This window comes from Alligator mississippiensis, chromosome 1 (genome assembly GCF_030867095.1).
Source record: "Alligator mississippiensis isolate rAllMis1 chromosome 1, rAllMis1, whole genome shotgun sequence".
In the NCBI taxonomy this organism is placed as follows: domain Eukaryota; kingdom Metazoa; phylum Chordata; order Crocodylia; family Alligatoridae; genus Alligator; species Alligator mississippiensis.
In genome coordinates, this window is record NC_081824.1 from 82,619,327 (window position 1) to 82,691,415 (window position 72,089).

At 43.2% G+C, this 72,089-nt stretch overlaps 1 protein-coding gene across 5 annotated transcripts; it reads left to right on the plus strand.

Annotated features, from left to right (window-relative positions):
- Nucleotides 1-1,158: 1,158 nt before the first annotated feature.
- On the plus strand, nt 1,159-45,398 carry FHL5 (four and a half LIM domains 5). 5 transcript variants are annotated; one of them, XM_006265943.4, is made up of 8 exons: nt 1,159-1,354; nt 17,599-17,834; nt 20,009-20,066; nt 20,193-20,363; nt 22,440-22,614; nt 27,651-27,820; nt 37,985-38,171; nt 39,763-45,398. In XM_006265943.4, exons 4-8 carry the CDS (start codon nt 20,205-20,207, stop codon nt 39,912-39,914), a joined length of 843 nt encoding a protein of 280 aa, XP_006266005.1. In that variant the 5' UTR covers nt 1,159-1,354; nt 17,599-17,834; nt 20,009-20,066; nt 20,193-20,204; the 3' UTR covers nt 39,915-45,398. The 5 variants fall into 5 exon arrangements, with proteins under 5 accessions (XP_006266005.1, XP_059588131.1, XP_059588141.1 ...); XM_059732148.1 differs by having other exon boundaries at nt 17,599-20,066; XM_059732158.1 differs by having other exon boundaries at nt 20,009-20,363.
- The last annotated feature ends 26,691 nt before the right edge of the window (nt 45,399-72,089 follow it).

Sequence of the window (72,089 nt, forward strand, 5' to 3'; positions counted from 1 at the left end):
TGGTAGCAATGTCACCATATGGCAACACATAGACATGCCCTTTGTGTGTTACTTTGATTGGTATTGGGTTTCTGACAAAGTGATTTGGATGATAATTTGCTGCATTTTTACTTGGCAATTTTTGGAGTATAATCTTAAGTATCTGGTAACATTTCTTTAGAAGTGACAACTAATCATCATCTAAGATGTACTAAATGCTTTTGTTTAAAGAAAGGTGAGATGCATGTATTTGTTGTGGCTGTCTCATAAAACAGGGCTCCTGCTCCGTGAAACATTAGCTACCAAACCTGATGTAGCCCTTCAATATATTGTTGTATTAGTGGTGCACAGAGGGCCTGATGATGTAAAGTTGAGTTGTTCAAGCCATAACTGAACCACTGTTTAATTTCACTCTGGTTTTAATGGATACAATATTCCTGGTGAATCCATACTGGTGGTTCCTGATCCTCTTGTTCTCCTCTAGGTTCCTCACAATAGATGAATTTTTCCTCCAGTGAAGTTCAACCAAGTCCCCACACAAAATGGGGACTTTTGCTGCCCAGTGTCTGCAGGAGACTTTCCATTCAGGTTGTTCACTTTATCAAATGCTGGGAAAATTGCCCTTTACACATTTTAAGTATGAGAGCATTGAGAGGACAGAAAGGAGCCATTAGTTCTTGTGACTGGAATGGTTGTTGTTGCCTCTGTCCAGTAACTTTTGAATACAAGATCCACATCAAACTGGAATAGTAATGCCAGTGGTTCTGTACTGAAAGACTGGAGTTTTTGTCTCATCCTGCTCTGCCCCTTCCTGACAAATCCAATTCAGAACACCCCAAAGATCGAGGAGGGGGTGTGGGGAGTTTTGAGTTTCACTTCCCAATCAAGTCCCATGGAAATACTGCTGAAAGTCAATATACAATGGTTAAAGAATGAATAGGTTCAGTTTCTTTTGCAATGGTCGTTTTTTTCGGTTTTGTTTTGTGGGGGGAAAAGAGATATGTGGGAGTGGGGGAAGCAGAGGTTTTGTCCAAGTGCTTTTTCTTTGAAAAAGTTCTCAAAACTCATTCTGAGACTTGCTCCTTTAAGAACATTGTACATGATATATATTTTTCTACAGTGTGTGAGCATACTATGTCAAAGAATTGTTTTGATTTCAGAGCTGAGGGAGCCAGCTATCTGCATGTCACAAGGTCTAAGGGAAACGAGCTGACCCTCAGCCTACTTCCACCGAGCCAAATTCTGATGGGATTCTTAAATAGCTTTGGCAAACAATTCTGTTTCTTTTGGACTTGATGAATGTTTCTGAAAACATCTTATTTTTCTTCCTTTATTTTGCTACACGGTCACCAACAGAAGCAGCTTGAAATCAAATGTAAGTATTGTATCTCCTTTCTCTTACCCCTGTTTTATTTGAGAACATTTTGAAATGCCAGGGTACCAGGTGACCAATGAACAGTTTATGAACAGCTAAGCAAGAATTTCTCTTTACACATGACTTCTAATTTCATCTTTGATTCTGAATAGACTGTTTTAATTAATTACAGTGACTTAACGAAGATAAAGGCATATGCTATATATATCAAAAAGTAGATTTTTCCTGAATTTTTCCTTTAAAATGCACCTTCTTCAAATTTCCTGCAGTTGTGTGAAAATTTTAACAGTTTTCTTAAGATATACCAAGAAGAGGCTCCAACATTTGTTTGAAAGTTTAATCATATCCATGCTATTAATTAGATTATTAATTACTATCGTTTTTTGTTTTTTTTAAAAGAGCAACTAGACCTTACCATCATCTCTTCAGGAAATTAACAAAATGTATGTTTGTTTTCTCATAGAATTGGGACAATGTGTGTTGGATATTTATCTACCATTGGGGGAGAGCTCTCAAATGTCCCTTTAAATTTCATACAGATTTAGAATTTAAAGGATTACAATTAGGTTGAAGAGATGTATCGGTGCATAAAAAAAAGTTTTGCATTTATGGATAAAAAGATGGAAATTATCCATAATTGAAGGACAATACAATATAAAATCGGTGCTACCTGATTTCATATAGGTAGTAGAGAGCACTATGTTTGGTGCTATGTTCATATAGGTAACAGAGAGTCATTTTTCCTTTTGAATACAAGACCAAAATCGTACTTAATAGTTTTATTAAACACAATTTATATTGTAATCACAAATATATTCTGAAGTATACTATTTTATAGCTTTCTCTATTTTCAACATATTTGTTATACACTCTGAAGCTCCAACTTCTACTAGTTGAAAGCGAGAAAATTGCAGGGCTTTTGAAGGAGCGACGGATCAGTTTTGACCCATGGTATCTCAAGGTTATTTGTAGGCAAAGTTTGAGGAATACTTTTGATAGATATCATAAATCCCTTAAGATGTCCTCTTGCCCACATGCCGGTAAAGCCAGCTTTCTTTACAATTTATTTTCTGCTGTTACGGTTTAATTTTAAAAGCTGAAGTCTGTGTAAATAGCAAAAGATGGGGTCAAATTTACTTTTTGTGAGTATTTCCCTGTCAGTTTTCTGAGAGGTGCCACATAGAGAAATTCTAAGAATTCAATCTCTTCCAGTCTAGTTATATATGCTTCATAGTTCTTGTGGAGCCCCCAACACTTTGGCTGTGATGGACATGGAAAACTAACTAACATGATGCCTCTTGTGGGCATGATGCCTCTTGACTCAGCACAGGGGTGCACAGAGTATAAAGTAAAGCACCGTTTACTTTGGGGGGGGGTTACGTCTGCAAGCAGGCTTTGTAAATAGGAATAATGAAATGCCACTTATGTTCCATTTTTTTATTTGCATTTATTAGGAAGTGGTCATCCAGATCTGTGGATGTGGCTTTGAAAATCTCAGTCCATTTATCTTATAGACTTTTTTCCATTAGGGAGGGTTTGATATAATAGGAATTAAATTAATAGGATTCTTCGGAAATTGAACAGCACTGCACAAAAGCTGCTTCAAAAATACAGGAAATCTAATGGAAAATGATAAAAAATCTCTCTCATAGCTCTTTCATGTATACAATTTTATAAAACTATAAGATGACTGACAAAGTAGTGGCTCGTCCCACCTCATTGTTTCCAGTGCTAAGGCTTTTCTTTGATTCCTGATAATCTGACTTCAGAAATTTCCCTCCATGTATTTCTTGGTCTGGCTTGGCTTTTGCAACTCTTTGCCCTGAAGCTGTTTTAATGTTTCCTGTGTCAGGTTCTTTTTTATTTCAGTTTCTTTTTGTTCCCCCATTATTCTAGTCATGGTACTTCCAGTAGTTCTCATGAAATATATATCAATGTCCTTCACAATCTTATCTCTTCTAGCCACCTACTCATCCTGTTAATTAATTTGTACACAAAACACTTTGGATAATTTATCATCAGTTAAAACGTAGTTGTACATGCATGCTAAATTGCAATGGAATTTGCTCCAGTTATGCCATCGGAAGAACTTGTCAGGCTAAGTAGACACTCTTCAGCTTTAAAGGTATTAATCTAAGCCATCCATAGCATCTGTCATGATAGATGATGCTTACAAAGCATTGGACACTTCTCAGCTTTTCTTAACGTAGACAATCCATTATCTTGCTGAATTATCTGCTATTTTGGGTGCATGTAAGTGTGCACCCAAGCAAGTTTCATATTATGCATAATGTTAGCCATATTTTAACATTAGCATATGGTTTAACACGGCTAATGTTAGCTTTGTTAAACCATAACTACTGGCTTATCAAGTTAATAAGTGGAACATTTTAGTGCACCAGCTCTTTACCAGATCATACTACCCAATGCAATAATAATTCAGTGATATCAGTAGTCATCCATACATTTTTAAACACCCAAGGGCTTTAAAATGATTGTAATGTTAAGTCTTAATTTGTAGTTACTACATTAAGTCTGGTGTATTTTCCTCCTTTTATCACAGACTTTCAAGCAGGATCTTGCCCTAGTCATTTCACTGTTTGCATGACCTATCTGTAAGATAAAGATTTTGCAGCATCCTCCTCTGTAAAATGAAAGTAATATTTGTCTCACAAGGAGATGATGAAGAGTAGTTTATTAATAATTTATAAAGTGCATTGGAATCAAAGGCTTGGAGCTGAAGCATGGAAGTACTAAGCATAGTAAGTCCTGTAAACAAGCCAGCTGTGATCCTTTAATTGGCCTGAAGATTATATTCAGCTCATTTTGGGTACTTTTTTTTTTGTTTAACTATTATTGATGCCAAATGGTTTTATTTTTTCATGGGAAAACTAGGCAAAATCACTTCAGTGGAAAGAGAAAACAAAAATAAAAAGGACCATACTACAATAGCTGGTTTGGGGTTTTTTTACTGTTTTGATTTGTGAGTGTTAGTTCCCGACTCTCTGCACCACCCTTTTTTTTTTTTCTTTTAACTGGGTAACTAAATTGGTTTTCAGATCAGGCTTCAAAACATCTACATTGCTTCTAACCTTCTCCTTCATGCTGCTTTCACAGCTGCTTTAAAGTGGGCTGTTTGCTTTTAAAAAATGAAGCTAGGAAAAATGCACATTATAGTTCGTTACTCTTGCATTAAACAGGGATTTTTATCATGCTTGCTATATCTGTTCTCAGAAGATAGAGTACTCTTCATCCTTCTTTTATTTCTTGGACTAAAATTAAGTTTTTTGTCTCTGTAGCTATGAAAGGCACAATATAAACCTGTTTTTGGTAAGGTTTTAAAGGTAGCATTCAGCTTCACTGGCATCATCTGAAGTTTTATTGCTTATCATTACTGAAAAAAGCTGATTCATTTCATTGCTTGTAAACTCTTCACTCATCTCTTTATTTGAGGCAATTTCCACTATTTTTCCCCAAGAAGACTTCCATTTCTGAAAGCAACCCTCCTTTTTTTGGTGGGGGGATGGGAATGGGTTCTTGCAGAACACTAATACTATTTTATTAAATGCTAGATTTCCTTGGTAGTTTCTCACTGTGTTGAGCTTGCATTTTCATCTTTCCTTATACTATTCAGACAGTGGAGTTCATAGGAGAGAATCAGATCATTGATACCACTTTTTAGGAGTGGGGCTTCTTGGCTGTACAAGTGCTTTTCTATCAAAGACCTCTCATTTGCTCTGATTTCTTTCACTGATTGAAATAACTGTCAAAACTCCCAGGCCAGATCAAAACTCAGTCTCCATTTGCAACTTTTGCATTCTGTTTAGTTTTATTAAAATACTTTTAATTAATTTCTATATATTTAGAGGTCAGGGAAGGAGGAGGGCTCTTCTGCTCAACTCCAAGGATAACATCAACCAATTATTCTTATTACTGACAATTACTAATGTTAGAGAAGCTTTCAGGATTGGGACCCAATTTATTAATATTTCCAACCCCTTCTCTGTATGTCCCAGAATCAATTTGATAATGATATAAAAGTATTTCTTTTTCAAAGCCAAAATGACATATCACTTGCTAAGCCATGAGAAATCTATACTCTAGCCTAAACATCCATTTGGTACTAGATCTAGGACAGGCAGTCTCTACTGAGGGGAATATCCAATTGCAAGGTAAGGCTGATCAAAACATTTCTTTTCTGAAAAACAACATTGACTCTTCCTCAAAAAAAAGATGGTAGGTGAAACCCAAAATGTTTCCATTTCTCATATTTTAAATCACTGTCATATCAGTTTTGTAACTCTTTCCTCCTAGATTGTTTGATATCAAACTTGACTGAGCCTAGGATAAACTAATTTTGGGGTTTTTTTCTCTCTCCCCTTCCTCAAGAAATCACCTTTGTTGCTCATAGTTTCTTATCCTGCAATACTGAGATTGAACAGAGCAGTGAGTGGATTTCTTGCTGGAGCAAAGCAAAGCCACTGAAACATTGTTGGAGGGTGCTGAGTGCACCCAAAACATTAGATTTCTTTTTGTAGTCCTGAAGCCCTTGTCTATGGTAATTAGTATTAGCCTAGAATTCAATTGAGATTAACAAAGAGAAAAAACAGTTTTGCAACTTTCTCAATAATACATTATGTTTTCTAAAAAGCCTTAGTTTTTCCCGGCAAAAGAATCTATGCATCCAGAAATTATTTTTTTGTGTCCAATAAGGCCTTTTTTGTGCTATGGCTATGTTTAATGTATGGTTAGCAAAATACTTGAAAATCGTATCCTATGTTATATGGCAATGCAAAGATTATGTGAATGGAACTGGAGCACTTTCATAATTGTTGACATCGTGAAGACTAGAGCATATTGGCTTTTTTTTTTCCCTGCCCCAGAAAAGTTTTGACATTTTAGATGTTTTTACATGTGTTCTGGGGGTGGAGGGGGAGGCACTTGAATTACAGTGGCTCCAAGAGCAACTTTAATTAAGGCGCCCAGAGTGTCTCATGTATCGGCATCAAACCATACATGAGAGCCCTCACTGCCCTCACCATAATTTTGAAGTGCAGGGATGCTGATGCACAAGATGTGGAGGCTGGCTGGATCGTGCTAATTAGTACGCTCCAACAGACTCGAATAAATGAGTCTGCTCCAACACGCTGTAATTATAGTGCATTGGAGCAGCCCCCCAGCACTTATACAGGCACCCTTTGTTTTTGTTCTAAAACTGGCTGTAAACACAAAACGGAGATTTTTCCCTGCGGACAAGTTATTACACAGCTGCCTTTCGCAAGATCTCTTAGACGTTCCTTCAGCTGTTTTTGGACAGTTTTTTGAAGACCACATGGTGGACCAGCTGGGTGCCTGAAATCAATGGTAGCTTTCTTAAAGTATCTAAATATTTTTGAAAATCTCGCCCTACAGCCCTGGCCTATCAGAGAACTTTAAGTACAGGCTTTACTTCAAGCACATGAATTGTTTCATTGAAATCAATAGGATTTCTTATTTTCTTAAAGTTAAGCACATGATCTGAGCTGAAAGGGCGAATTTGGTTGGACCAAGACTTACAAAGTTTGCAAGAGTTTAATTTATAGGGAATCTGTATTTTTGTTATAAAACTACCCCCCACATACCACCCCACAAAGCACAGAGGAAAGAACCCATAAGGGTTTTATAATTTAGAAGTGGCCAAACAGTTTTAAAATATTTTACCGACTAATGGAAAATAATTATTCACACAGGCTTTTCATGTTAGATTTTATCCTGGAACCACATTTTATGGTTTTAAAAATAGGCAAAAATGTTGAAAGACCCTTTTCTAAAGAGGTGCAATGAGTAACTGAAGTATGTTTTGCATTTCAGTGTTTTCATTAGCAGCATGCATACAGATTAATTATTAAACATTTGCCAGTTATTTACACGAGTACAAATCATATTGGACAAGCTGGATGTTGCTAGTTGAAATCTCTGAAGTAGTGTGAGAATACCAGCTATCTGCATAGTGTTTGAGAGTCAACTTAGCTTCTCACTGCAGGTAGTTCGCCGAATGTATAACTGCAACCCCTTACCACACACACTGATTGGTGTAAAGAGTACAACACTAGGAGTTATATCCAGTGTAAAAATACCAGTGGCTTAGAACAGAGTAGAGACCAGACCTGAGGCAATAAGAAGAAAAGTGATGGAGTTACTGAGATGTTAAATCAGGAGTGGGCAAAATGGTGGATCCGGAAGACAGCTGGACTGCATTTCCCAGCAGCCCCTGCCCACATGGCTGGGGCCGGTTTCCATGGAGGCCCCAGCTGCAGCTGTGCTGTGATAGCAAGGCTGGAGTTGTCATGGAATCTGGCCCCAGCCGCACTGGCAGGGCGTGTGGCAGGGTAGGTCAGGGCAGGGGGCTGCTCCAGAGCCTCTGCGATCTTGCAGTGGAGGCAACTTGGTCGGGGCCAGGACAGAGGCACAAAATGCAGCCTGCACGCTCTGGGCAGGGGTGCGCAGGCTGCAGATCGCTGCTCTGCCCCAGCTCAGGACCATGCTGTCACCTCTGCAAGGAGCTAGGGCAGAGCCACGATCTGCTGCCTGTGCACCCCTGCCTGGAGCATGCAGACTCTGTCCTGACCCCGACCAGGCTGCACCTGTGGCAAGATCCCAGCAGCTCTGGAGCAGCCCTGCCCTGCCGGGCGCCCTACTAGTGTGGCTACAGCCTGTCTCCATGGCAACCCCAACCTTGCACTATCACAGCATAGCTGAGGCTGGGGTCTCCATGGAGACTGGCCCCAGCTATGCAGGCAAGGGCTGCTGGGAAATGGAGTCCACTGCCAGCTGGATCCAACCCACAGGCTGGACTTTGCCTGCCTGTGTCAAATCCTCATTTGTGACCAAGACTTCCCCTTTTCACATGTGCTCTGCGTAACCTGTGATAAGTGCTGCTTTTATTTTCAAGTATTTCTCATGCTGCTTTTAGAACAGGAAAGATCCTGAATGCTTGTATGCTCAAGCATAACTCAAGAGAAGAACTGGCCAGATTTTTTTTTTAGTTTGTTGGGCCTTTGTTTATTTTTGACCAATTCTGACATTTGTGAAAATTATGAAAAAGGTAAAAATTTCAAATAGCCCTTCATTTTTTTGACCAGCCTTACTTGAGAATTAACACATTTCCAGAGGGTGGAACACCTTCTGGGAATATAAAGATGGCCAAAAATGTAAGTTCTTGTCTTCTAATTTCAGAAGCGAAATAAAATTTCCTTACAGAAGGATTTTAGAAAGTTTCATCTAAATAGTCCTATTTCCTTTCCTATATTGGATGAAGATGCAGTGGTCTAGATCTCCCCAACGTAGCAGTGCCTTTGGAAAAAAATCACTTGAAATGACGAAGTATATGAAAATTAGGTAAAACAAAAGATAAGTTATATATGTAAAGGAAGCACATGCTGGGTGCAAAGCATGAGTGAAAATAAAATTGCACTCAGCTGGAAATAATCTAGATAAACTATGTTGTTTAGGATGTCTTGCTCAGGTGCAAATGCATCTCTGTTAGTAGTTTTTTCCCCCTTCTCCTGAGCATTGTAACAGTGATAAAAATCATCATCATTGCTTCTGTTCATGTTTCTTTAGAGCTGAGTGTATAACTTCACTTCATTTATTGCATTTGATTAAGAAAGAAGGGGATGTGATTCAAGGACAGACTGCCTTAGGCAGTTCAGGAGATTTTTATTTATTTAAAGTCCTCTAATGGACTATGCAGGCCCACAGGCTGAATCTGTCCTGTAGAGCCAGGGGAGTTTTGTGGCATTTTGATTGCTTCCGCAGCAAGGAGCTTTGCCTACATAGCAGCTGGGTAATAGAGAAAGGTGATGGCAGCAGCAGAACAGCTAGGAGGTGGTGAGGGTAGTGGCTGCAGCTGTGGTGGTGCCATGGATCAAGTTGGAAGCAGCATATACTTAGACATCAGTTCTGTTAAAGTGCCTTCCCCAAACACCAAAATGTTGCCCATCCCTGGGCTATGTCATTTGTTCGAGTTCTGTATAAATAGGAACGGATAAAACCTAAAGTCGGGGGGAGGGGGAATTATGCACAACAGGGGAAAGGAGCACTGATTGAACTAGGACATTAAGACAACAAAGGGTTGCCAGCTAACCAATCAGGAGATGGGCCAGCCTACAATGGAAAGATGAAAGGAAGGTCTAGGCAATTGAAAGATAACTCTGGGGACTGAGAAGGAACCCAAAGGTAGAGAAGAGCTCTGAGCCAGAGGAACTGGAATGTGACAAAGGCAGCCACTGCAAGAGGGGAGCTCAGAGGTAATAAATGGACTAGAGGGGTATAAGTGGAAAGTAGTCCAGGGAAGAGAAGGATGAAGTCAGCTGGAATACTTAACCTCAGGGGCCTGAGCCGGGACTTAGGCCATCTCACTCATCTAAGACCCATTACATTTACTAATCGTTGAAGAGGCTTTATAATGCCCATCTTAGCTGAGTTAAATGGACTACTGGACACAGGCTGCACAAGGGAAGCATTTTCAAATGTCTATAGTTCATAAACTGTTTTATATCCAAACATTGTATAAAGCAGTGGGGGCCAACCTTTTTGTCAGGATGCCACAAATTAGCCTCATACCATTGCTGAGTACCACTGCCATCTCCTGCCCCTGCCCCATCTGCTGTTCTGCTTTCTGTTCCCTGACCCATCTACTCCTGTGTTGCCTGTCCCCTTCGTGGCACACGCACACACGGACTCCCTGTGTCACTTGTCACAGATGCTGCAGGTTGGCCACTTCATAAAGCTTGGATGGTATAAAGCAGGGCTGGGCAATTATTTTGGGTGGAAGGCCACTTACTGAGTTTTGGCAAGCCATCGAGGGCCGCATGACAGACAGCCCAGGGCAGATAAATATTAATTTTCTAAATTTCTTAGGCACCCTGTGGGCCAGATAAAATGGCCTAGTGGGTCGCATCCGGCCCACAGACCACATTTTGCCCACCCCTGGTATAAAGCAAGGGTCTCAACAGGAAAATATTGATGAGTGCAATACTGACCTTGATCAACCCCAAAAGAGGATAACCAGATGATACTGAGGAACTCTTGACAAAACCAAAGAACATTGTCTTATATAAAGAGAAACTATATATTTTTACATGAAGTATCAGAATAATATTCGATATAGCAAAGTGTCCCTCGTACTTGTCCCTGTACTGCTTAAATAGCAGCACAAGGAATAAAATCTTCTTTCTTGTTGATTACCAGATTTGTGTGGGCTTCATTATATCTGTTCAAGACCCTTCTATTAGTGGATCTCTCTCTGTAATTCTTCGAATTCTCCACATCTACTTTATACAGGAAAGGTCTGACAGAATTTGCACCATTTGTATTCCACCTTCATCTGTTAAAAACTGTAGGCAGAACAGCCAGCTCTTTTCATCCTACTTTCAGCTTTCTTGCAATGAGTACCCTTAGACTACATTCCAGATCCTGACCCTAAAGACATCCTCATGAGTTACCTTGGCAACCTCTCTCTGCCATCTTTCAAAATATCATAAAACAACAGTTCTTAATTCTGTCAGCTATATGTGACAGTTTTATGCACTTAAAAATCAACTGCATTTTACCTTTGCGCCTATAGTAATTAGAGGCCTGCATAACCTGTGTCAGAAAATGCAATGTTTTATGATGGCTAGGACACAAGTAACCAAAGGAATGCTGGAGTTAACACGCCAGTCCATGAAAGCTCATAGCATCAGCTCTCTGGAGATTTGTGAGCTGACCTCCCAGAAGAGAGGCTTGCTTCCAGCAAACTTAAAGTAAACTTATATCTTTAGAGATTAGGATCAAAGCACAAGAAAAATACTTTACTTCAACTACATAATGCTTTTATAACCTTATTTATTAATTGGCTCATGGATGAGTGATAGTGGAGGAAACATGCTCCCATTATTTATTTATGACAACTTCGATTAAAAGTACTTCCCAACTATTACCCAGATTTCTGTTGTTAAGATTTTTTTCAAAGTCCGTCATTCTTCTTCATACAGTATTCTTCTTCATTCTTCTTCTGCTTTATGCCCAACAAAGTGCCAAGTTCTGTACTTCTTACAGAGACAAAGTCTTATTGACATAATGAGTTTTATTTGAGGAAAGGATACAAGAAAACATACAATGTGCCATCCCCCCCCCAATTGTTTAATGATTTTCATGTGTTCCCATGCAAAGTATCTCTAATATTTATTGACAAAGGATGAACCATTGAGCGCTAGCTTTGAACTTGGGAGACCTGGCTTCAAGACCTTGGTCTTCATAGACCAGGGGTGGGCAATTATTTGGGCCCATGGGCCACATAGCCAGTCTTGGCAAGCACAGCAGTGCTCTGCTCTACACTTGGCTGGCTGGGATGGAGTTGCTGGTGAGGAGCAGGAGCTGGGTAGGTGGGTGGGGCTGAGACAGCATGGGCCCAGGCCTCAAGGCAGAGCCACAATCCGCTCCCCACATACCCCTGCCCTTGGAACCCACACCTGTCACAGGGACATGCAGGCAACAGATCACTACTGTGCCCTGGCCCCAGCCTCAGCCCCACATTGTCACTGTCCCATGATCCTAGCCTTGCCAGCCCATCCCACTCCTGAACTTCATTCCCCACCTGTCTATGGCCCTATCCCATCTGCCCAGTGGTGCTCCCTGCCCACATGAATCCTGCCCCTGGCAATGGGTGCAGGGTGGATGAGCCGGGGTGCCCAGGCAGTGGGGCCAGGTTCAGCAGCGGCCGCTGCTGGGAAATTAGTCCAACAGCTGCACTGCCCCAGCCCTGCTATGCACCCAGGGGCAGCAGAACTGGCCACATGCACCACAGCCCAGGCTGCCACCTGTGGGCTGTATTTTGCCCACCCTTTCATAGACTTTTCTCTATGACCTTGATCAGTCTCTGTCTGCCTCATCTGTAACACTGGAATAATAGCATTTTTTTCACCTCACAAGGGTGTTCTAAAGATGCACACATTATGAGATGCTTAAATACTACCATGTATGGAGTGACATACAAGTTGATAAGATTGATACAGAGCCTAGATTATTCATAAAAGAAAATCCAATGACAACCATGGGTAGATCTAGGATTTTGAGAAGGGGGATACAAGTAGTGTGGTGCATCACCATGTAATACAATACATGTTTTTCCAGTTGAAAAGAAACTAGAAGCTTTACTACTGTGTTAGGAGCCTAGAGCAATAGCAGTTGCATTAAGATCCAAGCAAAAATAAATATAACTGAGTTTGGAGGGGGCTGCCTGCCAGTTCCATGGTGGGGCACACACCTACTGCCAGAGGTGTACAGCTGTTACCCCCCAGCATCTCAGCATGCGAATCTCCCAGACATTCCCTGTGACCCCAAAGTGCCCCTCACTGTCTTTTATGCACTGCCTCTGCCACCCCAAATGCCTCCTGGCTCTACTCCATCCCCTGTTATGCCTCATATCCCTCATGCTTAGCCCAACTGAGTCCTACCCTGCCCCCATGAAACCACTGTACCCTGCAAATATTCATCCCCCTCATAACCCAGCCCCCCTGGCCCCTATCTCCCTCATGCCCAAATGAGCCCTCCCCTCCATCGGAGCACCCAAACCTCACTGCAGTGTTTCATACCCCTTGGCTCCCCCCTCACTCACAACCCTTCTTGCCCCCAAATCCTATCACACCCCATTCACCCCCATGGCCCCCTTCAGCCACAAACCCCATTGTATCCTCACCTACCCCGCTCCCATATATGCACATGCACCTCCTCACCCCACATTGCTATATCCCACTGGCCCCTGTCACCCCAAAAGCCCCTTGGTTCCTCAGACCCCCCCAAGTCCAGCCCCTGGGAGCTCCTTCCCCTCAGAACCTCTTCTAAGCAGTTGGGCCAACACTCATGGCTTCCAACCACAGGGCAGGTGGGTGCAGAGCTGTAATTTCCCCTCCTTCCTGCACAGCTTATCTACCAGTGGTTTTCATCCTCAACATAGAAAAATAGTTGGAGTCAGAAGGACTTGCTTCAGCCACTTATAGCACTCCTGTCTGGTGAGACCAACCCTTCTGGATCTGCCTATGCCCGGCTTTATGCTGCCCTCATTGCACCACTGGCCAGCCTCCCATGGCCTCTGTCATCTGATGCGATGAATAACCCAGAAGAAGTTACTGCTATAACTTGCCTCCTTATCTCACCTTTGCAACACCCTCTTGCCTCTGACTGCTGCACCACCACATAGCTATACTTGTCTTCATAGCTATACCTGCCCATTCCCAACATGTCTCAGATTTGCTATGGGTTAAGATTCCCTAGGAACAAAGCCACCCAGTGCAGGTCCCTAGGTAGCAGCACACCCTTATTAGACATGCTGGGGGTGAGCAGAGAAACATTACTAGAAGTAAATAAGACAGGATAATTGTAGAGGAAAGGGAAGCTTGATTTGTGAAAGGGAAAGGAGTGTTAACACCTATGGAATGAAGAGATTAACAGGAATCAGGTAGACAATATGAACCCTGAAGTCACTTGCCCCCCTGCCCCCAACTATAGAAATGTAAGTGTCTGTGTCAGTCGGTTTGTTCTAAATTTTGAGTAGAACTTAAAAGTGGGAGTTCAATGGCATTATCATGCCTGCCTGCCCCTCCTTGGATATACCTTCGGTGACAACTACTGAAAGAAAACAATGGGGGTGGGGAGCTGGAATTTTTTTTTCTGACAACAAAACAGCTTATTGCCATTTTTTGAATGCATGGACATGAATTCTTGCATTTGTGTGCTTGACTAAAACTAAAATTTTTTGCCTGCAAGCTTTGTACTTCAAGAAGTACTTCAGGCAAGCATTAGTAGCCCATCCGTGGATGCCCTAACTTTTTTCTTCTTTTTTTTTTTGATAACCTGACAAATTGATGCTTATAGATACAGCACCACATCTGTATCGCTCCCAGAGCACATTTATCTTATTATATTGTCCCTTCCATAAATTTGTCAAGTTCTGTCTTGAAACAATTCAGATTTCTGTCCCCAACTTTTCCTTTTGGAAGAGCGTTCCAGAGCTTCATTCTTTTGATGGTTAGAAGCTGTCTTCTAATTTCTTATCTAAATTTGTCTGTGACCATTTTGTAGCTATTTGATTTAATTCTGATACTATTTAACTTAAATAGTTCTTCCTTCTGATATTCACTCTGCAAATATATTCATCAAGAGTAATCTGTTCCCTTGTCAACCTTTATTTGCTAAACTAAGCCAGTCTAATTTATTAATCTCCTCCCATAATATAGCTTTTCAAATGCCCTAACCATCCTAGTTGCCTTTGTACCTGTTTCAGTATAAATTCGTTTTTTTAACATGAAAGTAAATGGTTGACCAGAATTGAAAGTAGACCAGAACTGTATGCACTATCAATATTCCAGTAAGGGGAAATCTTACTAATGACACTTGGAGACAGTTCCAATAAATCTATGCTAATTTATATCTAAATGATAATGATAAAATATTTTTGCTGATATAATAGATATAATAATCATCTATTATTCCATATATTTATATCAAATTAGTGGTAAAGGACACAATATATTTGTGGCTTGGTGGAAGAGATTATTTTTGCGTTATTTGATTCAAATGCATTGCTTATCTTATGGTAAGCCCAGGGAGGGTGGTTTATAATACTAATCCACTCTCTTCAGAATTATTACCATTCCTTAATTTATGTTGGATATGGCATTGCTAGTGTACATGCAAAACAAGATGATTATCCTAACCACTAAAAGAAGGCAGGCTGCATACCTGGGAAGAATGCAGGTACAAAGTCATTGTCTGGATCCCAAAAAAATTGAAGTCAGTAATCAAATTCCTATTATAACACTAACTGCTATAAAATAGGACATAAAATAACTTACAATATTTTTTTAACTGATCACAATTCTTATTGATTTCAGTTACAGACTATTTGACTTTTTGCTAGACAATCTCCTGATGGTGCAAAGATTCAGAACAGTTAGAAAAATAATAAATCACTTCAACTCAAGGGTTTTTTTTATGTGCAGGGTCTTCAAAGTTTTCCACAGCTTGTGCCAAATGAAGAAGTCTTTATTTTTTATCTAAGACAAGCTTTTTGTATTCCTCCCTTGCCCTTACTTTACAATCATGCCACAGTCCCCTAGGGAACAGAATAAAAACATTGTGTCCTTAGCTTGAATTTACTGTTAATTGGCTTCATCAGCTACACTTTCTTATAGCTTAAATTTTCCTTTGGATATCTGACAGTCCTCAACATAGGAAGAAAAAAGGAATCTTTTAAAGATGTGGTATGGGTATGAGCTGGACAATGGACACATGAGAAAATAGTTGAATAGCCTAAACAGAACAGATGCTGTTTTAAAATTAACTCCTTCCTACTTCTTATTAGGCTTTGGGTAAAGTTACATGTTACACTTGGACCATCCTAAGGGCACTTAAAATGTAAACATCCACACATTAAAGCTCATTAAAACTCAGGTTTAGTGCCCTCTGAGCATCTCACTCAAAGTTACACCACTTCAGGCAAGGAATACCTGGGCTGTGCTACCTAATTTATGTTAGCTAACTTCAGTCTGCTCCACGGAGATAAAATGAGCAATCTGCAGTCCTCCAGCAACGCAGGATGCACCACTGCCAGTTCTCCTCCTACTCTCCCAAGAACAGAGACAGAGCCCAGGTGTCCTGGGTCCTAGCCATGCCCCTGCTTGCCAGCCCCCTAGATGCAAGTCAGAATTGTGCAGGCAAGAAATGGCCTTAACAGCACATTCGGTCTTCAGCATCGCTTAACATTCCACAGCTTTAGTATGATCTAAGTCAGCTCTCAACCTTTTTTAGCCTCAAGCCACCCCTCAGAAAATGTCAGCTCTTAGATTCCACTCTGTTTTATTAGTGAAAAATACTAGAGCAGTGGTACTCAACCTTTTTATTCTCAAAGCTCCTCTTAATAAACCAAAAGCACCCCTCACTAGAATCAAAGCACCCCTCAGAAAATGTCAGATCTTAGTTTTCACTTTACTTTTGACTACAGAAAAATAAGGCTAAGAACAGTCAACTGGTTTAATATGACACTGATTGGTCTGGGATATGACACACATGGATTGTTTGCACGCAAGGCTTTAAATGTCAATTAACCCCAAATAGCTACAATTTTTGCAAAACAAAGTGTTAATTTGTAGAATTCACGGGTATTTAATGTTCTTCATCTGTAAAGTCTGGGGTTTGCCACAGGATAAAACACTGTAATTTGAACCAAGCTGGTTGTCTGTTTTTAGCATAACAGAGCAATTCTTCTGCAGCAAAGAACTCAGAAAGACAACAGCAGGTCAGAATGGTTTGAATGCGTTTTTGACATTTGTGAAGGGTGCCTTGGCCCTAGTGAGGGGTGCCTTCAATTTATCAAGGGGAGCTTTGAGTCTAACACTTTGCATGGTACCCCATGGCACCCTGGTTGAGAATCACCCATTTAAATATAATATGTAATTTCACACTTTCTTATTTTTCACCCTTTACATATGGTTTATATCAGCTGTAATTTACTACATAGTTTAGCAGTATATGGAAAACTTCAAGTGACTTTGGTCAGCTGATACAAAAATATTTTAAGAATCTTTATTAGTTCTTTTTATATCCTCTAACTTTTCATGACTGTTGGCACTAACTGCAGATTGACACTCACTGATGAGTTAATAAACTATGGATTTTAATGGGTGCAGCAGATGTTTCTAATTTTGTTTCACTGGGAATATTTTGGATTCTGTTTTCCTCATTCCCAGGAACAAAATCCCAATTTTAGCCAAGTGCTGTTGATTCAACTCTCAATAACAAGATTTAAATAAGTCTCCATCCCCACAAGGCTCATAAGGTTCACAGTTCCAAGGATTTACAGGCGCCCAATGTTTGGATGCTTATCCAGACCTCTTTGACCTGAAAAAATGAAGGAAGAAAAACTCATGAGACTGGGCTAGTAGTAGATTTATGGCATTTCCTGCAACTGGCTGGCATGGAACTACCAATTTTCTCACAGTATTCTGGTACTGCCAAGTCATGTCCTAGATGAAATATGGCAATACAGAAGGATGGGAGAAAAGCAAAGGACTAATTTTTTTCCAACAACAGCAAAAGATAAATTTGATTTTGAGTCAGCTAACTTAGATTTAGCAAAGTTATATTTAGCTAACTTAGATTTAAATGGTCTTAGCAAATCAGGCCAGCTAACTTAGATTTCCTTGTCCATTTTATATCTGTTTAAGATGGACTTCTGGTTTTCCAGGATGAGGATCTGAAAGCGAGAGGGAGAAAGAGAGAGACTGCAAAAGACCATCTGGGAAACTGTTAAGCAGGAAAAGTTTAAATCACCCTACACCAGTGGTCTCCAACCTTTTCAAGTAGCAGATCATCTTTGGCATTTTAAAAGCAACCTGAGATCCACCGTGCATTGCCACCACCCCTGCCCTTCCCCTCCCCTCCCCATCCCCCAGCCTAGCAGGTAAGTTTGTGGGGAGGGAAGGAAGGGGGCAGATTGAGGCAGAGAGAGAGAAAATTATTTGGGCACACACCACCCTAGCAGGTAAGTCCCACCCAGCCAGGGCCCCACACAACTTATTCCTGCTCCTGCCTCTGCAGCACTGTCCCTTACCGCAGCGGCCTCGATCAAGCCCCCGCCCTTTCCCTCCCCCACAGACTGATCTGCCGGACTGGGGGGTGCATGTGCAGGCATGCAAACACTCAGACCCCCACCCCAACCTTGGATCTACTTCAAGAGGTTCTGAGATCTACTGGTGGATCAAGATCCACTGGTTGGTGACCTCTGCCCTACACCAAGACTTTGCAACCTTGGTTTATCAGCTGTTCAATCAGTCACTTTCATTCTGAGAAATATCTTTCATCCACAGTGCCTCATGTTCTGAATATCCATTCCCTAGAATCCAGTACAAAACATTGTACCTGGTATATTTCAGGGAAGAGTAGGGGGATTCATTTTATTTATTTATTTATTCATTTGATTAATATGCCATGCTTCCCAACAAGGTACAGTACAAAAACCAAATAACTTAAAAACAGGAGAGCGACAAGAGAACCAAAACAACTTAACAAGGTACTAGAAAGTCTCCTAAACATGCCATCTTAGTTTTGTTTGGTGCATGCTTGCCCATATGCAAAGGTCTTATAGTGCTTCTGACAGATTTTCGGGCTTTGGCTGTGGCAAGCTTTAAGAGGGAGGGAGTTCCAGAGCTGAGGAGTGACTGCAGAGAATGACTTCAGCATGTTTTCACCAACCAGACCTGGTTTCGTAATGGTACTTATAGGGCATTGCTCTTGCCTGACCTTATAGATCATGATGGCATGTAAGGATGTCACAAATAGGTTTAGTTTCTCTATGGCACATTGTTTCACCTATATTCTCCTCCATCCTCACTTATTTCTGACATCCCAAATTATGGTCAAAATGCAGAGTTTACAGGATTATGTTCCACAGTTCTGTCTCCTGGTTATCTTTTAGAACTCTAACAACACAGAGGAAACCCTAAAGTTTATTAATTTTCTGCAACAATAATTCTGTATGGGGGAATGAAGTAGAATGAAGTAAGGAATTTAAATGGTTTTAGAGGGGATAAAAGTACCTCTAATTCTCATGCATCTTATAATTATGTCTGCAGAGCAAATACCAGGGAGCGAGAAGGGCTTTTTAAGCTAAACAGTATCAACCCAAGATCAAACATTGAAAACCTAGCTATGAACAAATTTAAACTAGAATTTAGAAGCAAGTTTCTAACAAGCAGAGGAGTGCAGTTTTGGAATGATCTTCCAAACAAAATAGTGGCAAATCGGAGTCGCTTGGGGGTTTATGCAAAGGTAATATGATGGAATGGGTGATCTTGGGTCAATAATCCATATATAGTCCATACATTGTGTGGATTCAAGTATAGTATATCCTATCGTGTTTGGAAGAAACATACCTATCTGGAGGTGTCTGGTAATCCCAGGCTTCTACTGTTACCTGCATGTTCCAAGAAGAAATTTGTTCAGTCCTGGATGCTTTATTGGCTTTGGCACAGGGGAAGGTGTTTTCCTTTCTCTAAACATGTGGACATTGGCTACAGCTAGAGTGGGAGTTTTGACTTGGGTGCTTCTGCCAGTATTTGAAAGCATATCAGGTATCTGGCTGGACAATCCTGCTGTTCCATTCAGGGTCAAACCAAAAGCCAGATCTGGGGTCAGGAAGGAATTTTTCCCCAGGTCAAATTAGCAAGGACTGCAGGGTTTTTTGTCCCCCTCTGTAATGCAGGGTACATATTCATGTAATAGCTTCTCTTCCACTATAGAGGCAGGCTAGTAGGTGCACCCTTATCCTCCTTGCTTTTTTTCCCCCCTGTGGCACTCTGTAGGGTGTCTGGGTGCTTGTTTTCATAACCTGCTTTGTTACTGTGGTGGGTGTAAGGGGCTGGAGTGGGCAGTTTTTAGATCACTGGATAAATGGTTGCACAAATGATGGTCTACTCAACATCCCAAAAGCCCCATTTCATTCCCATAGATTTTCTTTCTACTCTTCTTATCCAAGATGTTTATATATCAACAGCAAAGAATGTAAATGTCAGGAGTATTGGTACAAATATATAAACAGACTAAACTGAGATAATATTCTTGTTCTGTTTTACGTAGCCAGCAAAGACTGGCGTTTTGTCACTGAATGATTCCAGAGTTGAAAACCCAGGGTGCTGTAAGTAACCAACAGAATTCCTCTTCTAACTTGCACGAATAATGCCTGACTCTCCTCTGAATGACTTTACATGGACCATAACGTTTCATACATTAAATCAATAAATGTTCCATTCTCCCTGAACAGTAGAAGCCAAAAATGACAAGTAAAGACACAGGCTGTCAATACTGCATGGAATCCCTTCGAGGAAGGAAGTTTGCACTGAAAGAAGAGAATGCTTACTGTGTTACATGTTACGACAGCCTTTTCGCCAACTCCTGCGAAGAGTGCAAGATGCCTATTAAATGTGATTCCAAGGTAAACATTTTGTTTGGTCCTATCCTTCTTTAGTGTTGAGTCACAGAATGAATTCCCTATCTTAGATGGGGAGCTTCCACACAAATTCCTCCCTATTACACAAGTATGCTGTATCCCTCCATGGGTATGGAGATCACAGCAAGAGAAGTTATGCATAGTAGAGACAGTCTCTATATCCCCGAATGTGGGAGAGAAAACCTCTGTACTTAATAGCAATAGATTGATCCAGAAACATGTGCAGGGTTCAGAGGATTTACACTCAGGTGGATCAGTAAGGGAGAAGCACCGTGTGGAAACTGTAGAGTAGGAGTAGTCCACGACTAGGTAGGAGGGTTCCATTTCTCGCCATCATTTAGTTTCCTATATAAAGACTATGAAGAAGTCTGTAAAAAAAACTTGTGGATGGCACCCATCCAGAAAACACACTGACCACTCTTCCCTTTGGGGGATATTAAAAGCTCTATTTAGTGTGGGAATATGTTTTGGTTTGTTATATGTACAGTTCTGGTTATAATAGAAAGCTTTGGTTATTGTAGAAAGTTACCTTACCTTGTTTCAACTTGACCCTTCATCTAGTACACTCAGTAGTTCCATACTCTTCTTACTCTATCTTGCCAGCAATTTAATTGGTAAGACCTCAGGAAACTTTACAGTAAATGCTTCTGAGAGATGTCCAGTGAAGAATGACTTCACACCATATATAAATCACTCCAACTGCAAATTCTGAGTTAACACGCAGGCATTCAGCTGGAAGGAAACAGTATTTATCATTTTTGTTACAGTCTTTCTTTGTAAACAAAATGCCTTGAGAGGGCATATTTTGATTAAAATATTTTAGTTGAAATATGGAAGCTTAATTCTCATCTCACAGTGCCTGGCTTGTTTCATAAATGAAATCTCAGTGACAGCCACAGCCAAACCAAGCATAGTTCAACTTTCTGGACTTTGCCTTCCATCCATCTACCCCTTTGGGAAATTTCATTAGAATTAGGAGATGCTTAGTGGGTTTGGTCAGTTTTTCTACTTTGGTTTCAACTCACAAACCCTACATTTCATTTCAAATTTTAGAGTCAAATGAACTCTCAAAACACTTACCTTTTATTTGTTTTTAACACACAGCCAGAAATGTGTGTGGGTTTACCTGTACCATAGCCCCTTTGCTGGGAAGTGAGTGATTTTTTTCACCTGTCTCCTATGGCCCCTTTGTACTGGCTCTACTGGAGTAAAAAAGGCATAAATCCTCCAGGTGTTTCCCTCCGTTTCACATACCTCCTGTAGGCAAAAGAGGATACTATCTGCATACTCCAGGGAGATATGAAAAGTACTGGGAGAGGGGAGGGGAGTGAAGTGCATATGTATTACAGACTGTCCCAAAATTGTATGGCCAGCATTTTCAAAGCAAACTTTTATATGTGGCCAAACCATCAACACAGAGAGCCTGTGTCATGAGGCCTGCCCCTCTTACCTCAAAATTATTAAATTTTTAAACAAAGCATGTAGCAGTATCTTCCTACTAGTTAATGCTCCCCCTAGTAAGTGTGGGTCAGGATGAGAACCAAACTATTGTTGCTTCCCAGGACAAAGAGCTAACAGATACCGGGCAGGAAAATATAGCAGGCCTTTCTCATGTCCTTGTGACAAGGCATTTAGTAGAATTTGCAGATTCATTGGAATCTGACAGGCTGCGCCTTGAGCACTTCTGCTACAGCCTCAAACTTGAGACCTCTGAGCTGTCAACTGTGTGCCTTGGCACCTGTGCCACCCTTGCCCCCATAGTAGGGCTGAAATAAAGGGGCTGCCCCCCCCCCGGCCCCAGCCTCCCAGTGTGTGGGGCAGGGGGCCCCCAAGCAGTCCCTTGAAGGCTAGAACTCTGCCTGGCTGCAAGGGAAAAGCCACAGTTCCCCACGTTTTTCTTATTTAAAGGAGAATCCATTTTTAAAGTTTGTTGATCCATTTTTAAAGTTTACTCTCGACCCTTTCATATATTGTTGTGACCCGCCTTGGGTCACAACCCCCGGGTTGAGAAATGCCATTTTAAACAATGCATTTCATTAACAAGCACTTACTCTCTTTAAGGACCTCGCCTATAAAGGCCGCCACTGGCATGAAGCGTGTTTCAAGTGTGCCAAATGCAATCACTCTTTGGTGGAAAAGCCTTTCGCTGTCAAGGACGAGCTCTTGCTGTGTACTGAGTGTTATTCTAATATGTATTCATCTAAGTGTTTCCACTGTAAGAAGACCATTATGCCTGGTAAGATAACAAGGACACTTCACTAAATAAATGAAACAGTCGTATTGCATTTTTAATTAAATGCAAGCACTTCAGTAGTCAAGGTATAAATGAAGTATAATTTCTTGCTTTCTAGTACAGCATTCAGGTATACTATATAATCTTCCCCTGAGTGTACCCACCTTCCTGTCATCCTCTCTCACCTGCTGTTTAACATTGCGTCTTCATGGCATTACACACACACAATATCACAAAGAATAAAACAAAATGCAGACATATGCAGATGCATTGCTCGCATAAGCAAGGCCAGTTCTCAAGAAATCTACCATTATACAAGCTCCTGTGGAAGCATTAGTATGAGCAGTAACATGTTCAAATCATCTTTAAACCTGTCCCTTACAGACAGCCCCTCGACCTCAAATGCCAACTCTCAAGCAACAGACTACCAAACTCTTATTCTCACTGAGGGCACCAGGCCTTGCAACAGGACCTTGATACAAGCTGTGTCCCCTCATCAGTACAGCCCACATCATCACTGCATCAAACAACATGGATTATAACTTCTGAAGGTCATTCACCAACTCCTATACCAATGTCATAGACTCCATCACCTGCTTCCAGTGCCCTTCTGCTGTCTACATTGGACAGATTGAGCAATCCCTATTTGAAAGAATGAGGGGCATACTGATATGTATCAAATCCAAAAACACACAGAAGCCTCTGGCAGAACATTTTAACACTTCTGGGACAGCCCATCACTAACCTCAGAGTAGCTGTTCTTAAACAACAGGATTTTAAAAGTCAACTTGAACATGAAACTAGAACAAATCGCTCACAGGCCAGATTATGTTAAGTCTAGTCAAGCAGGGACTATGGATTCTTATCCCATTACTTGGATTAGCATTTTAGACCCCTATGTCCCTATGGATTTATTACTTGTTTGCTCCCATTTTCCCCACCTCCCTCCCTTCCCTGTCTTTTGTATTCAAATCACTCTATTTGATAGCCTGCTCTCTGCATGTCCCTTTGAAGCATCAGATGAAGTTTTAAAACAGATATAAGAAAGATAATCTAATGGCTATCTAATCTAATTAGCATTCTAGCTAATGAGATATTGATTCCAAAATACATAGGTCTGGTCTACATATGAGTTTTTTTCTGATATAAACTATTTTGGTTAGGAGTATTATTTTAATGTTGGACTATTTAAACACATACACTGCCTAGTGTGAATGGAGCTATATGGTTATACAGTTTATTTCCCTTTGCAGGCAGAGGGATAATCTATATATCATTTCAAAGCACATTTTATACCAGTATAATTGTATTCGCCCTGTTATACTATTTTAACTACATCAGGGTGTTTCAACTGGTGTTCCAACTGGTAGGTCACAGGCACATAGTGCACCAGTAGTGGAAAGGATCTCAGGCACTCAGTACAGCAGTGGAGGGAGGGTCGCAGGTGTAGCAGTGAGGGGGACTAATGGGCATGCAGTGCAGGATGTTGCTGGCACCTGGTGTAGCAGATAGGAAAGGCATCTATAGGGTGTACAGCCCACGGGGTGTGGGGGCCCTACTGGTATGACTCCTGGGATGTGTGGCCCCCAGCTGCTTAGAAGTTGGAAAGCCCTGAACTGTACTGTTATAGGAAAAGTAGTAGTGTGTTGATAATCCCTTACTATAAGTGCAAATGGTGACATCAGGGTTTAGCATTATTATACTGCCTCCTTTAGAGTTCCTACACATTCATACATTACAAGTTGCCTTAAAATTGGTAAAAAGAAATGACAGAATTTCTAGAATTCTCTACTCGGTGTGGAAATAGCAGAGTAAATAAATTAGTAACATACATTGGCAGCCCCACAGAGTGAAGCTTCTTTATTTCTACTTCGTACTTGCATCTTCTAAGCTTCTAATCACTAACTTCAGGTTGATAAGCCCCAACAGGCAAAGATAGCAGCAAAAGGTTAGTTCTCTTAAGGTATCTTTATTGGATGTACCATGAAGGGATACCAGGCCTAGTTCTGCAACTTCCTAGAACTGGAAACAGCAGAGCCACTGAGTGCTTGCAGAAAACTCTAACCATCTCTACAACTGTTCTCCCATCTGGGATGTAGGCACTCCCTGAATGGAGGAGAGGAATCACCAGCTGTTAAGAGTTCTCCTCCTCTTCTTCCCCTTCAAAGTGTTCTGTGAGAAAAAGTTAGAACTGCCTGCCTCCCCATTCTCCAATAAGATGCAAGCAGAAGAGGAAGAAGCTTTAGTGTAAAGTCACTGAATGAATCCTTATAGTGGTTTGTGACTATACATTTCTCTCTCCTTATACTCTACTTTCTGCATGTCTCTTCACAGCATCCGATGAAGTATGCTACAGCTCACAAATTTTTGAGCTATGTATATATCTCTATCTACATTAGTTAGTCTATAAGGTACAAATCTAACCTGCCTTTTCCTTGACTTTAGACTAACGCAGCTAATACTACTAGACTTGTAACTATAAAAGTCATAATCATAGGAGTAGTACGTATGCAACACTAACCACTGGAGTTAATGCAAGGACTTTGCGGTGGGGGGGAGTCTGCCCCAACAAATAAAGTACAAAACAAACTTTTTGGTAAACATTTAGTTAGGCATCTTTCTTTCAGGATTGCCTCTACACTTATCATACATCAAAACATAACTAAGAACTGTGGTTATCTGAAAGGGGTTGGAAATGATCAACTACAGTAAGTGTTTTGCACTCTGATAAAGAAATGAAAAATTAATAGAAACAAATATTGGCCATGAATTAAATGACTTTTATAAGGACCCACATTCATTAACAAAGGTGTTTGACCCAAGGAGGATTATTCTGCACTGGTCCGGTCCTGTAGGGAGCAGACCAGAAAAGCCAAGGCTGCAACTGAACTCCAGCTAGCTTTGAGCATCAAGGACAATAAAAAGTCCTTTTTCAGATATGTGGGGAGCCGGAGGAAAAGCAGGGGCAACGTTGGACCCCTGCTGAACCAGATGGGGCAACTGACGCCCAGGAAAAAGCCAACCTATTAAATAGGTACTTTGCGTCGGTCTTTCATCAGCCCCATGGGACGCCTGTGCCTGCTACAGGGCCGGGAAGTCCGGGTGAGGGTGATCCCCTGCCCTCCATTAATGCTGACTTTGTGAAGGAACATCTTGAGAAGCTGGATACCTTCAAGTCAGCCGGCCCTGACAATCTTCACCCCAGGGTACTCAAGGAGCTGGCGAGCATCATAGCCCAGCCTCTAGCGCGGATCTTTGAAAACTCTTGGCGCTCTGGTGTAGTGCCCAAAGACTGGAAGAAGGCCAACGTGGTGCCTATCTTCAAGAAAGGGAGGAAAGTGGATCTGGCTAACTATAGGCCCATCAGCCTGACTTCTATCCCGGGGAAGATCTTAGAAAAGTTTATTAAGGAGGCCATCCTTAATGGACTGGCCAACGCCAACATCTTAAGGGATAGCCAGCACGGGTTTGTTGCGGGTAGGTCTTGCTTGACCAATCTCATTTCCTTCTACGACCAGGTGACCTATCACCTGGACAAGGGAGATGAGATTGATGTCATATATCTTGACTTCAAAAAAGCCTTCGATCTGGTGTCCCATGATCGTCTCTTGGAGAAACTGGCCAATTGTCGCCTTGGGTCCCCCACGATCCACTGGCTGGAAAATTGGCTCCGGGGTCGGACCCAGAGGGTAGTAATTGATGGAAGTCACTCATCGTGGTGTCCTGTGACCAGTGGGGTCCCCCAGGGCTCTGTCCTTGGACCCATACTGTTCAACATCTTCATTAACGATGTGGACACTGGAGTCAGAAGCGGACTGGCCAAGTTCGCCGATGACACCAAACTTTGGGGCAAAGCATCCACGCCAGAAGACAGGCGGGTGATCCAGGCTGACCTGGACAGGCTCAGCAAGTGGGCGGATGAGAATCTGATGGTGTTCAACGCCGATAAATGCAAGGTTCTCCACCTTGGGAAAAAAAACCCGCAGCATCCTTATAGGCTCGGCAGTGCTATGTTGGTTAGCACTATGGAAGAAAGAGACTTGGGGGTCATCATTGACCACAAGATGAACATGAGCCTGCAATGCGATGCTGCGGCTAGTAAAGCGACCAAAACGCTGGCTTGCATCCATAGATGCTTCTCAAGCAAATCCCGGGACGTCATTCTCCCCCTGTACTCGGCCTTAGTGAGGCCGCAGCTGGAGTACTGCGTCCAGTTTTGGGCTCCACAATTCAAAAAGGATGTGGAGAAGCTTGAGAGAGTCCAGAGAAGAGCCACGCGCATGATCAGGGGTCAGGGAAGCAGACCCTACGATGACAGGCTGAGAGCCCTGGGGCTCTTTAGCCTGGAAAAGCGCAGGCTCAGGGGTGATCTGATGGCCACCTACAAGTTTATCAGGGGTGACCACCAGTATCTGGGGGAACGTTTGTTCACCAGAGCGCCCCAAGGGATGACGAGGACGAATGGTCACAAACTACTACAAGATCGTTTCAGGCTGGACATAAGGAAGAATTTCTTTACTGTCCGAGCCCCCAAGGTCTGGAACAGCCTGCCGCCGGAGGTTGTTCAAGCGCCTTCATTGAACACCTTCAAGATGAAACTGGATGCTTATCTTGCTGGGATCCTATGACCCCAGCTGACGTCCTGCCCTTTGGGCGGGGGGCTGGACTTGATGATCTTCCGAGGTCCCTTCCAGCCCTAATGTCTATGAAATCTATGAAATCTATGAATTCAGGAAAGATGAAGGAAATATGTAAGAAAATGGATTCTCGTTAAAGTGCCCCCACCACCATTTTTAAGTGTGAGATGCTAAATACACGTGATGCTGCAGGCACTTTAATTAGAGCCACTCTAATTAATGTGCTTCCACCCTGAAGCATGTGTATAGACACCCATAATGGGTTAGGTATTCGATCAGGGCCCAAACACTTTCTTGGTGGAGTTTCAAACACTGAATGATGAGTAAGAAAAGAAATAAGACTTCCTAACTTATATGTACTACACTCTGGGGGGTTTTTTGCTTACTTGGTTTTCTTTTCAGGTTCTCGTAAAATGGAATTTAAAGGAAGTTCCTGGCATGAAACCTGCTTTGTTTGCCAATACTGCCGGCAACCATTAGGAACAAAGCCTTTGATTACACAGGACAATGAGAATTATTGTGTGCCATGTTTTGAGAAGCAGTTTGCTCACCATTGCTACTCCTGCAAGAAGGTAATTAATAAATTAAAATAAAATGGATGAAATTGGATACTAAAAACTATCACACTTTTCAGTGCGGTTCTAGACCAAAAAAATACTTTAATTAAGGCATCATAGGTTGGAGAAAATGCAAGCCTAAACTAACCTCTGTAAATGTTTCCATTCCCACCTAGGGGGTGCCTGTAGACATGGCAGGAAGCTGCTCTGACAATCTGTAATTACGGCAATTAATTGAGTTGCTGGAGTGTGTTAATTAGTGTACCCCAACCAGTCTCCGTGTCTCATGTATCAGCTCATTCAAGCTTTAGTTAAATCACCCCCACCGCCATTTTGAAGTGTGGGGACACTGATACACAAGACTCTGCAGCACCTTAATTAGAGCAGTTCTTGGAGCTACTCTAAAAATGCTGTAGCCTGGGTGCATGCATTAATGCTCATTAAATTTAGTACCTCCAATGTGAGATATTAAATAAATGTGTATTACCAAAAGTACACCTTTTTTAGTGATGCTTAATGTGAAGTAGCCTATTTAACTGTGCATTAGTGTAATTGCACATTTTGTTACTTCACACTTTAATGTGCAGCAAAATAGGCTGCTGCACATTAAAGTGCACATGTAGATGCACCCCGTGTCTGCTTATTATTTAGGTCACAAACAATAAATATTTTTAAAATACTGTCAAAAAATTCCTATTAGCTGCTCAGGAGTATGAAAAGTTTTGGATGAGCAGAATTCTCATGTCACTCAAACATATAATATCTAATTACTGTTCATTTTGGTTAGCTATAGTATAGTAGCTCCTACAGGTTATGAGAAAAATAGGATTTATCACTGTTTTTTATCACCGTTGTCTCCTTTTGGCCTTTGGGTTTTTTTTTCTTTCCTCCTGCTCTCTTCCCCCTCCCCTCCCCTGCTTTATCTTTGTCCTGCTTATCACTACCTATTTACATTTTCACTGACCTCCTACCACACTTTTAGCTTCTCTTGTTCCTTGGAGTCTCAGACCAGCAGACTCCCTCTGCTTAACAAAGGGTGACTACACCTGAAAGCTTGCTAAGAACTTTTTTTCAACTACTCAGTTGGTCTAATAAAATATATCACATCTAACCAAAGAACCTGCAAAGAGAAATAGGATAATCTTTGTGTTAAACACTATGCCCATAAAATCAAAGACAGTTAAAAGAAAAGGGATGATTTATCAGAGAGAGAGAGATATTTATCCCTGTCAATAAAATGGAGACTGTAGGTGACTTGCCTATGGTTATAAAGAAAGTCTGTAGCAGCGGGAATAAAACCCAGGTTTACTGAGACCTAGTCCAGTTATTTAACTATAATACAATGTTTCATTTCAATTCAAGGAAGCTCGCTTTCATAGCTTCTGTTGCCGCTTTTCTAGGCATATAGGAAAATCAAACTAACCTGTTAGACAAAGACTTACCAATACAGTATGTGAAATGTTTTTTAATGTGAATCTAAACTTAGCTCTGTTTTAAATATGCTTACTGATCAAAATAACTGTCCAGTCAAGGAATGATTTTTTTCACAAAAAGGAGGTATATATCTGAGCCTCTGATAACACACTTATGCTAGCATAAGGAAGGAGGAGACATGACACAGTCTCTAAACCAGGATAATCTTACTTAGACTGAAAAACTGGGGGTAAAACACCAGAGGCATAAATTATTCTAGAATAGGTTTGACTGCTTACATTCATCCCCAGGTAGCCATCTGATAAAGACAAAAAGGCTTCTATTACCTGCTCTCTCACCATCTACTAGAAAAATATAATAATATTTAGGGCTTTGCAAAATGGCTGTTTCATTTCGGTTATGGATTTGGCTATTTCAGAGGACAGTGATTTGTTTCAGTGTTTCAGATCACTGTTCCATTTCAATTCGGCGAAATCTGTTTCGGAGTTTTGGCATTGTTTTGGTGATTTGGCCACAGGCTATAAAGGGGAATCACTAAAATGTCTATAACGTCATCATTTCTTGCCTGATTTGCATGAAAATTCCAGGAGTAGTAGCCCCTTCTGAGGGTATGAAGCCTGCACCAAGTTTCAAGGAGATAGGTGCAGGGATTTTGTGAAACTGAACCTCAAACTCTTCAAAGCAAAACTTGTGTCGTGTGTGTGTTACGAAAAAGCAGGATGAAAACAGCAGGGATGGTAGCCCCTTCTGAGGTCATGAAGCCTGCCAGGTTTCAAGGAGATAGGTGGCAAGGGTTTCTGTGAAACTGCACCTCAAGCTGTTGAAAAGCAAAACTCGTGACGTGTGGCTGTGTGTGTGTGTTAAGGCTCAGTGAGATGAAAACAGCAGGGATGGTAGCCTGTAACAGGGGACCTTCCCAGTGCCAGTTAGATCTCCAGCCACCCACCTGTTTCTGGGCCAACCGCCTGCCCCTCTTTTGTCTGCCACGCCTTGATGGCAAACCAAATAAGATGTTTCCCTGGCAGGAGGCTGCCCATTTAGGCATCTTGAGATGACATCCATTCTGCAGCTCTGTACTTCCCCTACACTGCAGCCTATGCTTCGCATATTGCATCCTTCACCCCCTCCAGCTGTGGGTCCCCTCTCTGGGACCTTTGGCTCCCCCTTAGGCCCTGGCCCTGTCTTCAGGCCAGTTGGAATCTTCAGCCTCTTGCTCTGGGCATTCCTCATGGCAGGCCCCTGGCCCTTTGACCCCCCTTTGGGTCCTGGCCCCAGCATGGACCAGTTGAGGGTACCTCTGATATCTTTTATTAGACCAACTGAATAGTTGGAGAAATGTATCTTATCAAGCTTTCAGATTTAAAAACCCTTCATCAGGCTGAGAAAACATCTGCAGTTGGTGTGTGTGCGCTCTTCCTGGATGGAATGAATAGTGAAGAAGCCAGAGGCTGATATGCAATGCAGGCAGGAAAGCCAGTCAGTGAAAATGTAAATTGAGGTGTCAGGAAATGAGGGACAGGCTGGGGGGGAGGGGGATGTAGCAGGTAAAAGTGGAGAGGTACCTGGGGAGTCAGATATCAGGCAGGTTATAGGGTGTCATAAATCCAATGTCTATATTGAGCCCACGAGTTTTTGTATCCAGGAGGTTGATGAAGTAAAGTTCATAGGCTAATCTGTGAAAAGTGGTTTGTAAATTCAAACAAGCACTGAATCTCACTAACCTCATCACCAGAAGCAAACTTCCTACAGCCCCAAACGCACTGAATGGATCCAGACCATGCCATGACAAGAAATACAAAACCTGCCAACATATCTCCAGTACCCTCACAATTAGTATACCCCACAACAGAACTATCACCACTTCTGGATCTTACAGCTGCACCTCCAGAAATGTTATATATCTTATCCAGTGCACCAAATGCCCTGATGGAAAATACGTAGGAGATACCAAGCAACAACTGTGCAGTAGAATGAATGCACATTGGAAATCTATTACAGACAAGAATACCCAACTACCTGTGGGGGCACATTTCTCACAAGAAAGCCATTCTCTTCAATCTCTCAGGCCTGATCCTCAAAGGGAATTTACAAACCACTTTTCACAGATGAGCCTATGAACTTCACTTCATCAACTGATTCAAATGTTACCCAGGCAGGAGGCTGCCCATTTATGCCCCTGATGTCTAGGGGTGACATCCATTACATAGTTCTGTACCTCCCCTAACACTGCAGCCCATGCCTCACAGGTGGTATCCCAGGCAGCTAAGCTCACCTGGAGCCTCACAGCTCCACTGCAACCAGCAAGCCTCAGGCCTGTCAAAGATCTTACAGGTCTGAACTTTCTCTAGCCAGGACTATGCATGCATGTGGTTACTGGAGGTTATAAGGTGCCTTCTACCTGCCTTTCAGCAGGGAGGTTTGCAGTCTTGGCATTTTTGGGGGAGCTGCCACACCACCGGCAGTCCCACCAGGCCTCTCAACCCTGGCAGGATGCAATTTTAGGTCATGCCCAGGACCTGGGGCCTCCTTCCCCATAGCCCCAGCTCATACCTCCAAGTTCATCCTGGCACGGGAGCTCAGCAGGAAGATGTTCTTCCCCTGCTGGCTGGTACTACAGTCAGCTCCAGCTCCAGAGCAGGGCATTAAATGATTTTAAAAAAATGTTAAAAGGAAATAGGTGTGGATGGAGTAAGGAGAGTGGCACTCAGTCTGCATATGGAGCTTGGGGAACCCCAGCAGCAGGAGATTCACCTTGAGAAACACCAGGTGCTCCACCAAACCAGGATCCAAGGAGGTGCGGTGGGGTATCAACATCCCCAGCAATGCTGAACACCCTCTTGCTTGGAACACTGGTCAGTGGACAAAACAGGTGTTCTTGGGCAACTGTTGCCAGATCCTGCCTCATCTGGCTGTGGCTTGTCCAGTAGGCCAAGGGGTTGCAGAGCAGCGGCTCCACAGCCTTGGTGCTACCTACCCAATGCTGGGGTCTGGTGCCTCTGGACCCCCAATATGGAAGCCATTCCATTGGCCCACACTGGTAGTACCTGTTGTGGAAGAGACTGGCTGGTGGATGGAGTGCTGGAATGGGACAGTGTTTCCCCCTCTTCCACGTCCCCCCACCTCTGCCCTTCTGCTTCTATGACTCTGTTCATCAGCACCTTCATCCAGTGATCCAGGGTTTTGCAAGTGCACATGCTCCCCTTCACCCTCAGGTCGCACATGGCCACCAGCACGTGAACCGTACTGGATCACAACAGATCCAGCTGTTTCTTGATGCCCTCCTTTAGCCACTTCACCAGTTCCTGCACCTCTAGTGACAGTGGCTTGCCCCAGCCAGGAACATTGATCACCTGGAATGTCTCCATTTGGTTCTGAAGCTCCCTCACTATGGGGATCACCTGGCTAAGGAAGGCATCACTAGCGCTGAGGCTCTCTGTGGCCTCAAGGAACAGCTTAAGGACCACCAAGATCTGGGAGATGGTATCCCACCATTTTGTTAAGGGAGCCACTGATCCCAATCTCCCTGACCAAAGCCATCTCATTGATGGCCTTCTGTTGCTCAACCAGCTTTTCAGGCATCAGGTATGTGGAGTTCCACTGAGTCTCCAGATCATGCATGATTTTGCACTGCAAGATGCTCAGCTCTACCTGTTTGTCCCACAGCATCTTGTCCCCTTGATGCTCTGATGGAACTAGCCCAACACCTTTCTGCATTTTGAAATGAGCTAGCTGGTTGTGATGGCACCCTCACCGGCAGCCCTGTCCCCCTCCAAGGTGTCCCTGACTATAAGTTGGAATGTATGTGCCACACAAAGGATGCCAACAAAGCTGGAATCATGGACCGCTTTGACCATACTGGCCCCGTTGTTGGTGACCATGAACCCACGGGTGAGCTTGCCCTGCCCAATGAGCCACCCACCCCTGCACCATGAGGTTCATGGCCCCTATGATGTCCATTCCTATGTGAGACTCACTCATCCATCACCTCGGCTTGAAGGAGAGCCTACTGATGGCCTCACTGATCACACCAGTGCCCTGTGAGGGAGAGGTAGGCATGATCTCCACCCCGGCTGCTCCAGATGTCCGAGGTGAAGTGTAAGGCCACCTGTGGACCTGCCTTGCGCAGCTCCTCCTTCAAATACTCCCTGCATGCCTCATACAGGGAGGGCACCACTGTCCTGCTGAAGGTGGTGTGGGGGGGGCACACAGTATGATTGGGCCATGAGCTCCATGAGCCACCTAAACCCTGGTCACTCTACTAAGGAGAAGGGCTGGCTATCCAGAGCAAGCATCTCCCCAGTTCTCTGGGTGACCTCACTCGCCTTGGGAATGTGCCCCCTTTTCCCTCCACCTTTCCCCCACTGGTCCAGGGTGGCCTGCTTCTGCTTCTGGGGGATGGGGGCTTTGGAATGAGAGGGGGACTTCCCTTTGGGCATGCTCCCGCTGGTGCCAAGCTGAGGAGGAGCAAGGCCCCTCTTACTCCCCTGCCAGAAGACCTGGCACCTGCCTTTCCAACATGCTTCATAATGTTTGCTGTGCTGGAAAATGTGTGTGTAATATATCTTGTGTGCATTTAGTGTGTGTGTGTGTGTGTGTGTGTGTGTGTGTAAAATATATCTTCTCTGTGCAATATATCTTCTATCTGCTTACTATATCTTCTATCTGTAAGATATTGGAAAGGTGTATCCAATCTTTTCCAAAAAGAGAGACTAGCAAGAGACTGACTTAGGAAGCCAGTCACTGCAGCCAGCCAGTACCTTTCACACGCTGTTGCTTCCAGACAGACAGCTCACAAAAGGCAGAGAGAAAGGCTTCACACAGAGCCTTATATGCTGTTTCTCCATCCCTCCCCCAGAGCACTGGTATTGGAAGGGACCTCAGGGACAGATCACAGACACTGGCCAGCTACAGATGTCAATATCAGAGCAGTCCTTCCCCCTTTCTTTTCCCCCTCCCTCTTCTGAGTTTCTGTTTCCCTGCAGCCCTGTCTCCAAAACATTCTGAAACATCCAAAATGTTTCAGGTGGTTTCGTTTAGTTTCTGAGATGTTTCAGAGCCCTCCATTTCATTTCAGATTCAGGTGCCAAAATGGGCCAGAACACCTCTGAAATGAAACGGCTGCCAAAATTTTGCACAGCCCTAATAGCCATCTCGTGTGTTTAACTCTCAGGATAGTTTATCAGCCGCTGATCCCAGTGTAATTTATACTGGTATACAAAACCAGTAAATTACACCAGGGCATCTGTCCATACTCATCTGTCCATAGTGTGGAAATGGACTGAGAGGATACTGAGCACAATTCATTGTTCCCATGAAGTTCTCCCTCTTTCTACAATTGTTAGGCACATTCATTTATATAAGCACAGTCAAAACATTTACAATGAGGGAAGTATTCAGGATCTTATTGGAAAATCTCTCTTAACCCAATGTCAGGTAGCAACTGGATTAAACAGCACTATTTAAAAGGTAAAGAAAATTCTGAATAATTCACCTCTTTAACATATATGCCTCTTTCTCTTTACCAGAAAGTGCCATTTGAAAACTATTTTTCCCTTTCTCTTATACAAAAAAATAAATTTCTCGGCCTTCCATCAATTTCTTAAGACAAAAACAATCTGTGAGTGATGATGAAACATGATCTGTTCACAAACCTTCACAGTATTCCACAATAGGGATAGCTGGGTTTTTTTATTGGTTTCTTGAAATGCTTCTGCTTCTCAGCAGTTCTTTAAGTATTAGTCGGCAATTCTTGAAGTACATTTTGCCTAGAAGAGCCTTGCACCGCATCAGTTAACTTTTAAACATACTTAATCATCAGCAGTATGTTTGTGCCCTTACTGAATCCCTGTAATTTAAGCAATATACTCAATAATTAATCTTTGGAATGTTCCTTTAAGTATATTTGGCATTGATACAGTCAATCATGATGAATTTGCATACACTATCACAAAAATAAAGCTGCTAGCACTTTATCTTACTTCAGGCAAGCCACAAGCTGTGCGAACAAGCATGATTTGCCTTTGAAAGAAAGGTTCTGGTGATAGAAAAAGAAAACTGCACACACAGGATTGACAGAACAATTTTGCTTCATAAAAGAGATCCACCCCTACTTCAAAGATGGAAGTCTCACAAATTCAGTAGCCAGTGCTGTAGCAAGCAGAGGATAAGTGGGACGACTGCTCCAGGTGCTGAAGTGAAGGGGTGCCAACAGGCGCTGCTCAGCTGGGCCAGGGTGCAGGACAGAGCCAGAAGCAACTCGTTTGCGGGGGGGAGTGGGGGGGGACGTGGAGATGCAGGAAGGGCAGCTCCCGCCACTGTGTGCACTCCCAGGCAAGCAGTGGTGGGGCATGAGAGTCCAGAGGAGAGCCACACACATGATCAGAGGGCAAGAGAATAGGCCTTATGAAGAGAGACTGAGAGCCATGGGACTCTTCAGCCTGGAAAAGTGCAGGCTCAGGCGTGACCTGGTGGCAGCCTATAAGTACATAAGGGGTGTGCATCAGGATCTGGGGGAACACCTGTTCACCGAAGCACCACAGGGATGACAAGGTCCAATGGGCACAAACTCCTCCAAAACCGTTTTAGGCTGGATATCAGGAAAAACTTCTTTACTGTCTGAGCCCCCAAGGCCTGGAACAGACTGCCTCCAGAGGTGGTGCAAGCACCTATTCTGGACTCTTTTAAGAAATGTTTGGACGTTTGTCTTGCTGAGATCCTTTGACCCTAGCTGACTTCCTGCTCCTGGGGCAGGGGGCTGTACTCAATGATCTTCTGAGGTCTCATCCAGCCCTAATGTCTATGAAATCTATGTGCCCCCCCAGATCTGTGCACTGGGCAAGGGTGGGCTTTGCCAAACTTCCTTGCTACCGCACTGTCAGTGGCTACAGAATTGTTCCCAAAGGGCTACATATATAAATTGGAATCTAGAACTTAGCAGTAGTAAAAAACAAATAAATTATAATATAAAAAGACATGGTACAGTTAAATGTAGCCCAAGCATGAATGATGCATGCCCCCTGGGGCTAAGGGGGGAGGGGGGTCACAGTGACCACCCGTGGACAGCAGCAGTGTCAGTGGGGAGCGAGGACCACCTGCAGGCAGCCACGGTGATATTGGCGGCAAGGGCAAGCCAAGCAGGGACTACCTGTAAGTGGCTGTGGCGGTGGCGGTGGCAAGGGTGGGTGTGGAGGTAGCAAGCGGGGACCACCCGCCTGCAGCTGCCATTGACTGCGTCAACAGCGGGGCGGTGGGGTGGTGACCACCCACAGAAGCCGGCAGTGGTTTCAGCGGTGGCCAATCTCAGGAGAGGCACATGCCCCCCTGTGCCCCCCCACCACATGTCGCCTATGAGCCCAAGAGTGAAATAACAAGGAACTGAGGTGCAGTCTGAGAATACCATAAGGCAAAGGTTTAGCAAGCTCATTCAGTACCAAGGGCAGGGGGAATATGCCAACCACTGTTGAGGGGAAGGGGAGGTGGAGGAGGTGAGAAAGAGAAGTCCTACCTGCCACTGCTATAGCCATATTGGCTCTGGTGGCAGCCTGGGAGCTTCCCCTGGTGCTCCATTCACTCTCCCCCCCCCCCCCCCCATTATGCTATCAGGTACAGGGCTGCACCTGCCATAACAAAAACTCCCTAGTGGTGGGGGAGCACCAATCCACTCCCACATCCATTCCCACATTCCCCCAACCCCAAGATACACTGCTAGGCGTGGGGCTTCACTGCCCAGCTCATAGTCCCTCTTACAGTTAGCACCTGGGGCTGGTGCCCTGGTTGCCTCCCACTCCTTTCATGTTCAGTTACATTGCTGGCATGAAGAAAATTTCTTACCACCTGCCTATCTTTCATGAGACACCAAACAATTTTACTAGCTCTTAATTTTTCCAGGTAGCATATTTGAAGGTTATGTTGTTAATAATTAAGTTAGTGGAATAATGCAGTTTTACTGAATAATGCATTTTGGGAAACATGAGGATGCCTCCATTTTTATTTAAACAGACAAAAAGTTTCTCCTATTTGTCCTATCTCCTGAGCCTGCTGACACGCATTCTATGGCAAACACAAAACTGACAACTAAAACTATTATGTTATAGTTCTTTTCATCCTTATTTTTAAATGCAGTATTCTTTTATGCAATATCTTAAGTGCTATTAATTCTGTATGCCACCTCAGCTAGGAATGCAGTACAAGTGTTAAAGGCCCTCCTTTGTGGTAGTAACCAGCCTTGAGCAATAGAAAGCGAGACCATAGGAAATCTGAAGTTTGGAGACACATGAATGAAACACATTCCTTGACATTGAAAGTATTTTTCCTTCTCCATCTTCCCTTTAAAAATGGCTTTCCTTTCTTCAAAATTTGCCTTGGTTGTTAGAACAATCTTTTTTCCAGATAGAAATGTAACCTTTACAATCCCGTAGATAAGTTTACCACCATCTTTGGGGAATCCTTTTCCAAGAGCTTGTGTGATCCAAACTGTGTATCCCCATGGTCAACCAGGGAATTTCATGGAAAGTCAATCTACTCTTTATAGCCCCCCAAAATACATATTTAGATCAAAATACAAACAGATTTTTTTTCCCTTTCTCAGCATATGAGAGAGAAAAGAAACAGACTTAGAAATCCTTAGAGCTTAAAATTGCTCTGAATTCTTGCAGTAATTAAGTTTTGTGGTTAAATATCTGATCACTACAGCTGGTGAGTTACGCTTTTATTCTTTTGTTTGTTTGCTTTTTGTTAACATAACAGGTAATAACTACTGGCGGGGTGACCTTTAATGACCAACCATGGCATAAAGAATGCTTTCTGTGTGCTGGCTGTAAGCAGCAGTTGTCTGGACAACGCTTTATTTCCAAAGGCGAATATCCATATTGCTTGGACTGCTTCAGCAATCTTTATGCAAAGAAATGTTCAGCCTGCAACAACGCTATTACTGGTAAGTTGAGACTGCCATAGTATCAGTGCTGTCTCAGGTCAGCTGTCTTTTAATTAATCCAAACAAGTAAAATCTATTTGCAATTAAAGTTTTTGGAAGTTTTAATTATTAATTTAAAAAGACAGATTCTGGCTCTGTTGTTATTTTATGTAACATGGCATGTTAGAATATGCAGAACACATCTGTCACGGGACTAAGAGTTATTTTAGGCGCTGAAAAGGCCGTCTCAGGAATAATATACATTCTTGTACATATGTGAAGTGGAAAAGGTGCAAATGAGTGATTCATAATCACTACAGGAGAGAGATATTGTAGAACTCTCATGCTCTAGTGTAGACACACACACACTGCTTCTATAATTAGGTGTTATTAGATATAAAACTGCTACAATTGTAGGTTAATTAGATTTAATATTCTGTACAGGTACAGCACATTTATAAAAATAGAGATCTTGCCAATCATGCAAAGCTCTTTTATGATTATAAAACATTTTAAGCCCACAGGGCTAAATTAAATGTTACCTCAACACTCCATAATTATTAAGGTGTTCTGAGGCCATATATTTGAGTTAATCTGTTACCCCTGTAGTCCAATGCTGAAGTTAATTATAGGTGCTTGTTACAAATATAAGTAAGCAAAAGAAAATGGTAGATATTCAATCAAATATGATAGGATTTGGCTCCCCTCATATATTCCTGAGCCTCCTTGTTCCTGTATTCTTAATTCAGATGCTTAGCCTGAAGGAGAGAAGACCGAGGGAGGGATTTAATAATAGGCTTCAACTACCTGAAGGGTGGTTACAAAGGGGATGGAGCTAAACTGTTCTTAGTAATGGCAGACAACAGAACAAGGAACAATGGTTTCAAATTGAAGCAAGGGAAATTGAGATTAGATATGAAGAAAAACTGTCTCACTAGGAGTGTAGTAAAATACTGAAAAAAGCTACCCAGAGGGGTTGAGGAATCTCCATCCTTGGAGGTTTTTAAGACCCACTAGGCTGGGATGATCTAGTTGAGGATGGTCCTGCTTTGAGCAGGGGGTTGGACCACATGAGGCCTCTTCCAACCCTAATTTCCTATGATTCTATGTTAATCATTAAACTTTTGAGTCACTGCCATCCCAGAAGTTGGCTTTTCCAAGTACCTGTGTTTCACAGGGCACAAATCTATTGAGTTTCAGTTTGAATATTGGGCAAGGAAAAAAACACGTCACAGAATTTCAATTGGCTTTGCTGAAACCACATATGCTGCAGGATTTCTATTGCAGTTCACTATCAAACAGGCTGAGTGTAACTGGAAAAGTGCATATTTTAGTGGGCCTTTAGATAAGCCTAGTCCATGTTTGGGGATAAAAGGATGTTAAAACAGGCAATCACTTCACAGTTTGGGATTTTATTGCAAATATTTCTCACATCTACAACTCTTTGTTCCTGCAATTAGATATTGGACAAATGTATCATCCACAGTAGACTCTTAGCTACCAGTGTGTGTGTGTGTATGTGTGTGCGTACACATACACACATCTATTTCTGTGTGAAAGACAACTGTAGGTAAAGACTATTTTCAGACATATTGCATTCTCTGTTTTTCAGCTCTTGGAGACGCCCAGTTTATCTCATTTGAAGACCGCCAGTGGCACAGTGAATGCTTTAACTGTGTTAAATGTTCCATCTCACTGGTGGGTCAAGGATTCCTTACCCAGCAGGATGATATCCTTTGTCGTGAATGTGGCTCAGCTATGTAGTTAGAGAAAGAGATGCATTATTCTCACACATTCTAGCCATGTACTTCATTACCCTGTAGTGAGAAATTCTTCTAAATGATACAGTAGTTCTTTAGTCATTCAAGTCACTATTAACAATTTAATTCTGTCACAAGGCTCAACTGCTCTACGCATGCTTTATATCATGTAAAAAGATTTTAAGCCAAACAGTACTGGCTAAGCAAACTATTCAAAAGGGATTTGTATATACTTTTAACCTAAATACAGTTCATTTCTTCTTATAACACAGTGAACTCTGCTGTTGAGAGCTTAAAAATTTACATTTTATCTTACTTAAACCAAAAATGAACATGAAAGTCTATATTGAAGGGATGATCTGTGACATTAGTGAGGTGATACCAGTACTCTACTAATTCAGACTCTAGTGTAGAAAAGTAGGGACAGTTGTTCCCAACTAAGCCATAATATTTAATCAGAATAATGGCCCACTTCCCTCCTATGCCTCAACGCTGCCATGCAGACAAAGGCATCAACTGACAAACCTTGCCATGTGCAGCAGCTAGAAGGAGAAATGCCTGCGGTACAGAAAAAAGAGAAAAGCTGCCTTACTTCTTCAAAGCTAGCAGCTAGCCAGTCCAAGGCCAAGAGGATCAAGAAAAGGGTGAGCTTACATTTCTTCCACAGCCTTCATTAATCAATATATTACAGAGCTGCTAAAGAGATATATAATGTTTACACTCATTTTAAGATAAACCAGAATTCCTTTACACAGCTGTATTCTCGGGCAGTGAACCACTTGCTTTTCCAGATTTTTGAATGTCAATATATTGTATGTTAAATAAGCAGCTTGTAAAAAATGTGAAGTTCTGGCATGCCATGGGTGTGCATCAAAAGTTTGAGGTGCATATTTAGAGATTCCAGAGATAAATGACATTTTTATGACTGCCATTTCCTATTTGTTGATAAACAGTTTCTGTTGATCTCCTAGGACATAATATAACAGAGTTGAGCAAACATCTGCCAAAAATGGTTTAAGTATAGTTGATTCTGATTTGAGGCTAGGGACAAACATTACACATAAACCAGTTTAAGTGATCAGAAAATGGTTTAAACCTGCAACAGAGTAGATGTTCCATGTACATAAACCAGTTTGAAAGTGGCTGAAACCAGTTTGAGATAAACTTGATTGAATGTCATATCAGACTTAACTGATTTGCCTCAAACGGGTTTATGCAATGTCTGTCCCAGACCCCTTGCTGGTTGCAGTTAAATCAGACTCCCCCAGCGACCCAGCATGCTCTCTGGGCTGGGCAGGGCTCTTTGCTCCACAGCAGGGCTGGCCCCTTCCCTCTGCTCCGTGACTGGAGCTCGGCAGAGACTGCAGGTGTCTTCCTGCCTTCCCCCTCCCCACTCCCTGCTAAGCAGGGATTCCTCCGATCTGTCTTATACAGGCACACAACAGACCACATACTGGCTACAATCTGGGCTGTGGCAGATTGGACAAATGCAGAATCAACAGGTAGCTGGTAATGTCCCTCTGTTGTTTTCTTAATGGGATGATAAACACTGAGTTAGGGGTGATAAGCACTGTGTTATCAATTTCCTGCTGAACTGCTCAGGGAGGGTGGGGGGACCCCTCCCTAATCAAAGCATCCTGCCAGGGCTTGGCCATGTCTCCCTCAGTTCAGCATTATGAAAGGGAAGGGAGGGCTGCTCTAGGACACCCCGGCTTCTAGCCTGAGCTGCTGCAGGCACATGCCTGCTTATTTCAGTCCAGAGGGGATGTCTGTACGGTTACAAACTGGTTCAGCCTAGCCAGGTAAGACTAACCTGCAAAGATTGAATCAATTCAGGCTCAGGCTTTTTGAATGTCTGTCCCTAGCCTTAGTGGCTAATTTATGCTCTGAAATCATACATGCCTTAACCCCCCACTGCCATACACACACACACTTTTAAGATTTTATTCATGGAAAGAGCTGGATAACAACCTGACCTAACCCAAAGTGAGTTATCTTCATTTATTATTTTTCTGTATAAGTTTTCCACTGAATATAAATACATAAAAATATGCTTTAGTCTTGCATGAGACTGATCATTACAGATCATTTAGAGTGCAAAATACCTCAACTAGCACATATATGCCTTAAAACTAGAACAGCCTAGCTTACCCTAGTATTTAGAACACACAATAAAAGTCAATTCTCTTTCTTAAGCATAGGCATGGCTTAAGTGTGGTCTGCTTCCTGTTGGTCCAGCTACCTATTCCTTGCACTCAAAAACTCATTCTTCAAGAATCCATCTGTTCTCATTAGTAGCAATTTATCCTTGCTCTCACTTCCTGCAACTTTGGCCTTGTGCCTTTTTTCATATAAGCTTGCCTTGTCTGTATTATACTGTAAGAACCGGATTCTCATAAACCTTGCAAAAAACTGATCTTAGGCCGAAATTAGGTGTTTTAGTTATAAAGCATGATCCTACTCAACACCATTTAACAGTCACAAAACCACTTAAGTGCCCAAGGCACTTCCATTTTGACTTGACATCTTTTCCTAGATTTCTGTGCCTGCTCAGACCCATATCATCTGGGCAACTCACTCCTGCAAGCTCCATTGCATTCCAGTCAACTTGGATAGTTCTAGGTTGTAAGCAACTAAGGTCCATCCAAGTCAGATTCCTTAAGTGGAGAAAAACCAGGCTAAACAACTGTATGCTTGCTTTCAGAATCGGTACAAAACACTGGCCACCTTTTGGCTGAATAGCCTTGTGGCAACAGTGAAAAACAGGTGTCAGTGCTGTTATAAGTTAGATATGTTAGTTCATACGGAGACCCTGCTCTTCCCTCAGGTAACATAGCCCTTAGCAATCAGCAGCGACTTACTAAAGCTCAGAGGAAGAGCAGAAACATTTCCTATTCATTGTAAGCATTTCCCTGTTGAGGGACTAGGCAACCCTTGAGAGGTACCGTGTATCTCATTCACTATACAGGCAGCCTGGCCCCTAACATGGTGACTAGCATCAATACCCTGAAGCAAGGCACCTCAGTTTCAAGCACTGGAGGAGCCTTGCAGGTTAGTTAGGATCTAGGCCAAAATTCTTTAGGACAAGGAACATGCCTCGCACCCTCTAAAGTGCTACCTCCATCTACCAGTATATCACTTCTAATACATACAATACAATTGTGCATCCCTCCCTTATATCAATAGTGTGATGCAGCTTTGTTCCTCAGCACCTTTAGAGAGGGTTTCACCAGCTTGCTGAGCTTCTGCACTAATAGGTTCTGAGTTTAAGGCCATCTAGACTGATCTTGAAACTGTTTCTTCCCTTCAGTGTTCCATATTGTCCTGTCATTAAACTATTAGGCTAAGTACAGACAGTCAAAAAGCCCAAGGCTGAATTGATTCAGTCTTTGCAGGTTAGTCTAAAATGCAGAGATTACATTGAAAGAGAAGTGAACAGACATTTACCTTTGATTCAGGAAATGCAGCCACATGCCAGAAGCCAGGGGATACCGGAGCATGGCTCTCTGGCACATAGCCAGCATAAGCTGTGTGTCCACTTCCTCTTCATGCTGCCCCTGAGGTCTCTGGGATTTGCAGTCCAGTATCACAGCAGCAGGACACTGCAGAGTTACTCATCACATCCTCTTCCTGCTTCCGGGTACCTCTGGGATTTGTAGTCCACAGTTGCTGCCAGCAGTAATTTTGATCATGGGAAGGGGTGTTTAGCCCCCTCTGACTCCAGCCCCCCTCCCCCTCAGCTACATCCCCAGCTAGGCTTGCAGCTCTCCCATTCCTCCCCACAACTCCTTTGTCAACCAGCCCACCCTGCTCCAGCTGGCCAGCAGAGAGGTGGGGCCAGCCCAGGGCTTCAAAGCATGTTGAGATAGTGGGGGACTGTGATTTAACTTGAACCAAGATGGGGTCTGTGTGAGGAGAGAGAAGAACCCCAGAGAAGTAAAATGGCCCCACCTGTATTGCAAAAACTCCGCAGGGCTCCTTCTTCACCTGGTGTTTCAGGAAGGGAGGGGGAGTCAGCTGGAACTCCAAGATAAAAGGAGACATGGGGCAGGCAAAAGAGGGACACAGGACACCGGAAGAGACTGACTCAGGCAGTGAGACGGCAGGGAGAGCCGGAGGTGCTGAGGAAGCAAGGGAGACCAGGCTTAAGGGAAGCTACTCTGTGTAGGGAGCTGCCAGGGAAGAGAGCCCTGAAGGAAATGCGGGGAGAGAAACAGAAACTGCTGGAGGCAGTTAGAAGGTACCGTAATTACCCTAATAGCAGGGCTGAAGAAAAGGGTACTGCAAAGTTGGGACTATAAGGGCAAAGGAAGTGCCAGTTTGGTTTTTTTGTTCTCCTTTTTGTTAGGGTGAGAGAAAAGTCACCCCAGATAGTGTGTTTACAACTGTCAGGACAATAAGCCAGGAAAAAGACTGGCTAGGATTACTGGCAGGTCTGTGCCAGGTTCCAGCCGGGTGAGGTACAACCGGGCCCATCGGGGATACTGATTGGCCAGACCTAGAGACCCAAGGAGCGTTTTTTTTGTACTGCTCAAAGGCAGATTGCAGAGACAACTGAATTACCACCCGGGGGAACGGGTGAGGGTGTAGGGGTTGGTGGAGCCCTCATTGCACTAAAACAAATTGCAAGAGCCAAAGCATCAAGATCCAAATGCCCCGGCATTCTATTTTCTTCCATAACAACAAGTTGTGGCAGGCAAGATTGCGGAGGTGTGGGAGGGGCCAGCAAGATGTCACAGTGGACTTTGGCTTGTTAGCCGAGGTGCTAAAGTTGTCTTGGTGTAGAAGATAGAGTAAAAAAAGGAAAAAAAGCTGCTCAGACAAGTGATGAGCTCCAGAGATTGACGGCACCTAAATCGATAGAGACAAGCCTCTACCAAAGATAGGGGCAGGACTTTTGGAGTGAAAGCCCACTATTGGACAGTCTGGGACAGATGTTTCATAAACTGGTTTGACCCAAATCGGTTAAGTCTGATGCTGCATTCAACCAGATTTATCTTAAACCAGTTTCAGCCATTTAAAAATTATTTTAAAATAATTTAAAAACTAGTTTATGTGCGCTGAGCTTCTGTTCTGTTACAGGTTTAAACCAGTTTCTGATCACTTAAACCGGTTTGTGTGTAACTTCTATCCCTAGCCTTAGTGTGATGAGTTGTGCAAGGAAGTACTATTTGGTAGAGTCTGACATTAACCACACTCTTCACATATTTTAATGCATGTCTTACTCATTAATTTAAGACCACAAGTGCCCTTTTAGAACCTAATATACAGCTTGTTGAAGTCAATCCCAGGTCTACGATTAGATATGTACTCTAATTTTACTGAAAATGGTCATTACATTGAGTGCAAAAGTAAAGAAAAGTACACTATGTGAGCATAATTTGTCCAGTGCTGAACTGTAATGGCATAAAATCCATATAGATTATGACTAACTACAGGCATACAGCGTTCCATTTTCTAGTCAATAAAATATTGATCTTTTGTTCTACGTGGTATTGGTTTTTCTTTTTCGTCTCTTCTACTAAGAGCACTTTTAGCAGTTTATTTTCTGATTTGCTTATGGCTTTTATTTTATTCAAGCTGCTTTCTTTTCTTTTCTCATCTATCAGATGGCTGTTACAGGATCTTGACAAGATTCAGGTTACCATAAATAGAACTAGGTTGCATATCCTTAAAAACAAAGAATGTAATCCCCATCTATGCAGCATCTATGCAGTACTTTTAACAAGTGTGCAGTGATTTATTTGAATTAGCCCAAGGGTAAATGTCAATGAAGCACAGATTCTTAAATATAAAAAATAAAAAATCATAAGTAGCCTAAAGGGTTTATTGTCACTGGATCTGGAATCTGCCCTTAATCTTGTTAGTTGAATTAACTTTGGAAAAGAATTAAGAATGTGGTTTCGGCCCTTCCATTTATTCCTCTCCAAACAGTGCTCTAGCTAAACCACAAACTGAAGTAAGAATTAAAAGGTAATATTCTTAGGTATGAGATATACAGATCCTTCCCTCTGGCCTTAAGAGCTGCGAAACAATAGTGTCGGTTTCATCCAGAAATTATATTTTTGGAAATACAAGCTAAATCTTAGTTCAGTTTTGCCATTAGGTCTGAAAGTCTGAATGTTTCCACATCACATTTGAGAGCCCTAAGAGTCAAATTAAATTCCAGTAAATAAGTTGCTTCCTCCATCAAATTGGGATCTTTGGTCTTCACCAACTAGTCCAATTTATATTCTTTGTACAGGAATATTTGGTAGAATTTTGGTTATCCATAAGCCTTAAAAATGATATGTCAAATGGAACAGGTACAGAGAAAGACTAACAGGACACTCAAGGAAATGAAGAACCTGTCTTATGAGAGGAAATTAAAATAGAAGAACTTGTTTAGTCTGGCAAAATCCCATTAGATATGGGGCATGGTTGTTCCCATCTATTTACACAACGTGGGTGTGTCTACATGAGATGCTTAGTGCACAGTAGACTAATTAACTGTACAGTAAATGTCACATGTCTATATGTGCACCCCTATTAAGTTGGAGTAAATTAATTTATTCCACAGCAGGATAGAATTTGTACTTGCAGCACATGTGTAGACAATGCCCCAGCCAGCTTCTCCGCAGCACATTGCAAACCTGACTCCAACCCAGCTCAGTGTGCTGCAATCCCAGATGCATGTATTAATGGGGGCAATAAACTCATGTACGATATTCATATTAATATGTATACGTAGAGGCACCCAGTAAGAATCATAAGCAGAAAGGCTATTTAAACGACAGTTCTGACACATGAACAAATAAGTGTAAATTGGTTAGAAAAATCAGATAAACATCCAAACCATAAGGTTCAGGAATAGCTTTCCCATAGAAAGAGTATTCTGTAGGAGGGGCTGCTCTTGATGACTGCCTAGAAGCTGCAACTGGCACAAAATGCAGCAGCCCACCTTCTGATGAGGACAGGTGGCTGAGACCACAACTCCAGCACTCTGGAGGATGGTACTGGCTTTCACTAGCTTTCCAGGAGCAATTGAATTTGCTGGTTTTGACCTATAAGGCACTAACAAGCCCAGGCCCTATACACCTGAGGCACGACCTCCTCCCTTATGTGCCATTGCAATCTATAAAATAAATCAAGAGCAACCTCTTGCAACTACCATCTATCTGTGCACTAAGTCCATCTGAGAAAGACATGTGGGAGGTCATTCTTGGTAGTCACTCCTTAGATTTAGAGCTCCTTGCCCTTGAGGGGGCCAGAGCTTGAGCCTGTACATCTTTCTAAAGTGCTGTAAGACCTTGTTTGGGCAGGTGACTAGCAGACAGAGGTAAATTTTGGGATGTTGTTTTATTAGTTATTTAATCTGATTTTATTACTTACCTGTTTTTCACTGTAATCAGCCCTCAGCCATTTTGGGGGCATAGGGTGGCATGTAAATCTAATAAATCAATGAATAGTGGGGGCAAAACACATAACCAGTATTGAGAAGATTATGTATATATAAACAGACAAAAGATTCCATGATGTATACACAACAGAAGGCTGGACTTTGTGGCTGATAAGGGTCCATTCAATCCTATGTTCCTAAACAAAATGTTATTTGCTTTCAGATTACAGGTATATAGATCTGAATACCATTCAGTTGTGTTCTTTAAATCTCAATGTTTAGAAGCCTATCTGCTTGTGGGATGTGGGGGCTGTTGTTTATGTTGGGATAGGTGTTTTCAGTAAGTATAAACAAGAAATCAAGGACAAAGAGAATCATAGATTCTCTCATAGATTTTCTTAAAAATCTACATGTTTAAAAAGTTTTAGTAGGCACTGAGCTGTTGAGCCAGGGGTAATTCTGGGTGAGTACATAAGCACAATTTTGATTAAAGTTTCTAATTACCGAAATAGGGGACACCCTGTGAGTTTAGGATCTTCCAACATGAGATGGCAGCTGGGCAAGGGTTTTTCAGAAGTGCAATTCAGGACTTAGGCATAAAAAGTGAGGTGCCTAACTCTTTTATCAAATCTAGCATTCAACCACTCAAGTCCTGGTAGTTCATCAATGCTTTCCCCCAAAGCACCCTGCCTGTTTTTATCAGCTTCCAAGTTCTCTTCCATTTCACTGGGAAGGAATCAGGGAGGCTCAGGTCACTGTCGGCTAATAAGGTTGTGACCTCAGAAATCCTAGCATGAAACAGTAGTGAGTGTTGCACTAGTGAGGATGCAGAAGTGTGGGTATAGCTTTGATCATTGTTTTGGGGTAATTTTTCTACTTGGATTACATCTTCATCAATGAGCAGCCCCTTGCACATGGCCCTTCTTCCATTCCCACCTCCATCTCTGCTCCTCCTCTCACTCGAATCTCCAGCCCCTGCTTAGCCACAAGCTGGTTAATCTTGCCATAGGCCTGGGTTAGTATTCAAAAGAAAAGCTACTGCATTATCAGCTGCTGCCTCTCAGCTGAGCTTTCCTGGGTAAACGGCAAATAAAGAAACACAGTGTAAAATAAAAAATAAGCAGCCTGTCCAGTCCTATTGGATTCTGCTTCCGAGAGGGTGGGAAAATTTTGTGGACAACTTACTTCTTGAAAACATGTTCTTCAGCTATAAAGAAGCAAAACAAGAATTTAGCCAAACATTTTCCCAGAAAAAGTAACACCCTAGAGTACTAAGTTTTGGCTATCAAAGCAGATGGCCATAAAAGGTTGTCAGCATGAGCAACAGCACTGACCTCAAGTACAAATGATAGGTCAGGTTGTACTCTCTGGGTTTGTAGCTCAAAAGACAGGGTTATCCAGTACTATAATGGGCACAGGCATAGAGTTGTGTGGGTGACCTTAACTCAACGTTCCTCTGCTTTTAGGAGTTTTGAACTTCTCTGAACTGAACCTTAATTTTTTTGTTCTCTAGCTTCTGAGAGACATTTTGTCCTCTCTTTGCTTCTAATTTATTTTTTGAAGTCAACATCTATATAAAGGTTTAACCCTTAATTGCTGGTAGGTTTTTTTCTGCCATTTTGAACTACATACTACCCCACCCACTCTGTCTGATGCGTATTTGATAGCAAGGCTGTGTTGTAGACAACTGGAATCACTGTCTACTTCGCCTTTGTAGAAATATAGGTCTCCACTTTCAGTGCAGTGCAAGAGTGTAGTTGCTGAACCCCCAGAAATGAATTCTGCTTCTCCCTGAAGGCACATGAAGCTCGCTCTCTCTTTCAATGGGAAGTCCTTAGACCCCTCAGGAGATGGATCCTCATTTACGCTAGAGGCACGCAGCTCGTTCCATTGGTGAATTTTAACCTGTACTAAAATGCATCTAGCTGTGCTGAATCCTACTTCCCTCTGACCATACAATGTATATGAATCTTAGCAGGACTTTTTTTGGACCAGGGTAGCTAAATGTGTAGGCAGACAGTACAAGAAACATTCTGCTCTTTACTCTTCATCATAAAAAGCAGTTAGAGCAATGGCCCAGGACATAGGAGAGCTGGCTTCTAGCTTTCCTCTCAGGGGGGTTGGGACCTAACCCACTAGATGGCAAATTGTGCGTCCCTTCCAGCTGCCACCCCATTTTTCTTGAGGGTGGTCCATGAGGCAGTCAAAAGGGAAAGAGGCATGAAGTCAGGAGAGCAAGCCAGAGGGGATGTAACTGTGACCCAGGGAGACGGGCACTGCTCTGAAAAGGAGAGCATCCTGGGTTCTGGCTCCTGCTCACAAGGCCTTTCACTAAATGTTTCTTTAGTGCCAAATGCATTGTGCTATGAATAGTGCTATGACTTACATTTCAGTAGCAGGGACACAGATCTAGCCCAGTTTTTTTCAACCTTTTTGGATATAAGGCACGCCCCCCCCCATAACTTTTGTGAACTGTGTGGCACCCAATATGAAACATTAATGTATATATAACAGTGCTTACCTCCTTACCCAGGGGCAGAGCAGTAGGTGTGGGGGATCATCTGAGAACCACTAATCTAGCTGAATGAAGTGTCATCAACACAAACGAGAGAGAATTGTTGAAAACATATGGATCACCAATCATTAGTACGCATCATAGAAATGTGATTTCAGGAGAGAGAGGACAGTGGAGAGAAGTATTTCTAAGGTGAGATAGATTAGTAATAGAGAGCTGTAATGCGTCCACTAAAAAGCCTTTCAGGGGCTTTGAAACAGTGCAGTCTGGGCATCAAGAGTTTCAAGCAGGATGAGAGCTATTTGACGAAGCCCGCCCTCTGCTCCCAGTGCTTCATATGCAGCTCTCCCACTGCCTCTAATCTAAAATACACAAACAACATTTGAAGCAGTGTCCTCCCACCCTGGCAGAGTTCACCTCCCTGAGTTGGTGTCAGGTTCCCTCCTGCTTGTTTTCCTTTTCTTGCTAGAGTGCTTTTCCTCCTGGCTGCCCAGCTGTCTTATCTCAACGGAAGGCATCCATAGTCCCGCCTGGCCTGCAGCTTCATGATTGGATTCCCTTCTTTCGTTTGAGAATTCATGGGATTCCTAAATAAAGGGTAGAACCAAGAAACTTCATCCTGGGTTTGAGCTTTAATCACGATGCTACTGGGAAAAGCAGCAGCACAATATTAAGAATACTAAGAATATTACCGAAATTATGCTCATCTCAGTTCACGGCCTAATGGTTACTAGTTGTGGTCTGTGGGCAATTACCTTTTCAGGGAGCTGCACAGCACTTTTGTACATTCACAGTGAAGATGAATCTCAGTGTAGATTAAACAGATTTAGACACCTCCTGGGCAGCAGTGAATCACTCCCAAGCACGTGCAGTCAGGACAAAGTTAGTCATGTAAGGCATTTAGCCACATACAGGCAACTGAGGCTGTTAAACCAGGCAAAGACAACTGTTGTTGGGTGACTTAGCTTTCAGATATCTAAGTGTCACGCATTTTAGGAATGAAATGGAGTTCTGCCCTTTCCATTGTGAGCATTTATTACTAAGGTTGTCCATCTCTTCCCATCACAAGAAAATGAAAACAGCCTACAGTTTATTTGGGCTGAAGTTGTCCGTGCCAGGTAAATTTCAGCCTGAGACATTTTATTTGAAATTGCCCAATGAACCTTGGCCATTACCAAGAATAAGGCTAGTGAAATACATGTTGCTTTGCTCACATCAAAAAATTCTCATTTTTTTTTTCTTTGGACAGCTCTAGCCCTCCACTGAGCAGGAAGGATTTGAAATCTCGTATGGAGGTGGCCTTTGTACAAGCTCCTATTGTCATCCCTGGGGAAATATGCCCAAATTTGATCATGGTATAAAAAAGTTCTGATGTCTCCTGTCTGTAATGCAAGTGCATGTCCATCATCCCACCACAGCAACTGTGCCTACTCCAGCCAGGAATGTAGAGCACAGGAGGTGTTTTACTATAACACCTGCTCTTGGCCAGATTGGAACTCAAATGAGCCACAAATCACTCCTTAATTATCAGTGAGGCCCACCCCTGCTCCCCACTGCCTACCGAGGCAGCCCACATGGAGGAAGAAGGTATGCACAGAGTATAAATGCTACACAAGGGAAGGAAGTCTTTTGCGAAAGCATTATGACAGTCCTTAAATCACATTATGGGTTACTATTTTTTTCACACATAGGTCAAACTAGCACTATAGGTGAATCCAGATGGTCTAGAAATGGATACTGCTGCCTGCAGGCAGTAGTGTAACTGGGGGAGGGGAGGGGAAGAACGGGGATGACGGCAGCCCTGGGTACTACCTTTGAGTGGGGAAGATGGGGCCACAAAAATGGCCACTGTGCTGCAGCAGCAGCTGACTGCACTACCACAATTGGTGTGGCAACAACTGGTGTTGCCCCAAGCATCGCAGCTGCTCTGCTATGCCTCTCCTTGTTTCCTTTGCTGATGAAATTGGAAGGTCTGTAATGAATGAAGCAGCAGGGGCCTGCAGGAGGAGAATGGAGGGTGTTGTGGGGAAAGCTATGAACTACATCTAAAGAATTAGCACCTATCCCCTGCTCTGCTTTTTTAATGCCAGGGAAGTCCCTAAAAAGTCCCTAAAAGAAAAAAAAAAATCACACTTTGCATACATGGTCATTAATTGTGCAGACTGGCTGACTCAAAACCCAGGGGAACCATTTAGAGAAGTGCTGAGCAGCCGTAGCTGCAAATGAAGTCAATGAGAGCTCTGCTTTAAACATGTAAAGTGCCACATAATGCTGTGTACTCTGAAAAACCAGGTCCAATGCGTCTCCAGTGGAGCACCTCAAATTGGTTCTTTTGCCCTGAACCTTGTTTGCCTCTGCTCCTCATCTGTAAAATGGGTATAATACTACCTCTTCATTTGGCAGGGGTGTGGTGAAAATTGTGCTTGTGGAGCACTCAGCTACAATAGGGATGAGTACCTGCAACACACCAACGAAAAACTGTATCGTTCTGTGAGAGTGGAGTTTGAATAGTGTGCCGTAAATGAGATACAAAGCCACACATTGAAAAATGAGCAGAATATATATTGAATGATTGCTCATTAAGTAACCACCCTCCACTGTGTGCACTGAATAAGACAAAGGTCCTGTGTGGGGTAGGAAGTGGAGAAAATTGTATGTGATCATGTAATTATAAACAGTATCACGGGGCAAATAGTGAAGGGACCAAATTAAGCTGTGACGATAGTCTTCATTCCAATATTTCTTCATTCTTGAGTACTTCATTTTGTGAATGAAGTGCCCAATGTTCCCTTATATAATAGGTTTGTGAAAGTATTTGGTTTGTGCAGCCAGTAAGTCATTTCCGTATTCAAAATCTATTTTGAGGTAATGTCTGACTCTATGTTGGGCTAGTGTCAGACTTTTTCAGAAAGGCTATATTAGCAAGAGCTTATATTATCTATCAAGTCACTTTGCTTGACTACAACAGATTTATTGTATAATAAATACTAGGTCTAGTATCCCAGATTTTTTTAGCATTTTATCTATCATCCACTAGGTGGCACAAAACTGCTACAAGCAGAAAAAAAAATTAAATTTGTTTTCTTCTTTCATACAATCACTATATTGAATAGAGTACAAAACTGATATTAAGAAAGTTCTAGAGATAAAGCCGCATAGTTTCACTGACATTTCAGAACTATGCTGATGCATACACCTTGAGACATAAAGATCAGTTGACTTCAATTATTGCAAATTTACAGCTTGAATATTCAATTTTGTATGATATCTAGGTTGTGATTGATGACAGTCAAGGTTATATTTGGCTACAAGAGTTACTCATGTTGAATAGTACTTTATGACACCTCAAGTACCGATGACAAAACTTTCTAAAATAAAGAGCTGTTCACCATGAAGTAGAATCAGACCTATAACTAAATAGTTGCTATATCCTATTCATGAGGTGCCAGTGAGAACATATAGAAATCCTGTTTTTCATACATTTGTAACTGGTTTAGCATTACTAAAATTTAAGTGAAGTCTCATTATATAGTGTAAAATAATGCTCAGTAGAATGACGACTCAGATTGATTTAACTGTGAGAAAACTTAGACTTACTAGCACAATTAACCCTAGACTGAGCCTTTAGAGATTCAGTCCTGAGCAAGGGGCTACCCAAGGGTGGGGCTTCCCACCCTGTCTTACTCAAATACCTTTCTGCACCCATTAAAGATGGCTGATGGATTAGGAAGGTGGAGACCAGACCCTGCTCTTGTACTGGGGAGCAGCCAGTCAGAGGGATTTGAAATTCACACTGAATACAAGTTCTATAACAAGCAAGGAGCTCCTGATAAGTGTTTCACTACCTGGTATTTCTCTGCTCAGCCAAGCAAGATGAGAAGGCACAATTTAACCATATGGCTAGGGATAGACGTTCAAAAAGCCTGAGCCTGAATTGATTCAATCTTTGCAGGTTAGTCTAACCTAACTAGGCTAAATAAGTTTTGTAACCAGACAGACATCCAAGAAATGTAGGCACATGCCTGCAGTGGCTCAGGCTAGAAGCCGAGGGTGTGGAGGAGCACTAGAGCAGCCCTCCCTTCCCTTCTACAGAGCTGAGCTGAGGGGGGCGTGGCCAGGCCTCAGCAGAACACTATGATTAGTGAGGGGTTTCCCCACTCCTGACCAGCCCAGCAGGGAATGTTTCTCACCCCTGACTCAGTGTTTATCACCACATTAACAAAACAGAGGGACATTACCAGCTATCTGTTGATTCTGCCTTTGTCCCATGTGCCACAGCTTGGAGACAGCCAACATGTGGTCTGCTAGCTAATGCTGAGAGGTGTCTGTGAAGGACGGGGGAATGCCTGCTTAGCAGAAAGGTGGGGGAGCAGGCAGCCACTGCTGTGCCTGCAAGTCTCTGCTGAAGCTGCAACCAGGGAGCAGAGGGGAGGGGCCAGCCTGGCTGTGGAGCAGAGAGCCCTGTCCAGTCCAGGGAGCATGCCGGCATGCTGGGGGAATCTGGTTTAACTTAAGCCAGCAAAGGGTCTGGGACAGACATTGCATAAACTGGTTTGAGACAAATCAGTTAAGTCTGAGACTACATTCAACCAGGTTTATCTCAAGCCAGTTTCAGCCAGTTTCAAATTTGTTTATGTGCACTGAATATCTGTTCTGTTACAGGTTTAAACCAGTTTCTGATCACTTAAGCCAGCTGGGTCATGAGGTGCTACAGGGATTTGGGAGCGGGGCTAAAAGGTCTGGGGGCACAGGTGGTGTTTTCTTTGATCCTCCCAGTCTCCGGGTATGTGCTGAGGAGGGAGAGGAGGATCCAGGTAGTTAACCAAAGACTGCAGCGCTGGTGTTATCAGGAAGGCTTTGGCTTCCATGACCACAGCCCACTCTTTGGTGAGAGAGAGGCAGCGAGCTGCTGGGAAGAGATGGCCTCCACCTCTCTCCACTGGGGAGGAGGCTCTTCTCAGCCAGGCTGGCTGACCTGCACCACTGGGCTTTAAACTAAGCCTGCTGGGGGACAAGGAGACTACCGCCACTACTGGCTCGCTGAGCAACCCTTGCAAAGCCAGCAGGCCAAGGCACGTAAGGGAGCCCACCCCTGCCCCAGCCCTGGTACAATCTGTGGGCAAAGCAAGAGCCCCCAAGGAGACACTTGCCTGCCTGTACACAAATGCCAGGAGCTTGGGAATAAGCAGGAGGAACTCATCCTCCTGCTTAACACAAATAATTACAATGTCATAGGGATAACGGAGACCTGGTAGGACTCCACCCATGACTGGACCATGGGTATAGACAGCTATACCCTGTACAGGAGAGATCGAGTAGACAAAAGGGGTGGGGGTGTAGCTCTCTAAGTTAAGGAAAGCTACGCGTCCCTTCAAGCTGATATTGGCAACTAGGGTGGATGACTGGAGCCCCTCTAGGTTAAAATCCATGGGGAACATGGCACAGGGGACACAATGATGGGAGTCTACTACAGACCTCCCACCCAAAGTCAAGAGCTTGACCAGAACTGGCTGAGGCTACATGCTCCAGGACCATGGTTGTCATGGGTGACTTCAATTACCCAGACATCTCATGGGAGGATCACTCAGCAAAATCCAAGCAGTCGCAAAGCTTCCTATCATGTATGGATGACCTCTACCTGACTCAAGAAGTCTACGGGCCAATGAGAGGTAAAGCGCTGCTCAACCTGGTACTGGCAACTGGGGATGATCTAATCGGCGACCACAAGCTGATCACCTTCACCATCCACCATAAAACTGGCAAGTCAGTCAGCAACACTAAAGTCCTTGACTTCAGGAAAGCTGACTTTGACAAGCTCAGGAGGCTCATCAGTGAGGCTCTAAGGGACCATGACCCCAGGGGGAGGGGAGCTCAGGAAGAGTGGTTGCTCCTCAAGGGAGCGATTCTCAATGCACAAGCTAATTCTATTCCATCTCGGAGGAAAGGCAGCAAGAGGGCACAGCAGCCCCCCTGGCTCTCCATGGATCTAGCAGACCTCCTGAGGCTAAAAAGGAAGGCCTACAAAGGATGGAGGATGGGATTCACCTCCAAGGAGGAATATTCTGCACTGGTCCAGTCCTGCAGGGAGCAAACCAGGAGAGCCAAGGCTGCAACTGAACTCCAAATAGCTTCAAGTATCAAGAACAATAAAAAGTCCTTTTGCAAATACATGGGGAGCCAGAGGAAAAGCAAGGGCAGCATTGGACCCCTGCTAAACCAGATGGGACAACAGACAACTGATTCCCAGGAAAAAGCCAACCTATTAAATGGGTACTTTGCGTCGGTCTGTCATCAGTCCCATGGGACGCCCCTGCCCACTATGGGTCAGGAAGGTCCGGGTGAGGGAAATTCCCTGCCCTCCATCAATGCTAACCTTGTGAAGGAACACCTTGAGAGGCTGGATACCTTCAAGTCAGATGGCCCTGACAATCTATAACCCAGGGTACTCAACGAGCTGGTGAACATCATAGCCCAGCCCCTGGCACAGATCTTTGAGAACTCTTGGTACTCTGGTGTAGTGCCTGATGACTGGAAGAAGGCCAATGTGGTGCCTGTCTTCAAGAAAGGGAGGAAAGTGGATCCAGCAAGCTACAGGCCCATCAGCCTGACCTCTATCCCGGGGAAGGTCTTAGAAAAGTTTATTAAAGAGTCCATCCATAATGGACTGGCCAACGCCAACATCTTGAGGGATAACCAGCATGGGTTTGTTATGGGTAGGTCTTGTTTGACCAATCTCATTTCCTTTTACGACCAGGTGACCTATCACCTGGACAAGGGAGAAGAGATTGATGTCATATATCTTGACTTCAAAAAAGCCTCCAATCTGGTATCCCATGATCACCTCTTGGCGAAACTGGCCAACTGTGGCCTTGGGTCCACCATGATCTGCTGGCTGGGAAATTCACTCCATGGACGGACCCAAAGGGTGGTAATTGACGGAAGTCAATCGCCATGGTGCCCTGTGACCAGTGGGGTCCCCCAAGGCTCTGTCCTTGGACCTATTTTTTTCAACATCTTCATTAATGATGTGGACATCGGAGTCAAAAGCAGATTGGCCAAGTTCGTCGATGACACCAAACTCTGCGGGAAAGCATTCACACCTGAAGACAGGAGGGCAATCCAGGCTGACCTAGACAGGCTCAGCAAATGTGCGAACGAGAACCTGATGGTGTTTAACACTGAAAAATGCAAGGTTCTCCACTTTGGGAGGAAAAACCTGCAGCATCGTTATAGGCTCAGCAGTGCTACGTTGGCTAGCACTACGGAAAAAAGAGACTTGGGGGTCATCATTGACCACAAGATGAACATGAGCTTGCAGTGCGATGCTGCGGCTAGTAAAGCGACCAAAACACTGGCTTGCATCCATAGATGCTTCTCAAGCAAATCCCAGGACATCATTCTCCCCATGTACTTGGCCTTGGTGAGGCTGCAACTGGAGTACTGCATCCAGTTTTGGGCCCCACAATTCAAAAAAGATGTGAAAAAGCTTGAGCGAGTCCAGAGAAGAGCCATATGTATATGATCAGAGGTCAGGATAATAGACCTTACAATGACAGGCTGAGAGCTATGGGGCTCTTTAGCCTGGAAAAGCGCAGGCTCAGGGGTGATCTGATGGCACCTATGAGTTTATCAGGGATGACCACCAGTATCTGGGGGAACATTTGTTCACCAGAGCGCCCCAAGGGATGATGAGGTCAAACGGTTATAAACTCCTGCAAGACTGTTTCAGGCTGAACATAAGGAAGAATTTCTTTACTGTCCAAGCCCCCAAGGTCCGGAATAGACTGCCATCAGAGGTGGTTCAAGCACCTATGTTGAACATGTTCAAGAGAAATTTGGATGCTTATCTTGCTGGGATCCTAAGACCCCAGTTGACTTCCTGCCTCTTGGGCAGGAGGCTGGGCTCAATGATCTTCCAAGGTCCTTTCCAACCCTAATGTCTATGAAATCTATGAAACTGGTGTATGAGTAATGTCTGTCCAGAGCTGTCCCTAGCGGATTGTGGGCCTCGGGGAAAATCAGCCTGTGCAGGGCCCCCTTAACACCACACAGGGCCAGTGAGACTCCCACAAAGGCAGGGCATGGGCTGAGGCAGCATTTCCCAACCTTTCCTGTCCCATGGCACACTTACATGGGTAAATGAACATTGCGGCACACCAGACGTGGGGGGAGAGGTGGCAACCAGAATTTCTGGCCAGAACACAGTTAAAGAAATTCTCAACACATGGAGTTGGGGTCGGGAGCTCATCCCTAACAATAAAGGGGGACATCACGACTGCTTGATAAGTTATAAGCTTGGGTTTGGAACTGATATCACAATCTTCCACATTTCTTCAGGCCTCTGAAGGCTGCACTGGCACTTTTAAGGCAATGTTGGATTTCTTTGTCAAAGTCAACCTTCTGCGAGAGATAGCTTCTGAGGTACAGAAAATATTCAACTTCTCCAGAGTCTCACTGTAAATCTGAATTACCAGACCTGGGGACTGCTCATTAAAAGCTTGTTGATGGAGGACCTTACTCTTTTGAATGTTAAGCGTCAGTCCCATTTTCTTATATGCCTCAGTAAAGATGTTGATGATTGCCTGAGGGTTTGCTTTTGAGTGAGTTGTCAGCTTACTGGAGCTCAATGATTGAGGTCAAGGTGGTCTTGGTTTTGGGTTGGAGTTGGCTGAGACTAAACGTCTTACCATTCATTTGGTAGTTTAGCTCCACTCTGACTGCAAGCTTGGTGGTGGTCACAATTAGACTGCGTTGGTAAGTCTATAAAAGTCAAAACACTGTCATGGATTTTAGGCTGCAGATTTTTGGCAGAAAGGGCTGTGTCCTTGTAGGTGCACAATAAGAACCTGATCCCGATTGAGGCCTTTGGACACCATGGAACAGCTTCAAACACAGAGAAAATTAAGAATCACCCCAAAATGCCTCCAGAAGTTATTGTCAGATTCACTCCCACCACAAGGCACTACTTGGAAGATGGCATCAAGTTGTATATTCTAAAGGTTGGAGCGTGAAATTAGTATGACAAGAAAATGAAGCCAGACAGGAAGTTAGCCTGTCCATTGTTTTGGCCAATAGATGAAATGGTTCAAAGGCTGGCAAGCAATGTTTCAGTTGTCACTCCTGAGGAGGTGTTTCATGTGTTTTACCAGGTAATTGGGAAACCTTTAAAACAGCATCTGCTCTTTGCCACACACTTGTGTGGCAGGCTGTACAACTGCAAAATTTCCAAACAAGAAGCAGACAACTAAGGGGTAACACTTTTAACCAGTCCCTATGATGTTAGATATTCCTAGAAGAAAAATAATTATTTTCACTATGTAAAAAGCACATTAAAAGAATTTAAAAAAACAAACTTTTTTGTGGTTGCTAGGATAATACTAGTTAACTGCTGGATGAAGGAAAAACAGTCTCCTAAATATTAGTGCACAGTATGGCATGGTACAATGCAATATAGGAAGCAGTGGTAATGAAAAAGTAAATCCACCAAGCAAGTTACACAGTAAGACAAAAGACAAATAGATCTCAGATAACTGGCTCCCATTTATTAATGAAAATAATCTTCACAAGCTTGAAAGCAAAAGTATTTATGTAATTCCTTTGAATGTCAGCTATGAAATGTGTAACTGCAGTTCCAGAAGAGTTTACAGCAGGAATAACAAGGAAAAGTATCAGGGACCCATTTCAATATAGCATAAAAATACATTTATGATAATAACCATAGAACAGTACTATTTGGAGAAGTTCATAGCATTCAAAAGAAAGTAATACATTTATTTATGGAAAGGAAATATTTACTGATTCACATAAATATATAATTTGTGTTTTGAATTAGTATATGTTGAAAAATAGAGCTCTCTTTTTAAGAAAGATTTTTTTTTTTTTTTTAAATCTCGGGGCAGTGTCCCCTCTTATTTTACTACCCAATTTCCTCTTTATTGTATTGTCCATGAGACAATTGACATTAGATGCCAAGATAATACATTTAAATAATGAGATGCATTATTGACGGAATTATATGATCATCAAGACGGAATCAAAGGATGAGGAAGTAGAAGGATTGTGGGTTAGGCTACATGGGGGGCAAGGAGAAAGGGATTTGGTGGTAGGGGTCTGCTACAGACCCCCACACCAAGGGTAAGAAATAGATTCGGGGCTCCTGAGGCAGCTCTCAAAGACCATAAAAGCTAAAGAGGCGGTAGTTATGGGGGACCTAAACTACCCAGACATCTGCTGGGACGGCAAAGTCCCACCATTCACGCAGGTTTCTAACCTGTGTACAGAACCTCCACCTGACACAGGAGGTACATGGTCCCATTAGGGGGAATGCCATACTGGATCTGGTATTGGCAACGGGGGATGACATGGTAGTGGACCTACAGATCGGTAGCCATCTGGGGGACAGTGATCACCTAATAATAGAATTCACCATAAGACGTTGAGTGGGTAAGGTAACTAGTAGGGTGCTAGACTTTAGGAAAGCTGATTTCAATGAACTCAGGCGATTAGTCAAGGACACACTGCAGAGTAGGAGTTTTGAAGTGATGGGAGCCCAAGAAGGGTGGCTGTGCCTTAAGGAAACGATCCTTCGGGCACAAAGCGAGATGATCCCGATGCAAGGAAAAAGAGGGAAAGGGGCCAGGAGGCTTCCTTGGCTGACCAGAGAAATCCAGGGCAGCCTAAGGGCCAAAAGGGAAGCACATAAAAAGTGGAAACGGGGAGAGATCACCAAAGATGAATATACCTCCTCTGCTCACGCTTGTAGGGAGGCAGTTAGATGGGCCAAAGCTACCATGGAGCTGAGGATGGCATCCCAAGTAAAGGACAACAAGAAATTGTTTTTTAGATATATAGGGAGTAAAAGGAAGGCCCAGGGAGGAATAGGACCGCTGCTAAATGGGCAGAAACAATTGGTGACGGACAGGGGGGACAAGGCTGAACACCTCAACGAGTTCTTTGCTTCAGTGTTCCTAAGCGAGAGGCACGACAAGTCTCTCACTGGGGTTGTAGAGAGGCAGCAGCAAGGTGCCAGAGTACCATGCGTAGACCCTGAGATGGTGCAGAGTCACTTGGAAGAACTGGATGCCTTTAAGTCGGCAGGCCTGGATGAGCTCCATCCGAGGGTACTGAAGGCACTGGCCAACATCATTGCAGAGCCAATGGTGGGAATATTTGAACGCTCGTGGCGCACGGGCAAAGTCCTGGAGGACTGGAAAAGGGCCAATGTGGTCCCCATCTTCAAGAAGGGGAGGAAGGAGGACCCGGGCAACCATAGGCCAGTCAGTCTCACCTCCATCCTTGGCAAAATGTTTGAAAAAATCATCAAGGCTCACATTTGCGAGAGCCCGGCAGGACAAATTATGCTGAGGGGAAACCAGCACGGGTTCGTAGCAGGCAGATCGTGCCTGACTAATCTAGTTTCTTTTTATGACCAGGTTACAAAACGCCTGGACCCAGAGAGTCGTGGTGGATGGGTCGGTTTCGACCTGGAATGGCGTGGGCAGTGGGGTCCCGCAGGGCTCGGTCCTTGGACCGATACTCTTTAATGTCTTCATCAGCGACTTGGACGAGGGAGTGAAGTGTATTCTGTCCAAGTTTGCAGATGACACAAAGCTATGGGGAGAAGTGGACACACCGGAGGGCAGGGAACAGCTGCAAGCAGACCTGGACAGGTTGGACAAGTGGGCAGAAAACAACAGGATGCAGTTCAACAAGGAGAAATGCAAAGTGCTGCACCTAGGGAGGAAAAATGTCCAGCACACCTACAGCCTAGGGAATGACCTGCTGGGTGGCACAGAAGTGGAAAGGGATCTTGGAGTCCTGGTGGACTCCAAGATGAACATGAGTCGGCAGTGTGACGAAGCCATCAGAAAAGCCAATGGCACTTTATCGTGCATCAGCAGATGCATGACGAATAGATCCAAGGAAGTGATACTTCCCCTCTATCAGGCGCTGGTCAGACTGCAGTTGGGGTACTGCGTGCAATTCTGGGCACCGCACTTCAAGAGGGATGTGGATAACCTGGAGAGGGTCCAGAGAAGGGCCACTCGTATGGTTAAGGGCCTGCAGACCAAGCCCTACGAGGAGAGACTAGAGAAACTGGACCTTTTCAGCCTCCACAAGAGAAGGTTGAGAGGCGACCTTGTGGCTGCCTATAAGTTCATCATGGGGGCACAGAAGGGAATTGGTGAGTTTTTATTCAACAAGGCGCCCCCGGGGGTTACAAGAAATAATGGCCACAAGCTAGCAGAGAGCAGATTTAGACTGGACATTAGAAAGAACTTCTTCACAGTTCAAGTGGCCAAGGTCTGGAACGGGCTCCCAAGGGAGGTGGTGCTCTCCCCTACCCTGGGGGTCTTCAAGAGGAGGTTAGATAACCATCTACCTGGGGTCATCTAGACCCAGCACTCTTTCCTGCCTATGCAGGGGGTCGGACTTGATGATCTATTGAGGTCCCTTCCGACCCTAACATCTATGAATCTATGAATCTATTTCAATATTGTTGGTAGATGGTTCTGGTTAGACATGTAAAACTGAAGCTGTTGGAGAATGGTGATCTTTTAAAATAATCTAGCCAGTTTCTGATGACTATCAGAAAGTATTTTTCAACAGGGTTTCAAGATGCAAGTTAAATAGATTTCCAGTGTTTTTTTCTAGCTGCACAAACAGACTATTCACAATTCTATTAAGACATATTTTAAGCCTTTTCACTAGAACAGGGGTGTAAAAGATATGGTCCCCAAGCAATAGCTAGCCTTCAGAGCCCTGTCATTCCAGCCCTATCATCCAGTGGTGTGCAGCAGACTAGCCCCATGTACTGCACATGGAGAAGGGTCCAACATGCACTTTTTCTGATACTCCATTTATACAAGAACAGGTTGAATTCCAAAGGGACCTTGACCCATCTACCTGCCTTGACCCATCTACCTGCATCCTTTTATGTCAACAACACATACACAAATGTGAGCAGCACTAGATTAAATCAGATAAAGTATATGCCGAGGCTTTTGAGGACATGAAATTGCAACTGAATCTCTTTATATACAAGAAAGTTTCAGTCTGAAAGGAGATAAAGGAAATGAAGCAATAGCTTGTTTAGAGATAGGAGTTGTACCAACTTCATTAAAAATCAGTAATTAACTCAGTTTCTTTTTTTTTTTAAAGTTAAATCACGACAGTCCCTTGGGATGGGCATTTACATCAGGTTCAGAATGGCTAATTAAAAGTTAATGACTAGAGAAAAAAGTTTTCACTGGATTAACTTCTATGGACCAAAAGTTGTTCTAAGTTACACTAGGGTAATGAAACTCGGTGGACTTGTTCTAGAATTACAAGCAGAACTAGGCCCTTAAATATATATTTGTTGTGCAGAAGATCTAAAGATAATAGAAATAATAACAAATGACCTGTTACATGGTTTAAAGCAGTGGGGGGCAATTTTTAGGCAGGTGCAACACAATTTAAGCCCCACATCCTCCACAAATGCCACTCTGATCCCTTTCTCTTGCTGCTCTGCTTTCTGCTCCCTGTCTTGTATTCCCTGCCCTGTCTGCCACTCTCATTTCTGCTCACTGCCCTATCTGCCACTGAGTTGGCTGTCCCTTCCCTGATCTACTGTGTGCCACCTGCAGAGACTGCCTGTGCCACTTGTATACAGAGGTCACAGGTTGGCCACCCCTGATTTAAAGTATAGATTTTTGAAAGGCTCATAAAATATGTGAGCACCTCACAAACTTTCTCAGCAGTTAGCACAACTGAGCACCAAGGAAGGAATGCAGTCTGGCAAAACAGGGATTTTTTAGCCCTCTATTCTATAAATAAGGATCCTAATCATCTTCAAATAAATCTATATCAGACAGATTACCCAGTGCAAAGCATACATGGAGGTACAGTCACAGATACATCTCAGCAAATACAAGAGGCAGCTCAACTACAATCATTTAACTCCTGTAAATATAAACCTCAAAGCAAATCCTAGCCATCCTGCTCATCAAACTAGCTGTGAATAAGCCCCTCCGGGCGTGTTCTCTAAAAACCCACAAAACTGTTCTGACAGGTATAATAGAAAACCACAGCACATTGCGCCTCTACTCTTCACATCAGCACTCAACTGACCAGAGACTTACCTTTCAACATGAAGAAATTCAAGTGACTTGCTATCATTGCTTAGAAACTCAGAGCTCATTGAGCAGAGAGAAAGAACAGACTATTAGACATTGTCAGATGTCACTACAATATGGTAGTTTTCAGCCATACTAGTGGGATCTCTTGCTTATATATCAATATCACTAACAGACAAACGCTGAGAAATGCAAAGTGCTACATCTTGGGAGGAATAATCAAAAATACAAATAGAAAATGGGTGACGCCTGACTGCATGGCAGCGCTGTGGAGAAGGATCTGGGAGTCTTGGTAGATCATAGACTCAAAACGAGTCTGGAGTGTGATGCAGCTGCACAAAAGGTAAATGCAGTTTTGGGATGCTTCAATAGAAGCATTAGGTGCAAGACAAAGGAGGTGACAGTGCCTCTCTACTCAGCACTGGTTAGTCTAAGCAGGTTTGGCTACTCATCTAGAGTACTGTGTGCAGTTTTGGGCTCCACATTGTAAAAAGGCCATGGAGAAGTTAAAGAGGGTTCAGAGATGGGCAGTAAGAATAGAAAATGGCTTGGAAGGCAAGTCATACAAGAGGCTGAAAGAGCTAGGCATGTTCAGCTTAAGAGAAGGCATCATAGCAGTCTTCAAATTCCTGAAGGACTGCCATAAAGAAAAGAGAAAACACCTTTTCTCTCTTATTGCATAGAATAGGATGAGAACCAATGGCTTGACTATTCGTAGGTTTAGGCTGGATTCAGAAAGAACTTCTTCACTGTTAGAACAATGAGGCAGTGAAATAGACTGCTAAGGGAAGCTGTGAACTCTCCATCACTGGAGGTGTCCAGAAAAGGTTGGGCAGCCACTGGTTGGGGATAATCTAGGCATAGTTATGCCGATGTTACTATGGTTATTTCTGATGCTTCTAGGCTTTGCTGGTCGCCACATGGGGCTGGGAGGGAATCCCCCTCCCCTCCATCTCCACCCAGGCTGCTACATGAGCCAGGGTTTCTTTAAACCTTCCTCAGAAGAATTAGATGCTGGCTCCAGCCAAGGCTGAGGGTGTGCCAATGCACCTGCTGGGAGGTTCCTGGCTAGAGGGTCTTGCCCCACCACTCAGGGTCAGACCGATCACCATATTTGGAGACAGGAAGGAACTTTACCCCAAGTCTAGATTGGTATCGACCGTGGAGTGGTTTGCCTTCCTCTGTAGCTGGCAAAGTGGTCCTCTTTCTGGCATTTCTTGAGTCTATATTAACAACTGTTGAGGGTAGGTATTATAACATCTGGGCTCTCTTTTACCCAGCATCCTCTTAGTTGATGTTGTTAGGCTGTGGGAAATGATGCTGCTCACTCTTCCAGTTGCCTGTTGATGTTGTATTCCTTACCCTCAAGTTCAGTTCTTCTTTTATGCTCGCTTGGTACATCTTTGGTCTTCTACTATTTAGGAAGCTAGTCCCAAAGGAAGGATATACTCTGTCCAACTGGGATTACCTCTGTGGGTCTCCACCTCCCCTGCACCCCACCCTTACCACATCCAGGATCTTCTGCAGCACTTTAGACTGGGGTGCAACCCATTTCTTTCAGACCACAGGTATTAAGCACCCCAGCCAGATTATTCCCTATTATAGCAGCCTTCAAGCCTCTGAAGTCTCTTTTCCCTAATCCAAATTATTATCACTCACTCAGAATAGATACACCTTTTCATCTATCCATTTTTACTACCAATTATCATATGGGCATTAACAACCTTGTCACCTTAAGCATCAACTGAGCAAGTATACAGTGTCCTCAGGAGAAGCTCCCCTCCCTTACTCTATCAATTCCTCGTAAATAAGTCCAAAAGAATTTAAAACAAAAATAAGTACTTTCAAGATCAATTATGTCCTTGAGAAGAAACCTCTCCACAGTTTCATTATAATTGTTTCAGAAATAATCACAAAAGAAAACATAAGAGACAGGGGAGTTTAATTCCCCCCCTCCCCCCTGCCTCCCTTTCACCTGAGGTGCTGCCTGGCATGGTGTCTGGCCTCAGGGACAAGTCTGGCAAAAGCTGCTTCCCCCCTCCCCATCCAGGCACATCCTGGCTGGGGTCCCTACAAGCCAGGGTGGGGGTTTAAACCCCTCCCCAATCATGCTTAGCCACTTGCTGGAGGCCTGACCATGGCCCCCAGGTCAGCTTCCCTCCAGCCTTGCAACTGCTGAGAAGGGAAGGGAGGGCTCCCTCTAGCACACCCCCCCCCCCCCGGCTTCTAGCCTGAGCCACTGCAGGCATGTGACATTTCCAGGCTCGAAAGTGAATAACTATTCACTTGTAAATCAGTTCAATCTACACAGGTTAGACTAACCTGCAAAGATTGAACTGATTCAGGCTCAGGCTTTTTGAATGTCTGTCCCTAGCCAATGCATCACTAAAGAGTACCTCCAGCTGGCAGTATGTGTACCAGCAGCACTAAGACCATACTAGTACTGTCTGTGTTACCCAGTGCTCAGGGCTTCTTGTTCCTGAATTTTTTACAATGACACATGTGACTGTGCAATGAAGCAGCTCAGTTTCTTTTCCATCCATTGGTCCTGGCTAAGGTTTGAAGCTTTAGTTACCATTTTTTTAAAGCATGACTGATTTTCATGGGTTTTTTTCATACTGTTGATATCCATCTAATAAAGCTAGCTCATTGTTGAAGATGCTTACACACAATTCAGAAGGAATACCAATGGAGAGAAATTGAAGTAAAACAGAGTAGTGAGTACGGGAATAGTTTTTAATTAACTTTTTTTAAGCTAATATATGCTATTAGGCATTTGGTAGACCACAAGGATCATATGAAGTAACACTGGCTTAAAAATGTAACTTGATTGCCACCAAGGACAATTAAGTTACTTAGTCAGTCAATAAAACCTTTAAGATATTATTTATTTTAAAATGGGAGCTATAACAAAACATGCATTCCCAGAAAGATGATGTCATGTTGGCCAAGGAGTGGGAGAAGGGGAATAATATTGAAGACGGGATAAAGGTAGCGAATTACAATAGGTTAGGTGAGCTACAGGTTGTGAAAGTACTAAAGCACATAACATTTAAGCCCTTTCTTCATACTGGTATTACGTCCTGGACAACTCTTAAGGACAAGGTGTTTATTTATATCGAAGAAGCATCTGTGGATTTTTTTTTAATCTTGAAAAGCACAGAGACAAGGACTAACATATGCACACAAATGAAGCAAGTTTATAAAAGCACTCCAAGACACTCAAGTTGTTGGCAAAATTTAAAATGTCATCCACCCAAAGTTAATACTGCACATTATACTTTGCTTCTCTAATAAAAAGCACTGTTTAAATATTTTGTTAAATGTTGAGCACTTTGGCAATAATTAAGCACTAATTTAATATGTATTATTAAATATAGTATACCTAGATACCTCAATCAGTAGTACATAGGAGTAAAACAGACACTACCCCAAAGATGTTCATATGTAAATTCAAGATCATTTTACAGGATATAATGTAAGAAAGAAAGAAGAAGGGAAAACAAGTATGATAAACAGTTCCTGTAAACTAACTGTTATATGCATACAATTTGTAAATTTGGTAACATTTTAGGAGACATAAACTATAGTGAAATCAGTAATTTCTGCCAACTACCAGCTTTGCCACTTTCAGCACAGGAAAACAAAATATCCAGAATTAAGAAGTAGCTCCAAGAGGATCTGAAATAAAGCAGAGACCTAGCCAAGATTTCAGAAACATATGCCTAAAAAGTTGCAGGTACACGCATGGCAATGGAAACCACTAACCAGATAACAATGGAAAGTTTGCATACAGTTACCCATGCACTTGTGACAGGGTCAGGAGCTGAACCTGAGAAACTTCAGAGACACAAGGCTAATACACACACGCACAAAAAGAAACCCACTAGGGTACATCACATTTACTTGCAAAGAAGTCCCTCAAGTGCAGGAGGAAGAAAGTCAGTGAGCGCCTCAGCCCCTGCAAGACAACATGGCTCTGTCCTGCTCCAGGCTGTGCCCCACGCCCACAGTGCACCTGGGCCTGGTTGCGGGCATGGGCACTGCTGGCCACCAACGCTATGCTCCAAGTTGGGCTCCTCCAGGGTACCCCGAAGGGCTGCTGTGGCCGAGCTGAAACCCAACTGAGGAACTGTGACTCTACTGCCGGCTGTCTGCTCCCCCCCCAGGGTCAGTGCCAAGGGGCTCAGCCAGACTAGCACAGAACTGCACTGCCAGGCCAGCCCCTCGAGGGTTAAGGCACATCCTGGCTTCCTGCAGGCACTAGCTCACAGCTTTGGAGCCAGACAAGTGCAGTCAGGAGCCCTGCCACCAGGGTCAGATCACAGTACAGGCAGTGCCCAGTGCGGCTGCAGGGAGGCCTGTGTGGCCGTGCCAGGATGGACAGCCCAACAAACTGTGCAATGTAGTGAAGGCAGAGCCCAGCAGCCCAATTCCCTCCTGCCCCCCCTCCCATGTGAAATGCTTCCTTTTAATAAGGGTTGGAGGGAGGTGACAGCGGAGTGCCCAGTGCAGCCGCCGGCTCCCACAGCTGCACTCTCTCCCAGCTGGCTCCAGGCCCACACAGCACTGCAGCCTGGCCCCACTCCTCACCTGCCCCTCTCAAGGGGCAGCTCTGCACCCTCGGTGCAGGGGCTGGGGCTTGCTGTATGGACAGGGGAGAGAAGGGCAGACCGCTGCTCTCGGGCTGACTGCTTCCTGGACAATTAAGAGAGCGAGCTGGGATGGGGAGCAGGGACACGTCATGGTATGCCATGTGGTATGCACCCAGCACATCCCTCCCCCAGGTAAAAAGTAAAGCGTGGGAACATGCCAGCTATGCCCCACCCAAGGCGCACACTGTCCCTGCCTGCCTGCTAGTGTGTACCCCCGCTATGACCTTTCTAAGTATGCCTGGGGGTACATGTACCCCCAGCTGGACAACCCCTCTTGTAGTATTTTGGCACTTAATTAACTTGAAAGGCGAGAAATGCAATTGTAGAAAAACACAAACTCAGACAAAATTAGAACTCAAGTGATTAACCTAGACCCTAAAAACTAATTTTTATTTTTAAATGTCCAGGGTGCAAACCCTGCTTGTTGTGCCACTGTGCCAGATTGCTCCAGACAGTCTGCCCTCTAAACCAGCAATAGTATAGTCATATCTGACATTCAGCAGTACCAGTTACACTGCTAAAGCTGGTATTTGAACAGGACTTCCACTTTGGGAGGAAACTCACATGGAGCAAAACGCTTGAAAGTACTGTTAGTAAGCATGGCAAGTGTGCCATATAGATATGGCCAATTCTTCCTTTATGCCACCCATTGTCTGTCTGGTCTAGTTAGATACACAGCTCATTACGGTAGAGACTGTGTTAACCATGTACCTAATATGTACCAGTCTCAGTTAAAACCCTCATGTTTGCCATCCAAAGAAACCAATAGTGTTGAGGGCTACTGACATTGTCTTTTTTTTAAAATGACTACATATTTAATACACTTCTGTTTTAGGGGGGTTTTTTCAATTCAAGGAAACTAGTTAGTGTTCTCTAGCTTAATCCTCTACCAGGTGGCTTACCCTTTGGTGAGGAGTTTTACTGCTCACACCACAAAAGCAAATATTCCACAGTGCTTTGCAAAATATCAGAGCATTTTCTGATTACATAGCTCTGGTGTAGGAAATTACTACTAAGAGCCACTATGATCAATCAGCAAAGAAAAACAGACAGCACTTTTATTAAAGGCCATGAGAGTCTTGCTGTTGACAAATGAAAATGCACTTACTGACTTACTACATGCCGTGACTTGATAAAGCTGAATTACATGTGACATAAAACAGTCAATTTCAAACTCAGAGTCACACATTAGTTACATTTCCCCTGATAGCTATGCCCTTGTGTTGCTTTTGTCATATATAAGTGGCATTTTACGGTCACATTTAAAGACGAACTGAAATAATTTCTAAAAATAATACAGGAAAAGTAGGAACTACAGTCACAGGGTTAAAAAATTAATACACAGGGGAAGCAGGTGCATTAAAGGTGTGACTGGATGGCTTTCTACAGGGTCTTCAAAAGTTCAATTCCACTAGCAGTCAACATAGATTTTAAAATGTCCCAGGATAAGTCGACATCAGGAATGAGTGCAAACAAAGTCTTCAGAGTAGCTAAACACCTTACAAAATGTTGACATATTTATCTCCTCAATACCCCTGTGAAGCTGGAAAGTTATTCCATTTTCACAAGTGAGAAATATGGGGCATTAACTCTGCAGCATGACAATCCCTTAAATATTAATATTGTTAGTTATTTCATGGCTATTTTGATATTAGCAATGCATTTGTCTGTCCCTGGATGCAGTTGTGAAGACCAATTACTCTGAAGGAGTAAGTCTCATCATCAAAACTTTCAAGTAACTTATAATTTTGCCTTCAAGAAAGTGAAACCATGAACACCACTAAGCTATCCAGCCACAACATATTACACTACTTCATGCATAACAATTTTACCTTGAACAACCCTCACTTCCTCCAGCCCATGGGTACAGCCATGGGTACAAAGCCCCCTCCAAAATGTCAGCTTCTTCAAAAGAAAAGAGATTTTGAGGGGGAGAAGTGGGGTAGGGCAGGGGGAGGATGAACATGTACCACCATACCTTCACTTCAATGCACAGATGACTTCATTTGGACTGAACATATGGGTTCATTTATTCATGTCTAGTCACAGCTTCAAACAACTATCACCCTTCCATCAAGTTCCCTCTGGTATATTCTTACAGTAAAATCATATTTCAAGATACAGCCAGAATGGTGCCTTACAAACAACTCCCCTCACCACACCCAAACTTACCTCTACAAAACCAGTGACAATCCTAAACATACTAAGAAAGCTGTAATGGATAGCCAAAAACTCAGATGCCAAGGCATGTTGCCTGAGTAGATTATGGCAGATACCTACCTCACAAGTCTAAAAACTGTCTTTACTCAACAAAAATATTTCACCAGAGAAATGACCACATCTTCAAATAAATCACCTGAACATCCTGCGTACAATAAACCTACAACAACATAAAAAGGAAATCCTCATTGACAGTATACTTAACAGTTATATATCATCCTACACTGGAACATGTAAGATCTTCATTAAACAATTACAACCTATACTTGCTGAGGTTAGGCAGGAGGGCTGGAGTCAGGAAGAGGGAGGAGGGCCTTTAAAGGGTGTTATCTTCTTCACCAAAAGCAAGGTCTCCATCAATCAATGTCCACCCAAACAAAACAAGACCCTGCCAGAACAATAAAAACTACAAGACCTGCCAATGCATCTTTGTCATCACCAAGATCAACATAGCTCACAACAAAACCATCAGAATCAACGGATATCACAAAACCATGTGACATGCAAATACCCTCACAGAAACTGAGGATGAAACTAAACAACCACAAAAACACTACGCTACAATATGAACTCACTGTAAAATGATAAAGGACATCCTGAGTAGAGTACATTTTTCAGAAAACTCCAACTACATCTCATAGTTCTTATCCTCAAAGGAAAACTATATCATAATTTCAGAAGAAGGGTCTAGGAACAAAATTCATAACTTAACTGGACACAAAAACCATGGAATTAAAAAGGAAACTAATTTTATGGGAGTACTACAGCTTATTGTTCCTGCAGTGACCTCTCTTTACTCCACAGGAGACGATGGCTGTCTTCCTTTATGAATGGCCTTACAGTTAGTCTAATTATAACAACTGCTTTTCATTTGGTCTTACTGCTGCTGATAATTTCTTTTTGTTCTACAGGTTTACTTTCCACTTCCAATTTTAAGTGATAACTTTCACCAACATAATGGGTTTAAAGTAATAGTGTTAAGTGGTATGTATCTTAGACTGTGTCTACCTTCCTAGGCCTGGTGAAGCTCTTTGGTGTCCAAAAGCTTTCATCTCTCCCACCTTAAACTTCATCCATTTAGAATAAAAAATTACCTTCCCTCCCCTCTGCCAAAAGTCTCACCATTCTCCTGTGCCAATAATCTGAAGGATAGCCATAGCTTCTCAAATTCAAGAAGCTAATTTACTAAAATACAACCTCTGTTTTCTCCTAAACAACTTCCACAATGTTAACAAGACATACAAAAAACTAGAACTCTTGGTTCCAAAATGATACCTTTTATTAGACCAACTGG

Bases quoted from the DNA above. Each gene is read 5' to 3' on its own strand.
- FHL5 (XM_059732148.1), top strand. From the start codon at position 20,205: ATGACAAGTAAAGACACAGGCTGTCAATACTGCATGGAATCCCTTCGA. The intron at 27,821-37,984 runs GTAATTAATAAA...TTAACATAACAG, and splicing joins ATTGCTACTCCTGCAAGAAG to GTAATAACTACTGGCGGGGT. The intron at 38,172-39,762 runs GTAAGTTGAGAC...TCTGTTTTTCAG, and splicing joins CTGCAACAACGCTATTACTG to CTCTTGGAGACGCCCAGTTT.